A 72,089-nucleotide genomic window follows, 5' to 3' on the forward strand; every position below is an offset into this window, starting at 1 on the left:
ACTTGAGTACTATTAATATTGTCTCCTCATGAGAGGAGAGAAAACAACAAGGATCAGGTCCCTAGAATAATAAGGGCCGGAGGGAATACACATCATCAGATCAACTGAGCATCTGCTATCTTTTATCTGACAAGAAGACCAGGTGGTATACTTTTGGTTTATTTTTATAAACATATTTATTCTTTCAAGAACAGTACTCTGGCATGTATATTTTAAAAGTGCAGGGCAAGGATTCACTATAAATGTGACATCATATCACGGGTCAGGAGCGCCCGACAGCACCATCTTGCGACCAGCATCCGTCCGCACCGGATTGCAACATCGCGGCTGATTCATCTGGCTGAGGCCACGGCCGACTCGGCCGTGATTGATTTTCGCTTCACCATGGTGATCATCAACTCTACGGTGGATAACCCCTGGCATGATATATCAGCTGAAATCCATCCAATATATTTTATATTACATATTGCCTTCTTTAAAAGAGCAATTACTTCGGCTTGCAAAGTTGTCTAATGTAGGACCCTAAACCGCCATATTGGTGCAAATTTAAAGGTCGTCAGAAAATTTCCGGCTTAAAAAAAGAAGGATTCTGATTTAATATCCGGTTTAAGGAAAAGTTATCTCCCACAAAGCTTGGAAGCTCTCGATAGCCGGTTCAAAATACCGGTTCAAGAAGAATTTAGCTCTTGCAAAAAGTTAAAGGTTGCCAAAGAGGACCTGCTGCCCTGACGCAAGGTTCAAACATGGGTATCCTGCCTTATGGGCTCATCTTCATATGATCACTTGGGGGCTTCCTATTCAAACATAGGTGTATTCACCAAAGAGAACATGGTGTTACTACCCTCTTGAGGCGGCTATCAAGACAATATTATCATAAGGGGCCAAAGAGAGTTTGTTGCACATCACAACTCAAACATAGGCACCCGACGAGCACAACTCAGAAATATATCACATGGGGGCTTCTTCTTGCAAAGCAGAGTCCTGTCCATTAATCCGGCTATCACGCCACAACAAAGCTTGGGAGCTTCACACCCAAAAGGGCCAAAGAGAGTCTTGTTGCTATGCACAACTCAAACATAGGCACCCATAGAGCATAGCTCACGAAGTTACTTGGGGGCTCTTTGTGCAATGCAACAAAGAGTTTGAAAGGACCCTTGTAATATGCTATCAAGCACGGCTTGGAAGCCTGGTGTATTCACCTAAAACCCTGGGTTAACCTGCCTTCATCAAGTAAGCCACTCCTTTCCAGGTAATCCTGGCATGACCCGCCGAACGTTTGACAAGTCAATCTTACACAGACCCTGAACTTGTCAAAGTTAAAACGACGATTGGTAAGTTGGAGGCCCATCTTGAAAGGCTTTGCAAAAATGGTTTAACTCAGCAGCCTGGTAGCCCATGAAAAGCCTCGAATTTGGGCCTGACAACCCTTGAAAAGCCTAGACTACACAGTTTTATTTGCCTTTGTCAAGATTTTTCTCTTTTGATAAATTTTATGTTGAACCGGCGTCTATTGACCCGGCATGACTATCAGTCATCAAATTAACCCAGTGTTCATTAACCCGGCTCGACTTTCAACTACAAGTTGTCAGTACATAATCACTTATAATCCGGTGTTTATTGACCCGACCTGGCTTTGGACTATAAGTTGCCAATATATATTTGGATTGCGCTATTGGAGTCATGCGCTTATAAATCATTGGGTATATTATTCAAATCTTTAATAGCCAACATGGCTGGATTTTTATTATGGTTATCAAATACCAGTATTATGATTAAGCTTTTCAAAGTCGCTTTAGCGCAATGGCTATCATATTATCAATGGATATAATTTATTCTACAATTGAAGGAATAGTCCCGAGTTGTTGCAGGCTTACGACCCGGCACTTAGGGGCTACCTTATTTCAGTTGAGATTACATCAAATACACAAGTCTCATGTCGCTGCAAGCATGCACCATGACACTTGGGGGCTAATGCAAAGTCATTATTTGCTCACCTTATTGAAGACCCGATTCATCACATCATAATGAGCCAGCCCTTGGGGACTACAAAGTGTTCCTGTTAACAAATCAAGGTACAAAGCTTTTTATCTGTTATATTGAAGGGTCCACTGCTTAGTTGGTAAAGCACAAGGCTCTTAACCTTGTGGACATGGATTCAAGCCCCGTGTTGGGGGTTACATGATATGATGTTATTTTCATTGAAGTATATACCAAGTCCCAGCTCAATATTATCTTACTGAGCCGACCCTTGGGGGCTACACGTTGTTGTTCAAAGTTTACATGATTATATTTACAAAGTCCCTGCTCATTATTGCATAATGACCCGACCCTTGGGGGATACACTGGTTGAAGTTTTTATGAGCATAAGGCAATTTCAAGTCACAGGTTGCTGCAAGCATGACAACCTGGCACTTGGGGCTACATAATATGGAGTATTCAGTTTTTACTAGTGACTAAGATGAATAACATGGATTTCTTCAAAGTGGCAGTAATTATATGGAAACAAGTCTCAAATCATCACTTTGTTCTGTTCAAGACTTGGGGGCTACAGGTAATATGGATATAAGAGAGAAATATCTTCCAATTTTCAGTTTGAGCTAACCAGGTTGACCCAGCGTCACCAACAATTGTTGACCCGGCATCACCAATCATGATGTCTTGGTGTCTGCAACAATCATGACAGGAATTATCAGTTTTTATAAACCGGCAAGTTCTACATCCTTAAACCGGTTGAAGATCAGATAAGTATTACAAGGACCAACATTTTTTGTTAAGCATTGGGAGCTGAGTCAAATGAATTATTCTTCACAATGTTTTCTCTGTGACAAACCAATGTTGGCAAATTGATTATGAAGCTAGCCTATTGACCTGGATTTTCTAGAAGAAGGAAATGACAAGGACTTAAGGATGCTCAGGGTCAGTTTAACATGGATAAATCCAAATTAAACTGGGGGCTAATGTCGGGGATATACCCCACGGTATGACCCGGTCGGAGTCATAACCCGACTGGGACTTGGTAAACCAGCTGATGGTAAACCGGCAGACAGTTAAGACAGATGGCTAAGACAGACAGTAAACCGGCGAGTGGTAAACCGGCAGGTGTTAAGACAGATGGTAACACTGGCATGAGTTAAGTCAGATGATAACCCGGCAGGTGTTAAGTCAATCGTAACCCGGCAGACCATGTTAAACCGACAGACCATGTTAAACCGACAGACCATGTTAAACTGGCAGATAATGTTAAACCGGCAGACGTTAAGAATCCTATGAAGGGAAATCAAAATAGTTTAAGTCTTAGTCTGAGATGGACTCTACATGTAACCCGCCCTGTCGGGGGGATGAACCCCGGGCAGGCAACGGAACCCGGATCTATTTCAAAAACAGCGGGGCCTGTTGGGGATATAACTATTTGTGTAAGCCGCCCAGGAGGGGCCGGGTTACGCAAAGAAGACTCGCCAGAGAGAAGCCCAAGACCGAAGTATGAAGATGGCGGTTCATAGAAAGCTTAAGGCCCACAGGCGACTTAAGGCCCGTTGTAGTAAACCGCTGTAATAATATTACTTGTATCATAAGGTAGACTTAATTAGTCACCGAGCTGGACATTGTTTATAAGCCGGCCGGGACTCTGTAAGCTGCAGTGCGTCCACCCGTGTATATAAGGTGACGACCCGCTGGCGGCTTAGGGAAAGAAACAACTCATATAGAGCCAGGCATAGCGTATCTCGCTCCCTGGTCATCGAAACATCAATACCAACCCAACTAGACATAGGCCTTACCTTCACCGTAAGGGGCTGAACTAGTATAAAACCACTCGTGTCCTTTGTCCCGATTAACCCCTTCAAGCTTCCTAGTTGCGATGGCTCCACAACTAAGTCCTTTCACGAGGACATCTGACGTGACAATTCCATGACAGTTGGCGCCCATCATGGGGCCAGCGCACGGTGGATTTGAGTTCTTGAAGGGCAACTTTGAAGGGCTCAAGGGATACGTAGTGGGCCGGATGACCAAAAGTCGTCGCGGCAAGATCTACATCGACGATGAAGGCTGGGGCCCCGATGCCGGCTCAATTGTGTACGGGTACCTGGTCCCCTTCGAAGGGATCCACATTTTCATCGGCCGGCTTGGTGAGCCGGGGCCTGAGCCGGACAACTGCACCGACCTCGTCAAGATGGCTCAGCGTGCGAAACCCGCCCGAGTTCAAACCGGCATGAAGCGTGTCTTTGTGGGCTGCGTCCACGGAGAAGAACTTTTTGAAGGTCCTGAAGATGGTGGTGAGACGGCCATCCACTCTGACAGTGATTCGTCCACCGGTTCAACAGATTCTTTGTATCAAGTTCAAGACGGTGCGCTCGGGGGCTGTTCCGATGGCTTTAGTATTCCAGACCCCTGTGAGTCGCCAAATTGGGCAGGAGTCTTTATGGCTGGGACTCAACCCGGACAAAACTCTACAGCCGCGTCTACAATTACTTCTGGGTTAGGAGCGGCCGGGGCAGGAGGCCCTGTGCGCCCGCCGGCTCAAGTACTAATAGACCTCATGGACAAGCTTACGGCCCTGTTAACCGCCACGGTTATCCCTGCGAACAAAGATGAGCATGATGCGGAGGTGGCCCGGGTACGTGAGGAGATAGCTCAGGCCAAGGAGGCCTTAGGAGCTGAGGACACTAGACTAGCTACGGAGCGGGCGGCTCTCGATGCCCGGGCATAGCGGTTGCAGTCAGAGGCTTACCAGCTCACGATGAGTTTAAACGCGTCCAATGAGGTAATGAGGAGGAGACACCAGAAGACCCAATCCCGATTGCCTCCGAATTACGACCCTAGGGTTCTTTTTGCTACACCTGAAGCCGGCCCAAGTAACCTGCCCGATGCTAATCCGTTTATGACATCCGGAGCGGGAGGGCCGGCCCAGCGTCAGGAGATGCCACCTCCTCATATGAGCATGGCGCCGCCGCGTTATGTGCCGATACCGGAGGGTCACTTTTCCAACCCCATGGAGAATTTAATTGCAGCTTCAACATGCTTGGCGGCTCTTTCAGTGGACGGTAATGATCCAACAGCGGTGGAGACCCGGAGGATCAGGGAACTTGTCCGGACGGCCCTGGCTCAGCAGGAGACCTATTCTTACAGCCGGGATAGGATTCACTCAACCCCTCCGCCTTGGTTAGCACCGCCTCGTCAGAACCGGAGCCCGAGTTACAGCAGGCACATGGAGTCCAAAGCTTTATCAAGTAATGCCCAACGCCGTAACCAGCATGGTGGCTATAATCTGGTGCAAGATCGAGTACGTCAGGAGAACGAGCGGGTGACTCAACTGGCGGCTCAGCTGGCGGCTCAATAGACAGCACGTCAGGATATGGTGGAGTATCCGACGACTTCTACTGAGATGGGAATAGACACCAGAGCCGGTGGCTTTTCTTGTTTGGTACCGGCTTTGCGCAATGTGCGCCTGCCCAAAGATTTCAAGGGACCTCGAAAGGTGCCGAATTACACGACCGACTTACAGCCTGAAGCATGGATCGAGAGTTATGAGATGGCCATGGAACTGTTGGAGGTCAGTGATGCGACAATGGCTAAATACTTCACCATGATGTTAGATGGAATGACCCGGTCTTGGCTAAAAGGTTTACCACCTAATTCCATTGGTTCGTGGGAGGAGTTAAAGGCCCGTTTCATCCGGAACTTCAAAGACACCTGTAAGCAATCTATGACGGTCGTGGACTTGACGAATTGTAAGTAGGGGGAAGGTGAATCTACCACCCATTGGGTACGCCAGGTCAAGGAGATAATTCATTCATCTGATAAGATGGATGTCGGCTCTACAGTCCTTATATTGGAAAGAAATTGCAGCTTCAAGCCGCTAAGGCAGAAATTAGGGCGCCTTAAACATGACTGCAAGGATATGGGTACGCTAATGGCGGCTCTGGTCAAATATGCCGATTCTGATAGTACCAAGGATCCCGAGTCTGACGGTCAAAAGACAGGGAAGGGAAAACAGAATGACAGTAGAAAGGGCCAACAGCACAACCCGCAGAATCAAAATAGCAATAAGCGTAAAGCGGATGACAACCCGGAATTTGTGGCCGACGTTAATACACAAGGTAACAATCAGAGGCATAAGGGTAAGTGGCCTCGATCCGGCGGGTTATACACCTTTCTTCATAGTTTATGGAGTCTAGGCGGCTTTGCTAAGTGATATCCCGCCATGGGATATAACCCATCTTCGGTTTTACTATACTTGAGCCACCGGCTCTTATGATATATATGTTTTTTGACAATGTACATATTATATAAAGTAATAAAGCAGGACCTTTGTCCTTTTTTCACCCTCAAAAAAGTGTATATGTCTTTTTGACAGGTGGTGGAAACAACCAACAGGGACCGGATCATATCTGAATCCGGCTTTCCCTTTGGACCGGCTTATGATCATATCTGAATCTTGCCATGATCACTTGGGGGCTTCCTGTTCAAACATGGGTCGTATCCGAACCAAAAAGAACATAGCTGTCGATACCCACTTGATCGGCATACTGCCAAACCTACTTGGGGGCTTCTTGATCATATTTGAATCACAGCTTAACCGCTTTGGGTCTGATGTGGATCGTATATGAATCAGCGTCATTAAACAAATCTTATGGTCACTTTGGGGCTTCCTGTTCAAACATAGGTCGTATTCAAACCAAAGAGAACATAGCTGCCGATACCCACTTGATCGGCATCGCCAAGCCACTAGGGGCTATATGATTGTATCCGAATCTTAGCTTAACCCCTTTGGAACGGTTTACTGATCGCATTCGAATCAGAAGCCTGTAAATTATTTGATTATCTTGAGACTTTGGGAAAACATTATGAGATGTTTTTTGTCTTTCCGGTTTAATATTGGTCACACCTGGTTATTAAGTACCAGGTGAGCATCAAATAAGCAGGAAAGGTTATCAAGGAATTACACACATGCTATTATGTTTATGTTTAGCAACAATGTAGTTGTAAACTAGCCTGTGTAGGGTGCCTTTGGTTCATTTCCGGGTCACAAATACCTTATGTGACACCCGGTGTGATAAACCGCCAAGGGAGTTTGTTTGTTTTATGTGCAGGATAAGACAAGTAAATTGAACATCAGGGAGGCAAATGGTCAACATAAGCTAGGCAATGGCGGCTTATGAAAGTATTAAGCGCCATAAACATGCGCGAAGGCATGACAAAATTGAGAAGTTTTTCTATCCTATTACAATACTCCCCGAGCTTGAATAAAGTGAAAGCATTGTTTTGGCAAAGGTTAAGACGCCCGGCAGTTTATTCCTGTGGCGGGCTTGATGGCTCCGGGTTATCCTTCTCCACCTCTCCGTCGGTTGCTTTGTCCTGGAAGGTGGATGAGGCCCAGTCAATGCCGCTCAAGGCTTCAAATTCAGCCTCATCTATTAACCCGACCGGGTCCACTTCAGGGGCAAAGGTATGCTTACGCGTTGGAGGGATCAGGCTGACTTGGTCATACGGAACGTTTGGGATTCTCCGGTTCTCGCTATCATAGCCCGGCGAATACTTAGTGAGATCAGTATCATTGCCAATGAGAGTCGCCAAGGGACGAACGACTTTGACACAGGTGGTGAAGTCTTGATCATCAAATACAGAGCCATCCTCCTTCAGGCTTGGATATCCAAGGGTAAGATCAGCCAAGTCAAGTTCGGGCACCCATGCCTTTGCCCGGCTTAATGTGGCCACGCTCCGGCTCTTGCAGATGCCTGCCTTAAGTCCTTAATCCATTGAGGTAGCACTGCGAGATGCTTCAACACATCTTGTAGGAGGCAAGGAGGGGTATTTGATAAGGCTACAATGGCCAAAGCACGTTGTGACCCGGAGTACAACTGCTCCACAAGGGTATAAACCGCCTTGAGCTTGATCACCATGTTCTGCATGAGGTTGGTACTCCTGGGGCCTGTGTGGTCACAAGCATAACAATAAGCAGGAGATAATTATCACAATAATCCTTGGAAGATTGCGATGTTTAAGGGTTTTTCAGAGTGGCTTACCGAAGATGGCTGAGACCATTTGGGATATCTGCCGCTTTAAGTCGGACAGTTCAGTTGTTGCCTCGGCAAGAGATGCTTCTGCCGTCTCGGACCGAGTCACTAGGGAAGCCTTCTCATCAGCCCAAGTTTTCTTCTCCGACTCAAATTTCTTCTTTAGTTTCTCATTTTCAGAGACACTGAATTCAAATTTGGAGTTAGCCCTCTGTGTCTCAAGTTCTTGAGTTTCCAGACGACTCTTCAGGAACGCAAGCTCGGATTCAAACTGACTTATGGCAGCCTGCATTGACACCAGGTTATGGTAAGGATTATAAGGTAACATTAAAAGTCTCAAGCACCTTACAAGTAAAGATACTTGACACTTGGGGGCTAATGTATGTTGAAGAATTGTAAGCCTTCTCTTGCCGGGTCACGTGTATTAAAGTCTCAAGCACCTTACACGTAAAGATACTTGACACTTGGGGGCTAATGTGTATTGCAAATTTAAAAGCCTTATGTTATAACCGGGTTAAGTTAATTCTTTTTGAGCCGGATAAGTTAACAGGTAAAGCAGATTTCTAAAGTCTACAACATATTTGTTCAATAAGCAATAGACTTGGGGGCTGGTACAGTATGTAAGACTCAGGTAAATAGTATAAGTAATACCTCAGATTTGTGCTGTATTTGTTTCACCATGTCAATTTCCAGGTCACGGCTATTATGCACTTGATTCAGATAGCCCGAGACTATATCACCAATGCTTAAGTGAGTATAATCAGTAATGTCCTGCTTGGCCTTTTGGCGTTGGGAAAATTCTTCCTTGGCGGTACATTTGGCAAGGACGGTAGGCCGTCCTGGTTCAACAAACTGAGACTTCACAATCTCAACTTCCGGTTCATTCGCCGGGCTAGGAATTTCCGGGTTATCAGAATCATGGACAACATCTTCTGCAGGCGGGTCAGAGGTTGACACTGGAATACCGAAAGCCGGTTCAGGCGGTGGCTGATGAGTGGAGCTGTCAGGAACGGATGAGTCAATCGCCGGTTTAGTGACCACCGGGTCTCGGGACGGCTTGTTCTTATTTGCCCTCTTGCTGGGCTTCACCCGCAGGCTGTCAATCAAAGTGGAAGGATGAGTATCAACGTATAAGTATGGAAAAGCTTAAAGTAAGAAAAGTTGCATTACCTGGGAGCTGTTTTAAAAGCTGGCATGTTTGATTGCATCGACTCGTCGGAAGACGGAGAGGTATCCTGATATTTGGAGTCAGATGAATTGAGAGGTTGGCGAATTAGACCCGCCAAAGGAATAGCAGAATGTAAATCGGAAATAACCTCGGCTTGACGCTTCCTGGTTACATCGGGTAAGCCGGAGGAGAGCTCTGCGTCTTGAGTGGCCCGAGTTTGCCTCCGGTTCTCATGCTGTTGTCGCTTCAAAAGAAATTGAGGATCTTGGTAAGCTAGAGGATGTGAAAATCTTACTTTCCGGGTCACCCTTCGGATTTTTTGTGTTGGCAAAGGCTCTGAGTCGGAGGAGATTATAGTTACCTCTTCGTCAATTGCTTGACTGTTCCTTGTATCCTCCTGAAAGGATAAAATGTCAGTAGAGTAACGCCAAAGGAGTTAAGGAAATTAAAAGATTACCTCTTCCTCATCCAAAGATGAGTCATCCAATTTAAACAGATCAGAGGCGCTGGACTTTTTCTTCTTAGAGGTGCCCGTTTTGGAGGCCTTCCTTTCGTTTTTCTTGGCTGTCCTGGCTTGTTTGGCAGCCTCATGGTCATACTTGACCTTCCAGAAATTGTCATCGACCTATGGAAAAAGATAAGGAATCATAAATACAAGAAGGTATAACATGTTAAAGAGTATTTTTTAAGATTGATAACTTACTGCAGGGGCCGGGTTCTTCTTGCAGAAGGGAAGTAAGCCGAAGGCATTACTGGTTACAGTGCCCTCCTTCAACAGCGATTGGACTGTAGCGTCTACCACATCGTCTGGTAAGTCATCAGGGCTATGACACATTGGGTCATCCTTTTTGCCTGTGTAAGTACACATTAAGCCGGAGCGGCGGCTTAACGGTAGTATCCGCCAGGTGACCCAGGCTCGGACCAGATCGATGCCGTTTAAACCGTTCCCTAGAAGAGCTTTGATCTTCCTGATGGTTGGGTTGAGAGGCAGGCGCTCAACAGCGGATAACTTATCTGCCAGCGGATGATTGGATTCGAGACGCAGGGCGCGAAAGCCGAGCAGAGGTCTCTCATCAGCCGATGATGTATCTTGACAGTAGAACCACGTCTGGTTCCAGTCTTTCGGGTGAGTCGGCAGCTCAGCATAAGGGAAAAGACAATCTCTCCGCCGCTGGATTGAGATGCCGCCGAGCTCAAGACTAGGCCCGTTTGCACATTCATTTTGCCGGTTCAAATAAAAAAGTTCTCTGAACAAAAGCAGACTTGGCTCTTCTCCCAGGTACACCTCGCAGAAGACTTGAAAATTACAAAGATTTGACACGGAATTGGGTCCAATGTCTTGAGGTCTAAGGTCAAAGAAATTCAGAACTTCCCTGAAGAAGTTTGAGCCAGGAGGGGCAAATCCCCGGTTCATGTGATCCGTGAAAACTACTACCTCCCCATCTTTGGGTTGAGGTATTTCCTCAGACGGGTTAGGGGCACGATAAGACATGACCTCCTTCTTCGGCAGATGGCCGGACTTCACGAACTCGGCAAGTTTGCTTTTGGTCACTGTGGATGGAACCCAATTGCAAGTCACAGGGGCTTTGGCCGCTTTAGGAGCCATGACAACAGTGGCCTACGATAAAATAAGAAAGCTCTGGTTCAACTTTAACCCAGGAGAAATATCTAAAATTATTTAAAGTGGCGGCTTAAAGAAAGGGGCCTAATGTTATAAGGGTGATCGTGCAATAATATTTAAGCCGCTAGCAGTGTCAAGAGCAATTCAAGAATTCTTAAGATCATGAGAAGAGGGCAAGGCTTGCAGTTCAGTATTGCTTATTTAAATTGGACACCTGGATAGTGGTGTTTAAAGGGCATTTTCTAGAAGAAGTTTTCCAGGTGATAGAAACAAGTTTCACAGACGACAGCTATTATTCTAGATCAAATTTTCTAGACCTAAAAACAGGGCAGAGAAGTTCATACACTTGAAGAGGGTTTCTAAATGAGGGAAATGAGATTTATTTCTATGCAAGATCAACACAAACAACTACCGCAGTATTTCTGCATAGTTGTTACGATCTAAACAAGGCATTGGAGATGAAAGCTAACGAGGGTTTGCGTCGGGCAGTGATGAATGCCGACGAACTCAGCGGAGCTTCAATGTAGATCTAAAAAAAGGGGAGGAGAGAACCTCACGGATAAGGACGAGCTACGGAGGTTCGCCGTCGATCTGTGGTTAAGGTCAGGTCGATGCAGCGGCCTGAGTTGAGGAAGACAGGCGGGTCGATGGCGACGACGGCGGAGCTCGAATGGCAGAGAGGAGAGGAGGAAGACGACTGAAAGGATAAAAAGGAAAAGACCTAAGTCGCGACTATTTATAGGGAGAGGATAACTGAGACGGCGCGGGAAACGAGGAGATAAGAATTACTATCCAGCGGCCCTGACGCCTCGATTCTCGGGATAGTCAGTAAAGCCAACGATCCGTTGAAGATATGGCGGAATAAAAATAAGTTTTATTGAAGATGACGTCATGGTGATTTAACCCGGATCCAGATGATGACATCAGGGCGGGTTAAAATTCTTCATGCAAGACAAAGGACTGCAGGATAGTTCATAAGGTATTTTAAGATTGACATGAACAGGTTCAAATCAATCTGGGGCCTAATGTTGGGGATATAACTATTTGTGTAAGCCGCCCAGGAGGAGCCGGGTTATGCAAAGAAGACTCGCCAGAGAGAAGCCCAAGACCGAAGTATGAAGATGGCGGTTCATAGAAAGCTTAAGGCCCACAGGCGACTTAAGGCCCGTTGTAGTAAACCGCTGTAATAATATTACTTGTATCATAAGGTAGACTTAATTAGTCACCGAGCCGGACATTGTTTATAAGCCGGCCGGGACTCTGTAAGCCGCAGGGCGTCCACCCGTGTATATAAGGGGATGACCCGCTGGCGGCTTCGGGCAAGAAACAACTCATCGAGAGCCAGGCATAGCGTATCTCGCTCCCTGGTCATCGAAACATCAATACCAACCCAACTAGACGTAGGCCTTACCTTCACCGTAAGGGGCCGAACTAGTATAAAACCACTCGTGTCCTTTGTCCCGATTAACCCCTTCAAGCTTCCTAGTTGCGATGGCTCCACAACTAAGTCCTTTCACGAGGACATCTGACGTGACAATTCCATGACAGGGCCCGCATCGCCCCGCGAACCGGCACGCGCCTGGCCGGGTCGCTCGACCCGGCAAGGCTCGCAACCCGGCCAAGACCCTCGACTCGGCAAGGTACGTCGACCCGGCCGCAGCAGCTGGTGCAAGACAACTCAACCCGGCATAGCCATGGCTTCCCTAGCAAGCCAACCCACCCGAGGCGTCCACGGCAACCCAGCCACGGGTCAGCTCCCGTTCCATCCAGGTCGTACGATGGGACGATACCTCAGTCACCGATGACCAAGATAACAGTGCTCCCGCCCATGCCTGTGGTCAGCCGGAGCGTGCAATAGTGCCCCTTACCTACCCGCTGACCAGGGCTGGCGTGGCAACAGTGTTCCCGCCCTCACCGCTAACAACAACAAGCGGCGGCCTGACGGAGAACACTATACGCGGCTCAACTCGGCCACGCCATGATGATCGACAAGACGGCGCACAGTCTCCCTAGGTACGCGGGGCCCGCACCTAGGGGAACCCGGCGAACCACAAGCCCACAAGCGGGACCCAGCCTGGTACTCTGGACACCGACAATACAGACCCACCGACTCGGCATATTACCATTGTAACCCTGGGTGGGTTGATCTATAAAACCCCCCAGGAGCCCACGCCTACAGAGGGCATGCTGGACACGAGACGCGTGTAAGAGAGACCCAGGCAAGCATAGGACTAGCCACCACACAGCAACGCCGGGGAGAAGGAGCAGCCCAAGCCTTGGCCAGTCTCCTTCCTCCTCCATACAGCTCTAGGAGCGACATTGTACTATCGACCATCCAACTAATCTCGGCAGGACTAGGGGTGTTATCTCTCCGGAGAGCCCCGAACCTGGGTACGTCCGGCGTCCCGCGCCCATGCATATCAACCTCGCCTCTGGAGCCCACCAGCGCCCTCGAGCCTCCTCCTCTCTTTAGCCATCCCTTGGCATCTGCCGTGCGCCCACCATGACAGTTGGCGCCCACCGTGGGGCAGCCTGAGGAGCTGGCCGGGAGCATGCTTCAGACGGAGCCCTTCTCCTACTCCGACGAGTCCGTCGCTCTAGCGGACGACGTCATCGGCGCGCTCGCCGCCTCCTTCACCGTGTTGTGCATCTCCGATGCATCCGCGGTTGACGAGTACCCCAGCGAGGTTCTCAGCTACTCCGACTCTCCGCTCTCCCTCAGCAGCGGATTCACTGCCGGGGTGATGGACGCCCATGTGGAGGTCTTCATCACCGGCGATGGCGCCTCTTCCTCGTCGAGCAAGGCGAGGAGGGTCGCCGAAGCCGCGGCTGCCATGGCACAGACCGAGCCGTCCGACCCGCTACGTGCCGCGATGCAGAGCCTCCGCATCCCCATCGGCACCGATGTCGACGCCACCAACGTCGCTGAAGCCCGAACCCAGCTCGAGGACAGGCGCCAGCAGATGCTGGACCTGTCCGAGATGCTGGCCGCCACCAGGCGTCGCCTGGAAGCCGCTCAGATGGAGCACGACGCCGCCCATGGATTCACGCCCGCCGCGGCCGAGCCAAGCCGGGCCGCCGATACTCACGCCCGGGAAGGAGCGATCGGCCGGGCCTTCGGCACCGTCCGGACCGTCTACGAGACCCCAGTCAAGAACATGCGTGCTGCGGAGGCAGCCGCGGTCGGCCTCAACCAACTCGCGGGCGAGGAGTTCAAGGAGCACATCGGGCGGATGATGGAGCTCCTCCACGCCGCCAACACCCAGCAGGATCGCCTCAACCAGCTCGCCAAGCCGGCTGGGTCTGGCTCCGCCCGCCTCAGCGGACCCGGCGAACTCCTGCACACGGCTTCCTCGCCGCCCGGCGAGGCGCACTCCGGCCAAGCCCAGACCTGACGCAACCCGGCCGCCACCGCCGCCGATGCTCTGGGCAACAAGCCCACCACGGAGACCCATCGTTGACCCGGCCAGCATGGCCGGCGTCTCGCTCCAGCCGACCCGGCCCCTCAGGGCCTGGCCGCCAGTCGACTCGGCCCGTGCACCATCAACAACGCCAACGCACGCCACCGCCTCGATCAGCTCGCTCGCTCCCTGGAGGTGGAGGAGAGCGGCGCTATCGGGATGGCGTGCTTCGGCCCACGCATCCGGGAGGAGCCCTTCCCCAAGGGGTTCGTGCTCCCCCGTGACACCCCCAAGTTACAATGGGACCGTGAAGCCAGAAGACTGGCTCACCGACTACACCACGGCCATTGGCATCACCGGTGCCAATCATCGTCTCGTCGTGCGCTATGCACCGCTCATGCTCCAAGGGTCGGCCCGCACATGGTTGAACAGCCTGCCGATGGGCAGCATCAATGCATGGGTCGATTTTGAGGAAGCCTTTGTCCGCAACTTCACGGGGACGTACAAGCGGCCCGGTTGCCCCAGCCAGCTCGCCATGTGCGTGCAGGGGACGACGGAGACCGGACGCGAGTATCTCGCACACTGAACCGAGCTTCGGAACAGCTGCGAGGGCGTCCATGAAGTCCAGGCGATCCAATACTTCATCAGCGGGTGCCGAGACGGCACCCTCCTCAAGCACAAGCTCCTACACTCCGAGCCGGCCACCATGGCCGCGCTCATGGTGACGGCGGACAAGTACGCCAACGCCGACTCCGCCATGAAGATCCAGGTGGCGCTGGATGAAGCCGGCAAGGCGAAGCCGGTTCCTCCCCCGAAGCCGGCCGACAAAAGTAGCCGACAGCAGCATCACCAGAACAACAAGCGCAAGGCCGACCAACCGGCGCAACATCACAACAATTGGCTCGTCGCGGCCGCCGAGCCCACGGCAGACCCGACAGGAAGCACCGGCAGACCGACAAGATGGCATGGCAACCCGCCATGAGCTTTGAAGAGATGCTCGACGCCCCATGCAAGCACCACAGCGGCGCAAGACCCTCCACGCACATGCTTCGGCAGTGCGCCATCACCAAGCGCATCATGAGGGGTGATGTCCCGCCTCCTCTAGCTCCGGCTCCGGCTCCAGGTGTGGGACAGCCGCCTCGGCCTCCACCGCCGCCTCCTGTCGGCGGCGCGATGCGGAACGACGCCTACCCGGACCAAAACGCGGCCTACATCGTCTTCACCAGCCTCGGCAATGACAAGCGCAGCGAGCGCCTCCTTTGGCAGGAGGTGAACACCATCGTCCCGGCCAAGACGAATTTCATTCACTGGTCAGATCGTCAAATCACCTGGACCTGGGAGGATCACCCGGCAGTCATGCCGAGTCCGGGTGGATACGCCCTCGTCCTCAACCCTACCATCGTCGCGTGGTGTACATGCAAGTTCTCCCGAGTCCTGATCGACGGCGGCAGCAACATCAACATCCTCTACCGCGACACGATGACCAAGCTCGGCCTCAAGGCCGAGGACCTGGAGCCAACCCGGATAGTCTTCCACGGCATCGTACCCGTCCTCTCCTGCTCACCCATTGGCCGGGTTCGGCTCGATGTCCTATTCGGCGACAGCAGCCACTTCCGACGCGAACCGGTCTGGTTCGAGGTGGTGGACCTGTCCAGCGCCTATCATGCACTGCTGGGCCCGCGTTCGCCAAGTTCATGGAGGTTCCCCCCTACGCGTACCTGAAGATGAAGATGTCGGGTCCCAAGGGCCTCATTACCGTCACCGGCGACTACCGCAAGTCTCTAGAGTGCGCCCGAGACGGCGCCAAGTTGGTCGAGTCGCTGGTCATTGCCGAGGAGCGGCGCCAGCTCGACCAGATCATTGTCTTGGCCGGCGAGGCCTCCGCTGCGTCGATCCCGACCCTGGACCCGGCCGACGAGGCCGCCTTCAAGCCCTCCAAGGAGACCAAGAAAGTGAAGCTGAACGCGGAAGACCCCAGCTGCAGCAAGTACGTTGTCATAGGCGCCCGCCTCAACAGCAAATAGGAAGGCGAGCTCGTCGACTTCCTCCGTGAGAATCGGGATATCTTCGCATGGATCCCAAAAGACATGCCGGGTATCCCGAGGAAGTACGCCAAGCACAAACTCCATGTCCGCAAGGATCCCAAGCCTGTCCGTCAACCCCTGCGTCGATTTTCCGAAGAGAAGAGAAGAACCATTGGTGAAGAGGTCGCCAAGCTCTTGGCGGCCGGCTTCATAGTGGAAGTGTTTCACCCCGAGTGGCTGGCCAATCCAGTCCTCGTCCTGAAGAAGAACAAGACCTGGCGCATGTGTATCGACTACACCAGCCTCAACAAGGCATGTCCCAAGGATCCGTTCACACTCCCACGGATCGACCAAGTCATCGACTCGACCGCCGGGTGCGAGCTCCTGTCCTTCCTGGATGCTTACTCCGGCTACCACCAGATCAAGCTGGACCCGGCCGATGCCCTGAAGACGTCCTTCATCATGCCCTTTGGGGCGTACTGCTACATCACCATGCCGTTCGACTTGAAGAATGCCGGCGCCACCTTCCAACGCTGCATGCAGAAATGCCTGCTACCGCAACTTGGCCGCAACATCCACGTGTACGTGGACGATATCGTGGTGAAGACCAAGCAGCACCTCTTGCTCCTCGACGATTTAAAGGAAACAATCGCCAACCTCCGCGAATACAAGGTCAAGCTCAACCCGGAAAAATGCGTCTTCGGCGTCCCGACAGGAAAGCTGCTCGCCTTCCTCGTCTCAGAACGCGGCATCGAGGCGAACCTGGAGAAGATCAAGGCCATCGAGCGCATGTGCAAGCCAACTCGGCTGCGCGATGTCCAGAAGTTCACAGGTTGCCTGGCCTTGGTTAGCCGGTTTCTAAGCCGGCTGGGCGAGAAGGCACTACCCCTGTACTAGCTGATGAAGAAAAAAAAGCCCGTTCGAGTGGAACGGCAAGGCGGACGAAGCTTTCCAAGACCTCAAGCGCATGCTCTCCACCGCATCAGTCCTTGCCGTACCGACCGATAAGGAGCCGTTGTTGCTCTACATAGCCGCGACCTCGCGGAAGGTCAGCACGGTGCTGGTGGTCGAGCGATCGGAGAAGGGCAATATCCAGGCCGTCCAGCGCCCGGTCTACTACCTAAGTGAGGTGCTCTCCACCTCCAAGCAAAACTACCCGCACTACCAGAAGATGTGTTACGGCGTGTACCTCACCGCCAAGAAGCTATAGCAGTACTTTCAAGAGCACGTCGTCACCGTCGTCAGCACAACGCCTATCGGAGAAATCATCGGGTGCCGGGACGCCTCTGGTCGGGTCGCCAAATGGGCGATCCAGCTAGCTGGCCACACCATCCTCTATGAGCCCCGCACCACGATCAAGTCTCAGGCCCTAGCCGATTTCCTCGTCGACTGGACCGAGACCCAGTACCTGCCGTCGCCTCCTGACTCGACGTATTGGCGCATGCACTTTGACGGGTCCAAGATGCGACTCGGCTTAGGGGCCGGCATCGTACTGTCATCTCCAAAGGGCGACCGACTCCGCTACGCGCTCCAGATCCACTTCGCCGCCTCCAACAACATCGCCGAATACGAAGCCCTTGTGCATGGCCTTCGGCTTGCCAAGGAACTCAGCATCCGGTGCATCCTGTGCTACGGCGACTCAGACTTAGTGGTGCAGCAGTGCTCCACGAGTGGGACGCCCGCGACTCCAACATGGCAAGCTACCGCTTCCTCATCCAGAAGCTGTCCCGATCCTTTGATGGCTGAGAGTTCCTCCACGTCCCGTGCACGGAGAACGAGGCAACCGACACGCTTGCCAAGATCGCCTCGTCACGTCAACCCATCCCGTCCGGCATCTCCCTCGAGCACCTGCGCAAGCCGTCTGTCAAGCCATCGCCGGACTCCGAGTCCATCCACGTTCCAGAAGACCCGGCCGCACCACAACCCGGCTCGGGGGCTGCTGAACCTGGTCCAGGGGCTGCTCAGCTCAACCCGGCCACCATTGCCCCGGACCCGGCCATCGCCGTCCCCAACCCGGGGACTGCTCAACCCGGCTTAGGGGCCGCCGACTCGGAACCCACCCAAATGGCCGTCTTCACCGTGGTCGCGGCCCCATCTTGGGCCTTGCCGATATCAGAATTTCTGGAAAACGGGGTTCTCCCCATGGACGAGACCGAGGCTCGGCAAATTCAGCGCCGGACGTCCGCCTACAGCATCATCAACAACGAGCTCATCAAGCGCAGCTCTACCGGCGTGTTCTAGTGCTGCGTCGAGCAGGATCACGGCATCGACATCCTCCTCTACATTCACCAGGGCGAGTGCGGGCACCACGCAGCATCATGATCCCTCGTGGCCAAGGTGTTCCACCACGGCTTCTACTGGCCGACGGCCCTCGAAGACGCCGAGTCGCTCGTCCTCAAGTGCGAAGGATGCCAACGTTTTAGCAAACGCAACCACCAGCCGGCGTTACCGCTCCGCACCATACCGATCGCCTGGCCCTTCACGGTCTGGGGACAAAACATGGTGGGACCCTTCAAAACCGCTCGAGGCGGCATGATGCACTTGCTGGTGGCAGTAGACAAATTCACCAAGTGGATCGAGGCAAGACCGATCAATAAACTGGATGGGCCAACAGCTGTCCGGTTCATCAAGAATATAGCGGTGCGCTACGGCATGCCGAACAGCATCATCACCGACAACAACACCAACTTCGCCAAGGGCGCGCTCGAACAATACTGCTTCGTCTCCGGCATCCGCCTCGACCTGGCCTCCGTGGCGCATCCACAGTCCAACGGGCAGGTCGAGCGGGCCAAAGGACTCATCTTGTCCGGCATCAAGCCGTGACTCGTCGAGCCACTCATCCGCTCACCCGACGGTTGGCTTGACGAGTTGCATGCAGTTCTCTAGAGTCTGCGCACAACACCAAACCGGTTGACCAGCTTCACCCTGTTCTTCCTTGTCTACGGATCCTAAGCCGTCATCCCGACCGACGTTGAGTTCAACTCGCCGCGTGTCGCGATGTACACTGAAGCCGAACCAAGAGAGGCACGCGAAGACGGCGTCGACCTGCTTGAAGAAGCACGCCTTCTGGCACTTAGCCGTTCGGCTATCTACCAGCAAGGCCCGAGGCACTACCACAATAAGAAGATCAAGCCTCTCGCATTCCGCAAAGGCGACCTCGTCCTCCGACTCATCCAAGAGCAGGCAGGCCAGCACAAGCTATCCTCTCCATGGGAGGGCCCATTCTTTGTGAGCAGGGCCTTGCACGACCGCAACGCCTACTACCTCATTGACATGTGCAAGTCGAAGAAGCGCAAGAGGGACACCACCGGTGAAGAAACGACCCGGTCATGGAACGCGGTACTCCTCCGCCCGTTTTACAGTTAGCCGCACGAATGTATGTATCGTCGCCTTTTGTAAGTGTATGAAACTATGGGGTCCCCGAACGAGACTCGGGGGCTGCCTTTTGCCGACCAATTTATTGCGTCCATATTCTGCACCACTTTACTACCGAACCCGGCCGCCGGCTCGACTCACTCGACCCAGGGGCTCGGGGGCAGGCCGGCTTGGTTGCCACCCCACCGCTTTACTTGGTGATTCCTGATAAAGTTAGGATGCCACGGTCCCCCACTTCGCCCTAAAATCGCAGATCCAGCTCTGGCTAACGGCGGGCAAACACAACGGGCCAAAGCTACCCTACGATTCACACACTGATATGTCTCCAACATATCTATAATTTTTTATTGTTCCATGCTATTTTATTACCTGTTTTGAATGATTATGGGCTTTATTATACACTTTTATATTACTTTTGGGACTAACCTATTAACCGGAGGCCCATCCCATATTGTTGTTTTATTGCCTGTTTCAGTATTTCGAAGAAAAGGAATATCAAACGGAGTCCAAACGGAATGAAACCTTCGGCAATGTGATTTTTTGGAAGAATATCATCCTGGAGACGTGGAGTTCAAGTCAGAAGATACTCGAGGACTCCATGAGATAGGAGCCCCCCCTGTAGGGCGCACCCCCTGTCTCGTGGGCCCCTCGAGCACCCCCCGACCAACTTCTTTCGCCTATATAGTCCCACGTACCCTAAAAACATCCACGGAGAAGATAAATCAGGAGTTCCGCTGCCGCAAGCCTCTGTAGCCACCAAAAACCTCTCGGGAGCCCTTACCGGCACCCTGCCAGAGGGGGGATCCTTCACCGGTGGCCATCTTCATCATCCCAGCGCTCTCCATGACGAGGAGGGAGTAGTTCACCCTCGGGGCTGAGGGTATGTACCCGTAGCTATGTGTTTGATCTCTCTCTCTCTCGTGTTCTCTCTCGTGTTCCCTCTATGGCACGATCTTGATGTATCCTGAGCTTTGCTATTGTAGTTGGATCTTATGATGTTTCTCCCCCTCTACTCTCTTGTGATGAATTGAGTTTCCCCTTTGAAGTTATCTTATCGGATTGAGTCTTTTACGAGAACACTTGATGTATGTCTTCCCGTGCTTATCTGTGGTGACAATGGGATATCATGTGCCTCTTGATGTATGTTTTGGTGACCAACTTGCGGGTTCCGCCCATGAACCTATGCATAGGGGTTGGCACACGTTCTTGACTTTCCGGTAGAAACTTTTGGGCACTCTTTGAAGTACTTTGTGTTGGTTGAATAGATGAATCTGAGATTGTTTGATGCATATCGTATAATCATGCCCACGGATACTTGAGGTGATAATGGAGTATCTAGGTGACATTAGGGTTTTGGTTGATTTGTGTCTTAAGGTGTTATTCTAGTACGAACTCTTGAATAGATTGATCCGAAAGAATAACTTTGAGGTGGTTTCGTACCCTACCATAATCTCTTCGTTTGTTCTCCGCTATTAGTGGCTTTGGAGTGACTCTTTGTTGCATGTTGAGGGCTTGTTATATGATCTATCTATGTTATTATTATTGAGAGAACTTGCGCTAGTGAAAGTATAAACCCTAGGCCTTGTTTCCTATCATTGCAATACCATTTACGCTCACTTTTACCACTTGTTACCTTGCTGTTTTTATAATTTCAGATTACAAAAACCTATATATACTATCTATTTTGTGCTTGTATCACCTTCTCTTCGCCGAACTAGTGCACATATACAATTTACCATTGTATTGGGTGTGTTCGGGACACAAGAGACTCTTTGTTATTTGGTTGCAGGGTTGTTTGAGAGAGACCATCTTCATCCTACGCCTCCTACGGATTGATAAACCTTAGGTCATCCACTTGGGGGAAATTTGCTACTGTCCTACAAACCTGTGCACTTGCAGGCCCAACAACGTCTACAAGAAGAAGGTTGTGTAGTAGACATCACACACTAAGTCAAAAGCCGCTGGGTCGATCAACCCGGCCCATCGCTCATCAACTAAGTTAGCCGCACGACCGACTGCTCACCAACCGGCCAAGCCGGATTGCCGCCAGCCGACCCAGTGGGTGTTTCGCTCGCGCTCAACGCTTCTAAGGACCCAACTCCTGCGCGCCCCTCTCGAAGAATCGAACTCCTTGACACGGACCGGAGCCTCGGCCGTCTGACTCGCGGGGGGATGTTTCAGAGAGGAAAAGCGCACAAAATGAGTTCGAAAAAAGTGGAAGGCAAAAAGCAAACAAACACTCACAATATTTACACACAAATGTTTTAAAGCAAAGGCCCACGGCCCGAGTTCATTACACCCTAAAAACCCCAAGTGGGTGGGTGGACCTGCTACTTAACAAAGTTTTCTACAAAGATTCTCAGGCATCCCCAGCGCCGCGTCACGACATCGACGGCTCTCCTCTGCCGGCTTCCGGGTCCAGCGAGGCACCAGTGTCCTCTTCGGCCTCCGCATCACTGTAGACACCCGTCTCCTCCGAGCTGCCCTCCGTGTCGCGAAGAAGCAAGTTGTAGTCATCGCCATCCATGACCCCGCCGTCTTCCGTCCGCTCCGGATGGAACTCGTCGTGGAAGGCGAACTCGGCGATGTAGCTGGACCGGGAGGCAATCCGGCCGGCTTGCTCCTGTAGCAACTGCTCCAAACCAGTGCGCTGGCCCATCAGCGCGTCCAGCTGAAGATCCGGATGCCAAGACAGCGCGATCCGGAGCACCATCTCAGCACCGGCCCAGGTGGCAGAAATGCGCCAGTCGCTAAGGCGATCTGGGCCATCTACAACCAGCGCACTAGGCGCGAGAAGCTGCGCGGATGGAGGGAGTCCGGCCACAGGGCCGTTGTCATCGCGGTGCCGGCCCGGGACAGCTGCTCCATCTACGTCCCCAAGACCTGCAGGCGGGCCTCAGTAGCGGCAATGATCTCCGGAAAGGTCCAGGCCGTCAACGGATCTGTCCCGGACCCAGCAACACCGGTCGGGTCGCGCTGATAGCGGACGGCTTCCTCCGCCAACTGCTACATCTCCGGGAAGGCCCTTGTCACAAAAGAAGAAGCAAGTTAGAAGAACAACAAGGAAGGAAGGGCCGGGTCCCGACCCGGCAAACTACGAGAAGCAGCACTTACTGGAGAAGGACTCTTCCAGGTGCCGCGCCTCGAGCAACGTACCACGTCGCTCCTGCTCCAAGAAGCGGTAGTGCTCCCCGAGCACCTTCTCCAGGTCGGCCGCCTTAGCAAGGGCCGCCTTCAGCTCGACGTCCTTGTCTTCGGCCGCCTCATGGTGGAGAGCCTCGTCCAGGCGAGCCCCCTCAGCCGCGGTGGCCTGCTCCCGCAGACGATCCACCTCGGCCTGGAGCCGGCCCTTGTCGTTGGCCAACTGGCCGCGCTGCTAGTCCGCCTCGACCAGGGCCTGCTGCGTCTCGACCACCTTGGCGGCCTCCGCCCTAAGAAGCTCCACCTCGGCCTCGAGGCAGCTCTTGTGACCCGCCAGCTGCTCGTGCAGCCGGTTGGCCTCGTCAAGCGACTGTCGGGCCGCGGCCACCTCCGTCCTCACCTGCGCCGCCTCGACGCCAAGACGGCCGGTATCGGCAACAAGCCGATCATAATGATGACCAGCCCGGAGCAGCCGGGTTCGCCAAGACTGCACCTCGGCTGCAGGATAGAAGAATTCAGCAGAAGGAAAAAAGACAAGAATTAAGATTTGGCCCAACTACTACATAGTTGGCCCGAATCTCGGGGGCTACACTCAGTGGGTGCTCTAGCACGCCCCCACTAGAAAAGAGCACAAAAGTACCTGATGCGAAGCTCCTCCTCCTTGGCAACGAGTTGCTCCTTGAGCTCCCGATGCTTGCCCAGGAGCCGGTTGAAGGCGGCAACCTGGAAGGCGTCAAGATGCTGAAAGCATACCAAAGTTAGAACAAGGCCAACGATCCTGAGATTCGACCCGACTACTACATAGTTGGCCCGAACCTCGGGGGCTACACCCAGTGGGTGTGCTGGCGCGCCCCCACAAAGAAGAAAATACAAGAAAACAAAAGAAAGAGGAACTTACCAAGACGGCGCGCTCCAAGTCGCGCGTCCTCTCCACCTCGGCCTGGGCGAAGGCCTCAAGCTGCTCCGTCCAGCCTCGCAGACGGCGGCTGACGGGGTCCAGTGCTGCCTCCTCCTGGGTCTGAGGCCCGAAGACGGCCGCGCCCCTCCTTCGCGCGGGCTGCGGCACGGCAGATCGGCGCCCTCCCGGACGGAGCACCAAGGCACGCCCCCCGCTGGCCGCTTGCGACGCGGCCAGGACCTCCTCTGACGCTCCTCCCGGCGTCGTCAGCACCTCCTCGGACGTTGGGACACCCTGCGTCGCCACCTCAGGCACCGCTGCCTGTGGTACCTCCTCCATAGTCGGCGGCGCTTTCGGCGCCGCCGCCCGCGGCGCCTCCTCCAAGACGACGCCACCTCCACCACCATCGGCCCTCGCGCGCTCGACCACATCAGCTCGCAGCGGGGTATCGCCCCCACCTCCATGACCTCCTGGTCGAGGACCACCACCTCAGCCCGGCCTCTGTGGCCGCGCTCCCTCACAGTCGACGGCTCAAAAACCGTCACCGCCACCATCGTGCCTTCCAACATCTTACGCCAGGCCCGCTCCGCGCCGCCTCGTGCCCATGCTGCCACTGCATCGGTCCAAGCTTGGACCGACGCCGCCTCCAACTCCGAATCAGCCCAGTTCCTCTCCCGCCAGGCCAAGGCCTCGGCGTCGTCCGGGTCCAGACCGAGGTCTGAGTCGCTCCGTCCCTCCTCCCCAGCCAGGCCGGTGAAGTCGAACTGGCTCCTGTGGAACGCGCCCCCCTCGGCGGCCGTAGCCTCCGCCGGCGCCCTCGCCAGCGCGATCGGCGACCTGAAGAAGAAGAAAGGATAAGCAAGCAAGAAACAAGACTGACTCAAGGAATCCAGGCGCAAGCAGGAAATAAGACTTACCCCGTCAAGACTGGGACCGGGGTCGGCTTCCCGCGCATCTTCTTGGCCGGCCTCCCAGGCTTGACCGGGTCCGCCGTGCGCTTCAGGGCACGGGGTCGCGGTGCGACGCTGTCTTTCCCATGCGGGCGGCTCGGCGCCACCCCATGTAAGGACCCGGCTCCGCCCGCCTCGCCGCCTCCCCCGCCCAACGCCGCTGCACCAACAGCCGGCGTCAGCATCGCCTGCGCCATGACGTAAGCAACTATTCAAGACAAATGAAGAAGCAGAGGAATCAAGACTTACCCGCACGAAGCCCAGCGCCGGCGTCGGACTCGGCCACCTCCTCATCGCCGTGAGCTGCGGGCTCCTCTGGTTCCACCAGCGCCACCTGCGATGGAGCCCGGGCGTAAGGATGCCAGCTCGCGTTCAGAAGTATCTCCCATGATGCGTCGGGACGAATGAGAAGATGCGTGGCGGAAAAATAAGAAGACCAGACGCTCACCTGCGGTGCCGGGTTCGCCTGGCTGTATGGCGCCTTGCCGAATCGCCAGTCATCTCCAAGGTTGGCCTTGGAGATGTCGTTCACGCGTCGCGCGACCTGCTCTGCAGACAGCCGCGTCGACCCCATCCGGTTGGGGCCCTGAAGCCGATCATCTCGCCAATGAGGCAGGAGCACCTCTGAAGCGGGAGAACCCAGCGGGTTATGAACGCGGCAAGGAGGTCGGTGCCGGTGAGCCCCTCCTGCGTCCTCATCATTGTGACCCGCTCGCAGAGGTTGACGATCTCCCGCGACGGGCGACGGAGCGAGTAGCCCCAGTTTGTTTTCACCCGCGGCGGCACGACGGTGAAGGGAGGAAGGTTGATGTGGTCCGCACCGTGGTTGCAGATGTAGAAGAAGGAGTTCTGCCACTTCTTGGCAGAATCCTCGAGCGGGATCTTGGGGAAGTCCGCCCCGACCGCTTCGAGATGACGCCCCCCCCCCCCGCAGTCGGCAAACTCCCTGGCCGACGGGCCCTGCTGCTTCAAGGAGAAGAAGTGCGCCCAGAGGTCGATGGTTGGCTCGACCCCCAGGTACCCCTCGCACAGGGTCATGAAGCCGACCGAGAGCTGGACGATGGCGCCGAAGCCAAGATGGTGCGGTTGGATCCCGAAGAACTCCAAGAACGCGCAGAAGAAAGTGCTCGCCGGCAGCCCGAAGCCACGCTCGAAATGCGTGAGGAAGACGACACGCTCCTGCCCCTCGGGCCGGAGCCTCTGCTCGCCGCGCGGCAGACGGACACCAACGTCCGTATCCCGCGGTAGGCGCCACGAAGACCGAAGGTAGGTGATGTCGTCAGTGGTGACGGTCGAGCCCATCCAGGAGCCTGATGGCAGCGACATCGTCGGAAGAGAAAGAGAGAAGAAGGACGACGGAGAGATCTCTGCTCGGCACCACGGGCGCAGTTCTGCGTCGGTGGCAAAGGGTAGAGAAGGAGCAGTGGGACAGGAGGGCGCGAGTGAGAATAATGTCCGCCGCCCCCTTGCCCCCCTCAATTTATAACCCTTGGTTCAAACGTGGGGGAGTGGGATCATCTGCACATGCCCGTTCCACTACCCCGCAATAAGTGCGCACGTACACGCGCACTAACTGCACGGGAAAGTGCAATCGGCCCTCACACGCCTCAATAAATCCGTGCGCGTGGGCCAAGGGCGTGCGGCGGTGGGCCCCGGCCCGTCGCCCAGTCTCGTCACGCACGTGGCCTGTCAGGCCCCTCCGACTTCCGGGCACCACGTGGCGCCTGCGCGAAGCCCGAGGGATCGCCTCAACATTCGACAGACTCCTTGGTTCCCGCCACGGCCGGGATACCGCGATCCGATTTCCGAGAAAACCGGCACACAGTGGGTGTTGCCGGACCCGGCACTCGCAGATTCCGCCTTGCTCAAGGGGGAAACTGTGAAGGCCCACTCATCCAAAGACGGCAGACCTTCACAGCTTTGGGGACTACTGTCGGGGGGATGAATCCCGGGCAGGCAACAAAACCAGGATCTATTTCAAAAACAGCGGGGGCCGCATCGCCCCGCGAACCGGCACGTGCCTGGCCGGGTCACTCGACCCGGCAAGGCTCGCAACCCGGCCAAGACCCTCGACTCGGCAAGGTACGTTGACCCGGCTGCAGCAGCTGGCACAAGACAACTCAACTCGGCGCAGCATGGCTTCCCCAGCAAGCCAACCCACCCGTGGCGTCCATGGCAACCCAGCCACGGGTCAGCTCCCGTCCCATCCAGGCCGTACGATGGGACGAGACCTTAGTCACCAATGACCAAGACAACAAAGCTCCCGCCCATGTCTGTGGTCAGCTGGAGCATGGCAACGGTGCCCCTTACCTACCCGCTGACCAGGGCTGGCGTGGCAATAGTGTTCCCGCCCCCACCACTGACGACAGCAAGCGGCGACCTGACGAAGAATACTATACACGGCTCAACTCGGCCATGCCATAACGATCGACAAGACGGCGCACAATCCCCCTAGGTACGCGGGGCCCGCACCTAGGGGAACCCGGCGAACCACAAGCCCGCAAGCGGGACTCAGCCTGGTACTCCGGACACCAACAATACGGACCCACCGACTCGGCATATTACCATTGTAACCTTGGGTGGGTTGATCTATAAAACCCCCAGGAGCCCACGCCTACAGAGGGCATGCTGGACATGAGACGCATGTAAGAGAGACCCAGGCAAGCATAGGACTAGCCACCACACAGCAACGCCGGGGAGAAGGAGCAGCCCAAGCCTTGGCCAGTCTTCTTCCTCCTCCATACAGCTCCAGGAGCGACATTGTACTATCGACCATCCAACTAATCTCGACAGGACTAGGGGTGTTATCTCTCCGGAGAGCCCCGGACCTGGGTATGTCCGGCGTCCCGCCCCCGCGCATATCAACCTCGCCTCTAAAGCCCACCAGCGTACTCAAGCCTCCTCCTCTCTTTAGCCATCCCTTGGCATCTACCGTGCGCCCACCACGACACGCCCCTTCAACTTATATAAGGAGGGGTAGGCCTCCCCAAAGAGGGACAAGCAAACAATCTATAGGGCTAGACACAATTAGAGGAGAGCCGGTTTACGGCGACTCCCTCGTGATGATAATGAGATCTAGCCTCAAACAACATGTAGGGTTTTACCGGATGATGTTTCCTGGGGCCCGAAGCTGTCTAAAACCCTTGTCTTGTGTTGGGCTTCTCGATTCCGCTCAACCCCTCTCAAGCTACCACATAGATGCGTTGGCCTCATGACTAAGTCCTCACACTAAGGACATCTGACGTGTTAATTCCACGACAGCTATCCTATCACTACTGGAATCAGCTACTTTGCCATCTGCCAGCTCTTTGCCGTCAACTAGCAGACGGCAAAGAAGCTCTTTGCCATCAGCTACCCGAAAGCAGATGGCAAAGAACTGGCTGATGGCAAAGAAAGCCTTTGCCATCAGCCTGTTCTTTGCCGTCCGCTAGCTGACGGCAAAGAATCTTTGTCGTCCGCTAGCAGACGGCAAAGAGGGAGGGGGGGCACTGAGGAGCTGGTTAAAAAATACTTAACGTCCCCCCGCTTTGCCGTCTGCCGCAGACGACAAATATGAACAAAAGCGGACGGCAAAGGAGGGCGGACGGCAAAGGCTACCCTAACTAACCTAACTAACGGCCGAGCCCCCTCCCCCGCCCGTTACTCATCTCTCTCCCTCGACCTCCTCCGCCCCCGCCCCCGCCGCCCCCGCCCCCGCTGCCCGGCGCCACCCCCGCCCTCGCCGCCCCCACCACCGCCCCCGCCGCCCGGCGCCGCCGCTGCCCCCACCCCCTCCCCCACCCGCCACCGCCCCCACCGTCCCGCCGCCCGGCGCTGCCCCTGCCCCTCCCGCCCCCGCCCCCGCCCCTCCCGCCCGGCGCCGCCCCCGCCCCGCCGCCCGGCCATCCCACTGCCCCGGAGCCCCGCCGCCCCCCCCCACCCACCCACCACCCCGGCGCCAGCGTCGCCCCCTGCTCCGGTGAGTTTTTTTTTTCTGTTTTTCTTTTTTTTGCTGTTTAATTCTTGTTTAATTGTTAGTGTTAGTGTTAGTGTTAGATTTAGTGTTAGAAAAGAAGAAAATTTAGTGTTAGTGTTAGAAAAAAGAATATGTAGAAGAAAAGAAGAAGAAGTGGAAAAAAGATGAAAAAGAAGAAAAGAAAAGAAGTAGAAAAAAGATGAAAAAGAAGAAGAAGAAAAGAAGTAGAAGAAGTAGAAGAAGAAGAATAGAAGAAAAGAAAAGAAGTAAAAGAAGTAGAAAAAGGATGAAAAAAGAAGAAGAAGAAGAAAGGAAAGAAGAAGAAAGGAAAGAAGAAGAAGAAGAAGACAAGAAAGAAGAAGAAGGATAGAAGAACAAGAAGAAAGGAAAGAAGAAGAAAGAAGAAGAAGAAGAGAAGGAAAGAAGAAGGATAGAAGGAAACACCCCGACCACTGACCCCGACACCCCGACCCCGACACCACACCCCGACACCCTGACCCCGACCCCGACACCACACCCCGACACACAGACCACGACACCACACCCCGACACCCCGACCCCGACACGACACCCTGACCCTGAAACAGCACCCCGACACCGACATGACACCCCGACCCCCTAAACCTCCCGAAAAGGTGCTCTTCGGCCTTCCAGAGGCCGACGGGGTTATATATTTGTGAATTATTAGTTAGGTCATATATTTTTCGATTTTGTTATGAAAAAAATCATATATAATTGTGTTGATCAGGTAGATTTAAATGTGCAGTTGTTTCATCGCTGCGAGGTTTGGTGTTCGACGACCTGCCGTGCGTTTACGAGCTCTGCCCCTTCGTTCGTGGGTGAGCACAAATGACATGTCCTTCTCCCCCATTAATTATTTGCACAAATGACATGAAGGTCCGTTCATTTGACAAATACAACATCGACGGGTATCATTTTTGTACCTATGGCAAAGAGCTATCTATGGCCGACCGAAAGTCTACAAATTGTTGTGTATCTGCTATCGGGCGAAGGAGGTACCGAGTATTATGGGAGAGTTGAAGCAATTTATGAACTTCTATTCTATGGTGAAAGCCCACCGAATGTCGTAGTCTTCAAATGTTATTGGTTTCAGCCGAAGGAGACTATAAGACTCATGAACATATAGGGCTAGTTGAAACCAACCAAAGCACCCATTTAGATGTTCCTGATGTCTATATTATGGCTCAACAGGCGACCCAAGTATTCTATCTACCCTGGGCCTGCCAAACTAATCCAAATCTGAAAGGTTGGGATGTCATTTATGAAGTGTCGCCACGTGCTAGACTATCTCCCCCAAAGGAAGAGGATTATGAACCTCACATTAACCCAGACACATATGAAGGAGAATTCTTCCAAGAGACACGTCTTTCCAAAAAGTGTTTCAAGAACCGGTATACTTCACCCCAAAACATTGAAGTAGACAGCGATAGTGAATCCCACATCACCCAGAGGAGGAACAAGAAGAGCCGGAACAAGAAGAGGTTACTGCTGCGGACGACCTCTCAATGCTTGACCGATTACGTAAAGGTGGCCTTCCACATGTTGATGCCACTGAACCCTATGAGCCCGTCATTGATTATAGTGATGATGATGATTATGCATTTATTGATGATACTGATCGAGATTATTAGTAGTGTCAGGTATTCAATTTTTTTATGTTGTACTTGATGATGATACACTTAAGTGATATACATATTATTATTCATGTCGGTATTTTTTTTATGTTGTACTAATTTCGTTTACTCTTTGTCATGGCAGGTGTTGAAAGATGGAAGGGGAGCCGACTGAGGCCAAGGACAAACGTGCCCAAATTGAAGGTGTGCCACACCATCAAGGTAGCTCCAGCTTATATCAGTTCGGGCGGAATTGGGTAATGTGGTTTGCTTCATTATTAATGCAATTCATTCATCATGCTAGCTTGAGCCCTTTAATTACTAATTTACTTTGTTTCTCTCTTTCAGGCATGCTACAATAAGACGGATAAGGTGCCAGAGGGGTACGACCTGTATGCCATGGCCCACACTGCCTCTTACAAGCAAGTCAAGGGGAAGGCGAGGAAAGGGGAGGAGTTTAACCCGAGCCAGATCCCCTACAATCCAGAGCAGGTGATGATATCTAGTGGCGGGAGGTCCCGTGGCTCCATAGCCATTGATCCAGAGATTGCTCCTGAGACCACGGTGAGTTTAATTTGAATGGACGTTACTTGCTAGTCTTAACATTTGAGTGTCATCATGCTAACGAAACATTGGAAATGATCTTTGGTGCAGCGTTACTCCACACAAGCATCACACGATCCTTCTCCAGCTACTGGCCTGAGCCAGCCCGCTCCCACACCTCCATGATCAAGGTAAGTTTCTCTAGTTTTTTGCTTAACAAATGCATAAAGACCTAGACTTAGCTTTATTTCATCCAATATGCTTACCTTAATGACCTAGACGTAGCTTCTTTTCCTGCAAAATGACTTAATAAGCTTACTGACCTCCAAAACCAGCCATTTTACCTAAGTTAGCTCTAAAACGATCTATACTTAGCTTTGTTTCCTCCAAAATGACCTAAGTTAGTTATAATATGCTTAGTTAACTAGGTTTGCTCAATAATGACATGTACTTACCTTACTTATGTAAAAAACGGCATAATTAGCTTAGTTAGCTCATAAACGATCCATTTTACCTACATTAGCTCTAAAATGATGCATTTTACCTAAGTTAGCTCATAAACGATCCATTTCACCTAAGTTACCTCACAAACGATGGCGTGCTTCTTCTTCTAGTCTTCTTCTTCCAGTCACCTTTTCCTAACTTTCTTATTTGCCATTTTGCAGATTTCATTCACTTCTCGGAAGCTAGCTTGCTATGATGGAGTGCTTGTTTTTAATTTCATTCTCTTCTAGTATTCTTCTAGCTTGCTACGATGGAACTTGCTATCTTGATGAAACTTTGCATTGTAATATGTATGTGCAACTTTGCTATCTTGATGGAACTTGCTGTGTATGAGTGGATGGAACTATATATGTATGTACGATAAAACTTATGTGCTGTTAAATAGCTCTATGAAATATATCTATATATGTCATATATATTTGCTGTGAAAATTGTTGGATTTAAAAAAAACAGAAAAAAAGAGCCAATATGCAGGCTCTTTGCCGTCAGCCACCGACGGCAAAGGTCTCTTTGCCATCAGCAGCGGACGGCAAAGAGGCCACGTGGCAGGCAACTGTGCTTCCTGGGAGGCTGACCTATTTGGTCAGTTTGCCAACAGTGGTTGACGGCAAAGAGAAAAAAAACTTTGCCTACAGCGGCGGATGGCAAAGGCCTTCCGATGTTTGCCGTCAGCGGCCGACGGCAAAGGCTTGCCGTTAACCACCTAGCGGAGTAACATCACAATTATTGCTGTCAGTATTCTTTGCCGTCGGCGGCTGACGGCAAAGGGTCCTTTGCCGTCAGCCGCCCGAAGCGGACGACAATGTAGCTCTTTGCCGTCCCGTACGTTGCCGTCCACTTTTGCCGTCCGCGGCGGACGGCAAAGACCTTTGTCGTCCGCCATCCGTGCCTTTGCCGTCCGCCGTGGTTGATGGCAAAGTAGCTGATTCCTGTAGTGTATGATGTTTGAGTAGATCCGTTTTGTCCTATGGGTGAATTGATGACCGTGATTGGTTTGAGTTGCATGTTTTATTATTGGTGTTGTCCTATGGTGCTCTCCGTGTCACACAAGCGTGAGGGATTCCCGCTGTAGGGTGTTGCAATACGTTCATGATTCTCTTATAGTGGGTTGCTTGAGTGACAGAAGCATAAACCCGAGTAAGGGGGTTGTTGCATATGGGATAAAGCGGACTTGATACTTTAATGGTATGGTTGGGTTTTACCTTAATGATCTTTAGTAGTTCTGAATGCTTGCTAGAGTTCCAATCAGAAGTGCATATGATATAAGAAGAGAAAGTATGTTAGCTAATGCCTCTCCCTCAAATAAAATTGCAATAGTGATTACCGGTTTAGTTATCGATTGCCTAGGAACAAATAACTTTCTCGTGACAAAAAGCTCTCTACTAAAACTAACTTAGTTGTGTCTTCATCTAAATAGCCCCTACTTTTTATTTACGTGCTTTTTATTATCTTGCAAACATATCCTATCATATCTACAAAGTACTTCTAGTTTCATACTTGTTCTAGGTAAAGCGAACGTCAAGCGTGCATAGAGTTGTATCGGTGGTCGATAGAACTTGAGGGAATATTTGTTCTACCTTCAGCTCCTTGTTGGGTTCGACACTCTTACTTATCGAAAGAGGCTACAATTGATCCCCTATACTTGTGGGTTATCGAGACCTTTTTCTGGCGCCGTTGCCGGGGAGTCATAGCATGGGGTGAATATTCTCGTGTGTGCTTGTTTGCTTTATCACTAAGTAGATTTTATTTGCTGTTCTAAGTTGTTCTTTATCTTTAGTTATGGATATGGAACACAAAATACCAAAAAAATAGGTGTACTTGCTACTCATGGAGATGGGGAACCTCCTAAAACCCTCGATGCTGATTATATGAAAAATATTATGTACTACTTTGATAATCCTGAGAAAACCCCATTCAATTATGATATGGGAGACACGTTGGATCTACGTAAGCAGTAGGAGTCTTTCCTACTGTCTAACCCTTCAAAAAAAAACGTTGGATCAACGTGAATACTTTAGGGATTATCGCTTGACACAAAAAGGAAAACTATTATGGGATCAAATTCATATGTTGCATTGGTATGCTCGGGAACTATGCTTGAGATATGATTATACATGTTGCTCTAGGAGGAAGGCTCCACACCTTTCCTTTTTCATGCAAATTTAATGATAATGAAACCTTATGCTAATGGTATATATGATTACTATGATGTGGAACAAATAGAAGAATTCGTTGCTTTTATGAGTGCTTATGAAATTGAATCTTTGTTTAAAACATGTGAAAATCTTGATGATGCTGTTTGCAGACCTGAAAATTTTGCTATACTTAAATTTTGCTATGAGAATTATGAATATAATGCCGATATTGATGCATTTATTGAGGAAGTCTCCGCTGTCCAAGAAGAGACTACTATTTTGCAGGAGTCTATGGAAGAAGAAATTGATGAAACTGTGAGCTCATTGGATGAAAAAGATGATGAGGAGAGCGAAGAACAAAAGGAGGAAGAGCGGATTAGCTACCCCTGCCCACCTTCTAAAGAGAGTAACTCTTCAACTCATACATTGTTTAATTCCCCTTCGTGCTTACCGAAGGATGAGTGTTATGATGATTGTTATGATCCCGTTGATTCTCCTGAAATATCCCTTTTTGATGATGCTTGCTATGCTTGTGGCCAAGATGCCAATATGAATTATGCTTTTGGAGATGAAATTGCTATAGTTCCTTATGTTAAACATGAAATTGTTGCTATTGCACCCACGCATGATAGTCCCATTATCCTTTTGAATTCTCCAAACTACACTATATCGGAGAAGTTTGCCCTTATTAAGGATTCTATTGATGGGTTGCGTTTTACTACTACACATGATAATTTTGATAGATATAATATGCATGTGCTTGCTATTCCTACTTGCAATTATTATGAGAAAGGAACTATATCTCCACCTCTCTATGTTTCTAATATGATAAAGTTGCAAGAAACTGCTTATACTATGCATTGGCCTTTACTTGGTGTGTGTGAATTGTTTTATTACATGTTGATGCATAAGAAGAGAGTAAGACTTCGTTGTTGCATGATATATGTTAGTTTGTGCTCACCACTAAATTACAATCATTGTTAATTAAAATTGGCTTTGATATACCTTGGGATCAGGGTGGATTCATCACTTGAGCACTATATGCCTAGCTTAATGGCTTTAAACAAAGCGCTGCCAGGGAGACAACCCGGAAGTTTTAGAGAGTCATTTATTTCTGTTGAGTGCTTTTATATAGTTTAAAAACAAAAAGAAATAGAGAGGGGAACCCAAAACGATTTCAAAAAAGAAAGTCAAAGTGAGAGAGACAAACATTGTTAAAGTGGGAGAGCTCCTTGAACTTTGTTCATGCTCACGAAACTTTGTGAATCTTGATTACAGAAACTTTTTATAAAAAATAATTACCCCCTTGTACAATTCCATTGTATCATCTATCTATCTATCTATACCTATACTAATTACATACTTCTAAGAAATTCTCACGTTAATCAGTAATTAGGAGCCGTTAGATCAATCCTAGAAATTCCCATGTTATAAAAGTTCTCTGAAAATTATGAGAGGTCAGCAAAAGAAAAAAAAACACCTCCAATCTAACAAACGATCAACAAAGAATAGGTTGATTTCTCACGCTAGAAACCAGAAAAGGTACGATACTAACAAATAATCTGATCTGTTTCTTGCCGGTTCTCTCACAATTATGTTTCCTTCTATGCGCATGTTTCCTTCTTTCCAAAAGAACTCTGACGTCCCCTCATGGTTAGTAATCCAAGCGACCCTCTCCTTCTCTCCTTCCTTCTCACGAAGTAACAAATCACGATTACTATTAAAAATATCAGGAATCATGATTCCCTCACCCAGATAACCGTCCTATCTCCCTCCTTACTCCTCACAACGGAACAAATAAACGTCCTATCTCTCTCCTTCCTCCTCACGAAGGAACAAATCACGATTCCCTCGCGAGAAAATCCAAAACCCATCTCCCCTTCCTCCTCCTGCTGAGAGTCTTGATAGGCGACGCTCTCCCCTTCCTCCTCCTGCTGATAGTCCTAATAGGCGACGAGTCTCGATCTCGCTATCACTCCCGTCCCTGACCCTCCAATTGATTTTTGTTGGTTCGGCTCAAGGAGGAGTGGTGGCCTCTGCATCCTCATGGCCTCTCTTCATTGTAGGCTTCCTCTGCCTCGACGCGGTTGTAGCCATGACAGATCGGATTGAGGCTAGCTAGGAGTCTAGCCCAGAATTGCATCAAAGACACCGATCGCTCAAACATACAAGGACGAGTCAGATCGTCAATTGAATAGCGGCAGCCGTTGCAACATAGACGAAGGCTTTGGTGAATATAGCATGTATGTCGATGCATGGCAGAATGACCCATGAGAGGATTCTCCGTCATGGTTGGAGAGTAGTATGGAGTCCAACTTTCAGATTAGCAGACCGAGAATGGAGGCGTTTTGCTTCTGTGTGGTGCGCATTAGTGATAGAAAGGAGCAGCCTATGAAAAATCCCAAAAGCAACTGCAGGTGCAGCCCAGCCTATTCTCTGATTGGAGGAAAAAATTGCTTTCAAAATTTAGAGGGCTCAAGATGGTACGTACAACATGTTTCACTTCTCAACACTTCTCTTTTTCTTGAGTTGTCTTAAATCTAATTATTGTGTATTATACTTCTTTATTTTCTACAGAATAGTATATACAATATGTAATACATCATAGACTGGGGGAAAAATAGAATTGGAGGCCCAGTGTGCTGGACGCCATAAGGCATGGAGACATCACAGAACCTGGGATTGTTCAAGGCAGCGCTGCCGACACGCGTTGTTCCACAAGCCATGGCTGCTTCCGTCCAGTTCAATAGACCAGGAACATCAGGGACTCTATATATTCATGTCGAGGTATGCAATAATCTCCTATACACAAATGATATTCATAATGTACGTATCAATTTCGAACGTGCAATGCTAGCACATATGCAGGCGTATATATAAGCATGAATCGAAGTATGTGTCGGTTGCTCCACGGAGGGTACACTATATAGTATATACAGCAGGTACTTTTGTAAAAATATAGTACCATTTATAGCTTACCTTATCACAATCTTACCTTTTAGTTAAATAACTTTGTTATCTACCAGTAGTAGGTAGTAATAATCCCCCATCTATTGTCTCATCTCAATATATCATGCCACCAAGCTTTATCTGTGGGAGTTACAGGATCTCCGTTTCTCTTAGGCCGTGGCGGTTGCTGCATGTTTGTGCATGAGTAGCCTCATCATCTACAATGGGAAAGTGTGGCGCCATATAAGCAGCTTCAATTGGAGACGATGGGCTCATTTCCATCTCCATAGAATAAACATCATGCACATTGTTGATGCATGCATACATGTACAACGGTGAAACGTGGTCAGCAGGCTAAGACGTCGGAAGCCTATAGGTTAGTATTGATTGGTGCAATCATATCTTCGTACTGATCTATATATCTTCTATTGTGGCATTTATTTTCCACCACATGGAAGTGGAATCAATGTAAAATCTGTTTGGCGATGATGATACTGAATTGAGTTGTGTAGGACATTGATTTGTGGCAATGTATATGCATGATATAAAATCTAACATGGAAGAGAAATCTGAATCTGAAAAGTAGTATGTGCACATGATATGTTCTCCTTCAGAACTTCTTCCGACTTACCAAAGGTTGCTTCTTCTTCTCAGATTCATTCTTCTGATGTCGAAGGTTTGAACCTGCTAGAATTGTTATGTGTAGGTTCAAAACAGCGACAAGTGATGTCGAAGGTTTGTATATCCACTATAGGTTTGAACCTGCTAGAATTGTTAATAGAATTTTTGTGGCAAATCGATATACAAACCAGCGAGAAGTGATGTGCACCAAGAACTTGCATAGTGTTGGGGCATTAAACATGATTTGTTAATTGAAAACATTCTAGAATGCTAATATTGCATAGTGTTGTAGACTGAAGAACTGGAGATAAGATATTTTATTTACCAACAGTGAGTTCTAATGTTGAACAGGCATGGCTTTTTATGTTCAATTGTTAATGCTAATATATGCGTACAATTTGTAATATTACCAGCAAATTATATATGTGTACCATTGTTAGCATAATTTATAAAACAGTGTGAAATAATAAAGAACCATGTTTCAAGCAGGCCACCTGATGAATTTAAGTTGATCACAACATAAAAATTTCATTAGCACTCACATTTGTTGCCTAGCCCGTGTGAATGCATGGGTTGACGACTAGTAAAAATAATGTGCCAAAGTTTCCCTTTAGGATGTTTACAATGCTTGTTGGTTTGTGCGGTGCAGGACAGAAACTTTGGCTGTAGTGCGCGATTTTACATTTCTTACTGGAACGTCAAACGGTTCTGAAACTTTTTGCAATGTCTTGATGTACAAATGTTTTATTTTTCCTAATTTAGGTAGAATTTTTGGGGTAAAATAAGTATGTTGAATGTTCAGATTGCTACAGACTGTTCTGTTTTTGATAGATTCTGTTTTTGATGCATAGTTTACTTGTTTTGGTGAAACTATCAATTTCTATCAGTTGATTAAGCCCTGGAAAAGTTATATTACAGTATACACAATGCAAAAACAAAATATGAATTGGTTTGCAACAGTACTAGAGTAGTGATTTGCTTTATTATACTAATGGATCTTACCGAGTTTTCTATTGAAGTTTTGTGTGGATGAAGTGTTTGATCGAGGAGGTCACGATATGAGGAAAAGGAAGAGAGGCAAGAGCTCAAGCTTGGGGATGAACAAGGCACCCCAAGTAAATATTCGAGGAGACTCAAGCGTCTAAGCTTGGGGATGCCACGGAAGGCATCCCCTCTTTCTTCAACAAATATCGGTATGTTTTCGGATTCGTTTCGTTCATGCGATCTGTGCAAATCTTGGAGCGTCTTTTGCATTTAGTTTCCACTTTTATTTTATGCACCATGCTGGTATGAGATAGTCCATGGTTGATTTATAGAATGCTCTTTGCACTTCACTTAAATCTTTTGAGCATGGCTTTATAGAATGCTTCATGTGCTTCACTTATATTATTTGAAGTTTGGATTGCCTAATTCTCTTCACATAGAAACCCGCCATTTGTAGAATGCTCTTTTGCTTCACTTATATTTGTTAGAGCGTGGGCATATCTTTTGTAGAAAGAATTAAACTCTCTTGCTTCACTTATATCTATTTAGAGAGATGACAGGAATTGGTCATTCACATGGTTAGTCATAAAATCCTACATAAAACTTGTAGATCGCTGAATATGATATGTTTGATTCCTTGCAATAGTTTTGTGATATAAAGGTGGTGATATTAAAGTCATGCTAGTGGGTGACTGTGGATTAGTAGAAATACTTGTGTTAAGGTTTGTGATTCCTGAAGCATGCACCTATGGTGAACCGTTATGTGACGAAGTCGGAGCATGATTTATTTTTTGATTGTCATCCTTTGTGTGGAGGTCGGGATCGCGTGATGGTTAACTCCTATCAACCCTTCCCCTAGGAGCATGCCTGTAGTACTTTATTTCGATGGCTAATAAATTTGTGCAATAATTATGTGAGTTATTTATGACTAATGTTGAGTCCATGGATTATACACACTCTCACACTTCCATCATTGCTAGCCTCTTCGGTACCATGCATTTCCCTTTCTCACCTCGAGAGTTGGTGAAAACTTCGCCAGTGCATCCAAACCCCATGATACGATACGCTCTATCACATATAAGCCTCCTTATATCTTCCTCAAAACAGCCACCATGCCTACCTATCATGGCATTTCCATGGCCATTCTGAGATATATTGCCATGCAACTTCCATCATCATCATATACATGACTTGAGCATCCATTGTCATATTGCTTTGCATGATCATAAGATAGCTAGCATGATGTTTTCATGGCTTGTCCATTTTTTGATATCTTTGCTATGCTAGATCATTGCACATCCTAGTACACTGCCAGAGGCATTCATATAGAGTCATATCCTTGTTCTAGACATCGAGTTGTAATATTGAGTTGTAAGTAAATATAAGTGTGATCATCATCATTATTAGAGTATTGCCCCGGTGAGGAAAGGGTGATGGAGACTATGATTCCCCCACAAGTCGGGATGAGTCTTCGGACTTTATGAAAAATAAAAAAGGCCAAAGAAGCCCAAAAGGGGGGGGGGGCAAAGAAGCCCACCAAAAAAAGAAAAAAATGAGACAAAAAGAGAGAAGGGGTAATGTTACTATCCTTTTACCACACTTGTGCTTTAGAGTAGCACCATGTTTTTCATATAGAGAGTCTCTTGAGTTATCACTTTCATATACTAGTGGGAATTTTCATTATAGAACTTGGCTTGTATATTCCGATGATGGGCTTCCTCAAATGCCCGAGGTCTTCATGAGCAAGCAAGTTGGATGCACACCCACTTAGTTTCAGTTTGAGCTTTCATACACTTATAGCTCTAGTGCATCCGTTGCATGGCAATCCCTACTCCTCGCATTGACATCAATTGATGGGCATCTCCATAGCCCGTTGATTAGCCGCGTCGATTGATACATTGATAACCCACAAGTGTAGGGGATCACAACAGCTTTCGAGGGTAGAGTATTCAACCCAAATTTATTGATTCGACACAAGGGGAGCCAAAGAATATTCTTAAGTATTAGCAGTTGAGTTGACAATTCAACCACACCTGGATAACTTAGTATCTGTAGCAAAGTATTTAATAGCAAAGTGGTATGATAATAAAGGTAACAGTGGCAAAAGTAAAGATAATTGTTTTGTAGTAATTGTAACAATAGCAACGGAAAAGTAAATAAGCGAAGCACAAGATGTGAAAAGCTCGTAGGCATTGGATCAATGATGGATCATTATGTCGGGTGCGATTCCTCATGTAATAGCTATAACATAGGGTGACACAGAACTGGCTCTAGTTCATCAATGTAATGTAGGCATGTATTCCGAATATAGTCATACGTGCTTATGGAAAAGAACTTACATGACATCTTTTGTCCTACCCTCCCGTGGCAGCGGGGTCCTAGTGGATACTAAGGGATATTAAGGCCTCCTTTCAATAGAGAACCGGAACAAAGCATTAGCACATAGTGAATACATGAACTCCTCAAACTACGGTCATCACCGAGAAGTATCCCGATTATTGTCACTTCGGGGTTGTCGGATCATAACACATAATAGGTGACTATAGACTTGCAAGATAGGATCAAGAACACACATATATTCATGAAAACATAATAGGTTCATATCTGAAATCATGGCACTCGGGCCCTAGTGACAAGCATTACGCATAGCAAAGTCATAGCAACATCAATCTCAAAACACAGTGGATACTAGGGATCAAACCCTAACAAAACTAACTTGATTACATGGTAAATCTCATCCAACCCATCATCGTCCAGCAAGCCTACGATGGAATTACTCACGCACGGCGGTGAGCATTATTAAATTGATGATGGAGGATGGTTGATGATGACGACGGTGACGAATCCCCCTCTCCAGAGCCCCGAACGGACTCCAGATCAGCCCTCCAGAGAGAGATTAGGGCTTGGCGGCGGCTCCGTATCGTAAAACGCAATGAAACTTCCTCTCTGATTTTTTTCTCCGTGAAACGGAATATATGGAGTTGGAGTTGAGGTCGGTTGAACCTCAGGGGGCCACGAGATAGGGGGCGCGCCCAGGGGGGTGGGCGCGCCCCCCACCCTCGTGGACAGGGTGTGGGCCCCCTGGTCTTGATTCTTTCGCCAGTATTTTTTATATTTTCCAAAACTTATCTCCGTGGATTTTCAGGTCATTCCGAGAACTTTTGTTTTCTACACATAAAACAACATCATGGCAGTTCTGCTGAAAACAATGTTAGTCCGGGTTAGTTTCATTCAAATCATGCAAGTTAGAGTCCAAAACAAGGGCAAAAGTGTTTGGAAAAGTAGATACGTTGGAGACGTATCAACTTCCCCAAGCTTAAACCTTTGCTTGTCCTCAAGCAATTTAGTTGATAAACTGAAAGTGATAAAGAAAAACTTTTACAAACTCTGTTTGCTCTTGTTGTTGTAAACATGTAAAGCCAGCATTTAGGTTTCAGCAAATATTATGAACTAACCATACTCACAATAACACCTAGGTCTCACAATCACTCATATCAATGGCATAATCAGCTAGCGAGCCATAATAATAAAACTCGGATGACAACAGTTTCTCGAAACAATCACAATATGATATAACAAAATGGTATCTCGCTAGCCCTTTCTGAGACCGCAAAACATAAATGCATAGCACCTTTAAAGATCAAGGACTGACTAAACATTGTAATTCATGGTAAAAGAGATCCAGTAAAGTCATACCCAATATAAACAAATAGTAATGAATGCAACTGACAGCGTGCTCTCCAGCGGGTGCTTTTTAATAAGAAGGTGATGACTCAACATAAAAGTAAATAGATAGGCCCTTCATAGAGGGAAGCAGGGATTTGTAGAGGTGCCAGAGCTCGTTTTTAAAATAGAGATTGAATAACATTTTGAGTGGCATACTTTCACTGTCAACGCAACAACTATGAGATGGTTGTATCTTCCATACTGCATGCATTATAGGTAATTCCCAAAAAGAATGGTAAAATTTTATACTCCCCCACCACCAACAAGCATCAATCCATGGCTTGCTCAAAACAACGAGTGCCTCCAACTAACAACAGCCCTAGGGGAGTTTTGTTTAATTATATTGATTTTCTTTGATCTTTTTGGATCATGGGACTGGGCATCCCGGTTACCGGCCCTTTCTCGTGAATGAGGAGCGGAGTCCACTCCTCTTGAGAATAACCCACCTAGCATGGAAGATATAGGCAACGCTAGTTGAAACATGAGCTGCTCGAGCATACAAAACAAAATTTCATTTGAAGGTTTGGAGTTTGGCACATACAAATTTACTTGGAACGACAGGTAGATACCGCATATAGGAAGGTATGGTGGACTCATATGGAATAACTTTGGGGTTTATAGAGTTTGGATGCACAAGCAGTATTCCCGCTTAGTACAGGTGAAGGCTAGCAAAAGACTACGAAGCGACCAACTGAGAGAGCGACAACAGTCATGAACATGCATATGAGAGCCATTAAACATTTTCAATATGGTCTTCTACTCTCGACCCCCAAAGGAAAGAAAAGAAAATAAAAATATTTACACGGGAAAGCTCCCAACAAACAAGAATAAGAACGAGAAATCTTTTTGGGTTTTCATTTTAATTCTACTACAAGCATGGAAATTAAACTAACTAATTTTTTGGTTTTTCTTAAGGTTTATCAAACACACAAGAAGAAAACTAGAAAAGAAAATTAAACTAGCATGGATAATACAATGAAAGAGTATGAGCACAGACAACCAGAATAGTGTGTGAACATGAATGTAAAGTCGGTGAGAAATACGTACTCCCCCAAGCTCAGGCTTTTGGCCTAAGTTGGTCTATAGCCAAGGACCGCGGCTACTCTCCCCGGTGTACTGAGGGGTGTAATCCGGATCCCACTGGTAAGATGATGCATGATAAGGGTCCAGTGAAGGTTCCGGCTCAGGCTCAGGTTCTGGAGTGGATGCTTGGCCTTGATGAGCGTACACCGCTTCCGGCGTGACAAGAAAATTATCTGCAGTCAAATCAAACAACAGAGGCGCAGGCAAAATAATAGTCTCATTGTGTTTCTTATTAAATCTCAGGTTATACAGAAGCATCTTATCTTCGTTGTCAACAATAAACTCATGTGCTACCATGCTCTTGTAATCTAAAATGTAAGGAGGCAATATTGTCTCCTCTTTCTCATGGTGCCTAATAGGTATCCCAAAATATTTAGCAAGACGTGCAGCATAGATACCTCCAAAGATGGGGCCTTTTGTACGATTTAGGCTTAGCCGTTTAGCAATGACGACACCCATACTAAAACTATTATCACCAAACAAGGCATGGTGAATAATAATAATATCAGGAACATTGAAGTTTCCACTATTTCCACGACCAATTAAGCATCTACTAGCAAATATGGCAAAGTAGCATAAAACAGGAAAGTGTATGCTAGAGATTCTCGCATCGGAACCCTTCTTTGGATCTCCTACAGTGATAGTGTTAACAAAGCCATCCACATCTTTACGATGTGGTTCATCTAATTTACCCTCAAAGGGTATCTTACATACCGCGCAAAAATTACGTAAAGACATTTCCCTGAATTCATCATATAAATGAAATGATACTGAAGGGGTGACTTCTTAGGATAATATTAAAAGTTTTGCACAAAAGTATTGGTGAGTAAGAGGTACTGATCGATTCGGTCGTGGAGGAAATCGGTGAGGCATGCATTCTCGATCAAAGAATAAAAGTCTTCATAAATTCCAGCTTCTCTCAAGAAATTGTCACAGGGCCATTCACACGGTCGTACTTCTGCTATGCGAGGAAGATTATACTTGGCCTTTTCCTTCTCTTTAGCTTATTTTTCCAGGGAGCCTTGGCTAGAAGAGCCCCTCAAAAATCTCCTTAACATTTTCTGAAAATTTCTGAAATTTTAGTAACTTCAAAATAAAAGTGAATAAAACTAAACAAGATTGGTAGCAACTACTCCTACAAGTGTCTAGAGCCTATATCATGCATTAGAATTACTTGCGACCTCATAAATTTAACAAGCAAGCTCAAGAACATGGTCACCTATGCAGCAAAAATTTGCAATGAATAAAGCACTATAACAAAAACTAATTGGACCAATGGAGGAGTCGCATACCAAGCAACAATCTCCCAAAGCAGTTTTATGAATGGAGCTTTGAGCAAGGAGATCGAAAATCGCAGCAAAAAGAGCTAGAACTCGTGCTTGAGCTGGATGGGGATTTTTTTTGGGAAGAAGATGGAGTGTGTGGGTGCTGGCATAAGTGGAGGGGGCCACCGTGGGACCACGAGACAGGGGGGCGCGCCCTCCACCCTCGTGGCCAGGTGCTTGCCCTTCCTGTAGTGTTTTCAGTGCCTAAAATCCTCAAATATTCCATAAAAAAATCATACTAAATTTGCAGGGCATTTGGAGCACTTTTATTTTCGGGATAATTTTTTTATTGCATGGATAATTCATAAAACAGAAGAATAATACTATTTTTGCTTTATTTATTTTAAATAACAGAAAGTAAAAATAGGGTATAGAAGCTTGTGCCTTCTAGTTTCATCCATCTCATGATCATCAAAATGAATCCACTAACAAGGTTGATCAAGTCTTGTTAACAAACTCATTCCGAATAACACGGAACCGGAGAAATTTCGAATAACACTAAGTTACCTCAATGGTGATATGAACATCCCCAATAATAATAATATCATACTTTTTCTTGACAGTAGGAAGAGGAAATTCAAAACCTCCAATAATGATAGTTGGACTTTTTCCAATAGAATTGATGCTATGAACTTGAGATTGTTTCCTCGGAAAGTGTATCGTATGCTCATTACCATTAACATGAAAAGTGACATTGCCTTTGTTGCAATCAATAACAGCCCCTGCAGTATTCAAAAAGGGTCTACCAATGATAATTGACATACTATCGTCCTCGGGAATATCAAGAATAACAAAGTCCGTTAAGATAGTGACATTTGCAACCACAACAGGCACATCCTCACAAATACCGACAGGTATGGCAGTTGATTTATCAGCCATTTGCAAAGATATTTTAGTAGGTGTCAACTTATTCAATTCAAGTCTACGATATAAAGAGAGAGGCATAACTCTAACACCAGCTCCAAGATCACATAAAGCAGTTCTAACATAATTTCTTTTAATGGAGCATGGTATAGTTGGTACCCCGGGGTCTCCAAGTTTCTTTGGTATTCCACCCTTAAAAGTATAATTAGCAAGCATGGTGGAAATTTCAGCTTCCGGTATCTTTCTTTTATTTGTAATGATATCCTTCATATATTTAGCATAAGGATTTACCTTGATCATATCAGTTAAGTGCATACGTAATAAGATAGGTCTAATCATTTCATCAAAGCGCTCAAAATCCTCATCATCCTTTGTCTTGGATGGTTTAGGAGGAAAGGGCATGGGTTTCTGAACCCATGGTTCTCTTTCTCTACCATGCTTCCTAGCAACAAAATCTCTCTTATCATAACGTTGATTCTTTGATTGTGGGTTATCAAGATCAACAGTAGGTTCAATCTCTACTTCATTATTTTTGCTAGTTTGAGCATCAACATGAACATTATCATTAGCATTATCACTAGGTTCATGTTCATCACCTGATTGTGTTTCAGCATCGGAAATAGAAATATTATTGGGATTCTAAGGTGTGTCTACAACAGGTTCACTAGAAGCATGCAAGGTCCTATCATTTTTCTTTTTCTTCTTTTTAGAAGAACTAGGTGCCTCTAAATTATTTCTCTGAGAATCTTGCTTCATTCTCTTAGGGTGGCCTTCAGGATACAAAGGTTCCTGAGTCATTCTACCAGTTCTAGTAGCCACTCTAACAGCAAAGTCATTTTTATTGTTTAATTCATCAAGCAAATCATTTTGAGCTTTAAGTACTTGCTCAGCTTGAGTAGCAACCATAGAAGCATATTTGCTAACGAGTTGAAGTTCACCTTTAACTCTAGCCATATAATCACTGAAGCGTCCTATCTCAAAAGCATTATTCTTTAATTCTCTACCAACATAAGCATTAAAACTTTCTTGTCTAGCCATAAAGTCATCAAATTCATCTAAGCATGGGCTATGAAATTTAGTAGAGGGAATTTCAACTTTATCATATCTATAGAGAGAATTTACCTTTACTACCTGTGTCGGGTTATCAAGACAATGTGTTTCTTCAACAGGCGGTATATTAAGACCATGTATTTCTTCAATAGGTGGTAAATTCTTAACATATTCAACTTTAATACCTTTTTATTTCATTGATTTTTTTGCCTCTTGCATATCTTTACGACTGAGAAATAAAACACCTCTCTTCTTCGGAGTGGGTCTAGGAATAGGGTCAGGAGTTGGCTCAATTGGTTCAGGAATTGCCTCAAGAATTGGCTCGGGAAGAGTCCAATTATTTTCATTAGTCAACATATTATTCAATAGTAATTCAGCTTCGTCGACTGTTCTTTCCCTGAAAACACAACCAGCACAACTATCCAAGTAGTCCTTGGAAGCATCGATTAGTCCATTATAAAAGATATCAAGTATTTCATTTTTCTTAAGAGGATGATCAGGCAAAGCATTAAGTACTCGGAGAAGACTCCCCCAAGCTTGTGGGAGACTCTCTTCTTCGATTTGCACAAAATTATATATTTCTCGCAAGGCAGCTTGTTTCTTATGAGCAGGAATATATTTAGCAGAGAAGTAATAAATCATATCCTGGGGACTACGCACACAACCAAGAGTAGGGGAATTAAACCAAGTATTAGTATCACCCTTTAATGAGAACGGAAATATCTTACGGATATAATAATAGTGAGACTTCTCATCGTTAGTAAACAGGGTGGCTATATCATTCAACTTGGTAAGATGTGCCACAACAGTTTCAGATTCAAGGCCATAAAAAGGATCATATTCAACTAAAGTAATTATCTCAGGATCAACAGATTCATAATCCTTATCAGTAACACAAATAGGTGAAGTAGCAAAAGCAGGGTCAGGTTTCATTCTAGCATTAAGATATTGCTGCTTCCATTTAGCTAATAACTTTTCAAGATCATATCTATCTTTGCAAGCAAAGATAGCTCTAGCAGCTTCCTCATCCAAAACATAACCCTCAGGAACAACATGTAATTCACAATCAGGGGGAGAACTTTCATCATCACTTTCATCAATAATAGCATCTTCAATAATTTCATTCTCTCTAACCCTAGCAAGTTGCTCATCAAGAAATTCACCTAATGGCAAAGTAGTATCACGCACAGAAGTAGTTTCATCATAAGTATCATGCATAGCAGAAATGGCATCATCAATAACATGCGACATATCAAAATTCATAGCAGTAGCAGGTTTAGGTGTCGCAAGCTTACTCAAAACAGAAGGAGAATCTAGTGCAGAGCTAGATGGCAGTTCCTTACCTCCCCTCATAGTTGAGGGAAAAATATTGGTTCTTTCGTCTTTCAAGTTCCTCATAGTGATCAACAGATATAAATCCCAAGTGACTCAGAGAATAGAGCTATGCTCCCCGGCAACGGCGCCAGAAATTAGTCTTGATAACCCACAAGTGTAGAGGATCGCGACAACTTTCGAGGGTAGAGTATTCAACCCAAATTTATTGATTCGACACAAGGGGAGCCAAAGAATATTCTTAAGTATTAGCAGTTGAGTTGTCAATTCAACCACACCTGGATAACTTAGTATCTGCAGCAAAGTATTTAGTAGCAAAGTGGTATGATAATAAAGGTAATAGTGACAAAAGTAAAGATGATAGTTTTGTAGTAATTGTAACAATAGCAATAGAAAAGTAAATAAGCGAAGCACAAGATGTGAAAAGCTCGTAGGCATTGGATCAATGATGGATAATTATGTCGGGTGCGATTCCTCATGTAATAGCTATAACATAGGGTGACACAGAACTAGCTCCAGTTCATCAATGTAATGTAGGCATGTATTCTGAATATAGTCATACGTGCTTATGGAAAAGAACTTACATGACATCTTTTGTCCTACCCTCCCGTGGCAGCGGGGTCCTAGTGGAAACTAAGGGATATTAAGGCTTCCTTTTAATAGAGAACCGGAACAAAGCATTAGCACATAGTGAATACATGAATTCTTCAAACTATGGTCATCACCGAGAAGTATCCCGATTATTGTCACTTCGGGGTTGTCGGATCATAACACATAATAGGTGACTATATACTTGCAAGATAGGATCAAGAACACACATATATTCATGAAAACATAATAGGTTCAGATCTGAAATCATGGCACTCGGGCCCTAGTGACAAGCATTAAGCATAGCAAAGTCATAACAACATCAATCTCAGAACATAGTGGATACTAGGGATCAAACCCTAACAAAACTAACTTGATTACATGGTAAATCTCATCCAACCCATCACCGTCCAGCAAGACTACGATGGAATTACTCACGCACAACGGTGAGCATCATGAAATTGGTGATGGAAGATGGTTGATGATGACGACGGTGACGAATCCCCCTCTCCGGAGCCCCGAACGGACTCCGGATCAGTCCTCCCGAGAGAGATTAGGGCTTGGCGGCGGCTCCGTATCGTAAAACGCGATGAAACTTCCTCTTTGATTTTTTTCTCCACGAAATGGAATATATGGAGTTGGAGTTGAGGTTGGTGGAGCCTCATGGGGCCCACGAGACAGGGGGCGCGCCCAGGGGGTGGGCGCGCCCCCCACCCTGGTGAACAGGGTGTGGGCCCCCTGGTCTTGATTCTTTCACCAGTATTTTTTATATTTTTCAAAACTTATCTCCATGGATTTTCAAGTCATTCCGAGAACTTCTGTTTTCTACACATAAAACAACATCATGGCAGTTCTGCTGAAAACAGTGTCAGTCCGGGTTAGTTTCATTCAAATCATGCAAGTTAGAGTCCAAAACAAGGGCAAAAGTGTTTGGAATAGTAGATACATTGGAGACGTATCATACATCTCCAATGTATCTATAATTTTTGATTGTTCCATGCTATTATATTACCCGTTTCGGATGTTTATGGGCTTTACTTTACACTTTTATGTCATTTTTGGGACTAACCTACTAACCGGAGGCCCAGCCCGAATTACTGTTTTTTTGCCTATTTCAGTGTTTCGAAGAAAAGGAATATCAAACGGAGTCCAAACGGAATGAAACCTTCGGGAGCGATCTTTTTGGAACTAACGTGATCCAGGGGACTTGGAGTGGACATCAAGCAACAGAGGAGGCGGCCACGAGGGTGCCCAGCACGCCCCCTACAGGTGGGCGCACCCCCACCCTCGTGGGCCCCTCGAGCGTCCACTGACCTACTTCTTCCTCCTATATATACCCACGTACTCTAAAACCATCGAGGAGCACCACGAAAAACTATTTCCACCGCCGTAACCTTTTGTATCCGCGAGATCCCATCTTGGAGCCTTCACCGGCGCTCCACCGGAGGGGGAATCGACAACGGAGGGCCACTACATCAACACCATAGCCCTTCCGATGAGTTTTGGTAGTTTACCATAGACCTTCGGGTCCATAGTTATTAGCTAGATGGCTTCTTCTCTCTCTCTCTTTAAATCTCAATACAAAGTTCTCCTCGATCTTCTTGGAGATCTATTCGATGTAACTCTTTTTGTGGTGTGTTTGTCGAGATCCGATGAATTGTGGGTTTATGATCAAGTTTATCTATGAGAAATATTTGAATCTCCTCTGAATTCTTTTATGTGTGATTAAGTTATCTTTGCAAGTCTCTTCGAATTATCAGTTTGGTTTGGCCTACTAGATTGATCTTTCTTGCAATGGGAGAAGTGCATAGCTTTGGGTTCAATCTTGCGGTGTCCTTTCCCAACGACAGCAGGGGAAGCAAGGCACGTATTGTATTGTTGCCATCGAGGATAAAAAGATGGGGTTTATATCATATTGCATGAGTTTATCTCTCTACATCATGTCATCTTTCTTAATGTGGTACTCTCTTCTTTATGAACTTAATACTCTAGATGCATGCTGGATAGCGGTTGATGTGTGGAGTAATAGTAGTAGATGTAGGCAGGAGTCGGCCTACTTGTCATGGACGTGATGCCTATATACATGACCATGCCTAGATAATCTCACAATTATTCGCTTTTCTATTAATTGCTCGACAGTAATTTGTTCACCCACCGTAATACTTATGCTATCTTGAGAGAAGCCACTAGTGAAATCTATGACCCCGGGGTCTATCTTTTATTATATAAGCTTTCAATCTACTTTTATTTGCATCTTTACTTTTCCAATCTATATCACAAAATACCAAAAATATATTTATCTTATCATATTATCTCTATCAGATCTCACTTTCGCAAGTGGCCGTGAAGGGATTGACAACCCCTTTATTGTGTTGCTTGGGAGTTCTTGTTTGTTTGTGTAGGTGCGTGGGACTTCTGAGGAGCCTCCTACTGGATTGATACCTTGGTTCTCAAAAACTGAGGGAAATACTTATGCTACTATTATTGCATCACCCTTTCCTCTTCAAGGAAAACCAACGCAAGCTCAAGATGTAGCAAGAAGGATTTCCATCGCCGTTGCCGGGGAGGTATTCGCTCAAGTCAAGACATACCAAGTACCCATCACAAACTCATCTCCCTCGCATTACATTATTTGCCATTTTCCTCTCATTTTCCTCTCCCCCACTTCACTCTTGCCGTTTTATTCGCCCTCTCTTTCCCAATCTCCTTTCTCATTCGCTTGCCTTTTTGTTTGCTTGTGTGTTGGATGGCTTGTCGCGATGGCGCAAGATAATACCAAATTGTGTGACTTTTCCAATACCAATAATAATGAGTTCCTTTGTACTCTGATTGCTCCTCTTAATGATGTTGAGTCTTGTGAAATCAATGCTGCCTTGCTGAATCTTGTTATGAAAGATCAATTATCCGTCCTTCCTAGTGAAGATGCCGCTACCCATCTAAACAACTTTGTTGATTTGTGTGAGATGCAAAAGAAGAAAGATACGGATAATGATATTGTTAAATTGAAGTTATTTCTATTTTCACTTAGAGATCGTGCTAAAGTTTGGTTTCCGTCTTTGCCTAAGAATAGTATTGATTCATGGAATAAGTGCAAAGATGCTTTTATCTCTAAGTATTTTCCTCCCGCTATGATCATCTCTCTTAGGAACGATATTATGAATTTTAAACAACTTGATCATGATCATGTTGCCCAATCTTGGGAAAGAATGAAATTGATGATTCGCAATTGCCCTACTCATGGTTTGAATTTATGGATGATCATACAAAAATTTTATGCCGGATTGAATTTTTCTTCTAGAAATCTTTTTGATTCGGCCGTGGGAGGCACTTTTATGGAAATCACCTTAGGATAAGCTACTAAACTCCTTGATAACATTATGGCTAATTATTCTCAATGGCACACCGAAAGATCAACTAGTAAAAAAGTGCATGCTATAGAAGAAATTAATGTTTTGAGTGGAAAGATGGATGAACTTATGGAATTGTTTGCTACTAAGAGTTCTCCTATTGATCCCAATGATATGCCTTTGTCTACTTTGATTGAGAATAATAATGAACCTATGGATGTGAATTTTGTTGGTAGGAATAATTTTGGTAACAATGCTTATAGAGTAAACTTTAATCCTAGACCGTTCCCTAGTAATTCCTCTAATAATTATGGAAATTCCTACAATAATTCTTATGGTAATTTTAATAAGATGCCCTCTAATTTTGAGAATAGTGTGAAAGAATTTATGATCTCTCACAAGAATTTTAATGCCTTGCTTGAAGAAAAATTGCTTAAAGTTGATGATTTGGCTAGGAACGTTGATAGACTTTCGCTTGATGTTGATTCTTTGAAACTTAGATCTACTCCTCCTAAGCATGATATCAATGAGTCTCTCAAAGCTATGAGAATCTCCATTGATGAGTGCAAGGAAAGAACCGCTAAATTGCGTGCTAAGAAAGATTGCTTTGTAAAAGCGTGTTCTTCTAGTTTCCATGAAAATAATGATGAAGATCTAAAAGTTATTGATGTGTCCCCTATTATATCCTTGTTTTGCAATATGAATCTTGATAATGATGGGACTGGATATGAGTCAACTTTAGTTAAAAGTCGTCCCAATGATTCGGAGTTTTTAGATCTTGATGCTAAATTTGGTAAAAGTGGGATTGGAGAGGTCAAGACTTTAAATGGCATTGAACCCACTATCTTGGATTTCAAGGAATTTAATTATGATAATTGTTCTTTAGTAGATTGTATTTCCTTGTTGCAATCCGTGTTGAATTCTCCTCATGCTTATAGTCAAAATAAAGCTTTTACCAAACATATTATTGTTGCCTTGATGCAATCTTATGATGAAAAACTTAACTTGGAAGTTTCTATACCTAGAAAATTTATGATGAGTGGGAACCTACTATAAAGATTAAAATTAAAGATCATGAATGTTATGCTTTGTGTGATTTGGGTGCTAGTGTTTCCACGATTCGAAAAACTTTATGTGATATTCTAGGTTTCCATGATCTTGATGGTTGCTCTTTAAATTTGCACCTTGCAGATTCCACCATTAAGAAGCCTATGGGAAGAATCAATGATGTTCTTATTGTTGCAAATAGTAATTATGCGCCCATAGATTTTATCGTTCTCGATATAGATTGCAATCTTTCATGTCCTATTATTCTTGGTAGACCTTTCCTTAGAACGATTGGTGCAATTATTGATATGAAGGAAGGGAATATTAGATTCCAATTTCCATTAAGGAAAGGCATGTAGCACTTTCCAAGAAAGAAAGTTAAATTACCTTATGAATATATCATGCGAGCTACTTATGAATTGAGTGCCAAAGATGGCACTACTTAGATCTATCCTCGCTTTTATCCCTAGCTTGGGGCGTTAAACAATAGCGCTAGTTGGGAGGCAACCCAATTTTATTTTAGTTTTTTGTTTTTTTGCTTCTGTTTAGTATTAAATTTTTCATCTACCTTCTGTTTAGATGTGTTTTCATGTTTTAGTTAGTGTTTGTGCCAAGTAGAACCTATAGGATAACCTGTGGTGATAGTTAATTTGATTCTGCTGAAAAACAGAAACTTTGTGCACACGAGAATAATTTTAGTAATTCACAGAAACGTACTTTTGCATTGATTCTTTTTTATGAAGATCAATAGACAAGTTTCCCAGGACTTCCTATTTTGGTAGGATTTTTAGAGTTCTAGAAGTATTCGAGAGTTACAGATTGCTACAGACTGTTCTATTTTTGACAGATTCTGTTTTTCATGTGTTGTTTGCTTATTTTTGATGCATCTATGGCTAGTATGTAAGGGTATGAACCATAGAGAAGTTGGAATATAGTAGTTTTAACACCAATATAAATAAAGATGAGTTCATTACAGTACCTTATGTGGTGGTTTTTCTTTCTTACACTAACGGAGCTTATGAGATTTCCTATTGAGTTTTGTGTTGTGAAGTTTTCAAGTTTTGGGTAAAGATTTGATGGATTATGGAATAAGGAGTGGCAAGAGCCTAAGCTTGGGGATGCCCATGGCACCCCAAGATATTCAAGGATAACCAAAATCCTAAGCTTGGGGATGCCCCGGAAGGCATCCCCTCTTTCATCTTCGTCTATCTGTAACTTTACTTGGAGCTATATTTTTATTCGACACATGATATGTGTTTTGCTTGGAGCATCATGTATGATATTAGTATTTTCTTTTTAGATTACCACAATCATCCTTGTGTTGGGGAACGTTGCATAAAATAAAAAAATTTCTATGTTCACCAAGATCAATCTATGAGTTCATCTAGCAACGAGAGAGAGAGAGAGATGCATCTACATACCCTTGTAGATCGCGTGCGGAAGCGTTCAAGAGAACGGGGTTGAGGGACTCGTTCTCGTCGTGATCCAAATCACCGAAGATCCTAGCGCCGAACGGACGGCACCTCCGCGTTCAACACACGTATGGTCAGCATGACGTCTCCTCCTTCTTGATCCAGCAAGGGGGGAAGGAGAGGTTGATGAAGATCCAGCAGCACGACGGCGTGGTGGTGGATGCAGCAGGGCTCCGGCAGGGCTTCGCCAAGCAACTACGGGAGGAGGAGGTGTAGCAGGGAGGGGAGGGAGGCGCCAGGGTGTTGGGTGCGGCTGCCCTCCCACCCCCTCTTTATATAGGGACCCCAGGGGGGCACCGGCCCTAGAGATGGGATCTCTAGGGGGCGGCGACCAAGGGGGGTGGAGTGCCCCCCAAGGCAAGTGGAGGCGCCCCCTCCCCTAGGGTTCCCAACACTAGGCGCAGAGGGGGGCCCGGGGGGTGCACCAGCCCACTAGGGCCTGGTTCCCCTCCCACTTCAGCCCATGGGGCCCTCCGGGATAGGTGGCCCCACCCGGTGGACCCCCGGGACCCTTCCGGTGGTCCCGGTACAATACCGGTGACCCCGAAACTCTCCCGATGGCCGAAACTGCACTTCCTATATATAACTCTTTACCTCCGGACCATTCCGGAACTCCTCGTGGCGTTCGGGATCTCATCCGGGACTCCGAACAACTTTCGGTTTGCTGCATACTCATATTCATACAACCCTAGCGTCACCTAACCTTAAGTGTGTAGACCCTACGGGTTCGGGAGACATGCAGACATGACCGAGACGGCTCTCTGATCAATAAGCAACATCGGGATCTGGATACCCATGTTGGCTCCCACATACTCCTCGGTGATCTCATCGGATGAACCACAATGTCGAGGATTTAAGCAACCCCGTATACAATTCCCTTTGTCAATCGGTACGTTACTTGCCCGAGATTCGATCGTCGGTATCCCAATACCTCGTTCAATCTCGTTACCGGCAAGTCAATTTACTCGTACCGTAATGCATGATCTCGTGACCAGACACTTGGTCACTTTGAGCTCATTATGATGATGCATTACCGAGTGGGCCCAGAGATACCTCTCTGTCATACGGAGTGACAAATCCCAGCCTCGATCCGTGTCAACCCAACAGACACTTTCGGAGATACCTGTAGTGCACCTTTATAGTCACCCAGTTACGTTGTGACGTTTGGTACACCCAAAGCACTCCTATGGTATCCGGGAGTTACACGATCTCATGGTCTAAAGAAAAGATACTTGACATTCGAAAAGCTCTAGCAAACGAACTACACGATCTTTGTGCTATGCTTAGGATTTGGTCTTGTCCATCACATCATTCTCCTAATGATGTGATCCCGTTATCAATGAAATCCAATGTCCATAGTCAGAAAACCATGACTATCTGTTGATCAACGAGCTAGTCAACTAGAGGCTCACTAGGGACATGTTGTGGTCTAAGTATTCACACGTGTATTACGATTTCCGGATAATACAATTATAGCATGAATAAAAGACAATTATCATAAACAAGGAAATATAATAATAATCCTTTTATTATTGCCTCTAGGGCATATTTACAACAGTCTCCCACTTGCACTAGAGTCAATAATCTAGTTACATTGTGATGAATCGAACACCCATAGAGTTCTGGTGTTGATCATGTTTTGCTCGCGGAAGAGGTTTAGTCAACAGATCTGCGACATTCAGATCTGTATATACTTTGCAAATTTCTATGTCTCCATCTTGAACATTTTCATGGATGGAGTTGAAACGACGCTTGATGTGCCTGGTCTTCTTGTGAAACCTGGGCTCCTTAGCAAGGGCAATAGCTCCAGTGTTGTCACAGAAGAGAGTGATTGGCCCCGACGCATTGGGTATGACTCCTAGGTCGGTGATGAACTCCTTCATCCATATTGCTTCATGCGCTGCCTCCGAGGCTGCCATGTATTCCGCTTCACATGTAGATCCCGCCACGACGCTCTGCTTGCAACTGCACCAGCTTACTGCTCCACGATTCAACATATACACGTATCCAGTTTGTGACTTAGAGTCATCCAGATCTGTGTCGAAGCTAGCATCGACGTAACCCTTTACGACGAGCTCTTCGTCACCTCCATAAACGAGAAACATGTCCTTTGTACTTTTCGGGTACTTAAGGATATTCTTGACCGTTGTCCAGTGTTCCTTGTCGGGATTACTTTGGTACCTTCCTACCAAACTTACGGCAAGGTTTACATCAGGTCTGGTACACAGCATGGCATACATAATAGATCCTATGGCTGAGGCACAGGGGATGACACTCATCTCTTCTTTATCTTTTGCCGTGGTCGGGCATTGAGCCGAGCTCAATCTCACACCTTGCAATACAGGCAAGAACCCTTTCTTGTACTGATCCATATTGAACTTCTTCAAAATCTTATCAAGGTATGTGCTTTGTGAAAGACCTATGAGGCGTCTCGATCTATCCCTATAGATCTTGATGCCTAATATGTAAGCAGCTTCTCCAAGGTCCTTCATTGAAAAACACTTATTCAAGTAGGCCTGAATGTTGTCCAAAAGTTCTATATCATTTCCCATCAAAAGTATGTCATCTACATATAATATGAGAAATGCTATAGAGCTCCCACTCACTTTCTTATAAACGCAGGCTTCTCCATAAGTCTACATAAACCCAAACGCTTTGATCATCTCATCAAAGCGAATGTTCCAACTCCGAGATGCTTGCACCAGCCCATAAATGGATCGCTGGAGCTTGCATACCTTGTTAGCATTCCTAGGATCGACAAAACCTTCCGGTTGCATCATATACAGTTCTTCCTTAAGATAGCCGTTAAGGAATGCTGTTTTGACGTCCATCTGCCATATCTCATAATCATAGTATGCGGCAATTGCTAACATGATTCGGACGGACTTCAGCTTCGCTACGGGAGAGAAAGTCTCATCGTAGTCAACCCCTTGAACTTGCCGATAACCCTTAGCGACAAGTCGAGCTTTATAGATGGTAACATTTTTTTTCTTCTTCTTCTTAAAGATCCATTTGTTTTCTATCGCTCGCCGATCATCGGGCAAGTCTGTCAAAGTCCATACTTTGTTTTCATACATGGATTCTATCTCGGATTGCATGGCTTCAAGCCATTTGTTGGAATCTGGGCCCGCCATCGCTTCTTCATAGTTCGAAGGTTCACCGTTGTCTAACAACATGATTTCTAGGACAGGGTTGCCATACCACTCTGGTGTGGAACGTGTCCTTGTGGACCTACGATGTTCAGTAGCAACTTGATCCGAAGTACCTTGATCATCATCATTAATTTCCTATCCAGTCGGTGTAGGCACCACAGGAACATTTTCCTGAGCTGTACTACTTTCCGGTTCAAGAGGTAGTACTTCATCGAGTTCTACTTTCCTCCCACTTACTCCTTTCGAGAGAAACTCTTTTTCCAGAAAGGATCCATTCTTGGCAACAAAGATCTTGCCTTCGGATCTAAGGTAGAAGGTATACCCAATGGTTTCCTTAGGTATCCTATGAAGACGCATTTTTCCGACTTGGGTTCGAGCTTTTCAGGTTGAAGTTTCTTGACATAAGCATCACATCCCCAAACTTTTAGAAACGACAGCTTAGGTTTCTTTCCAAACCATAATTCATACGGTGTCGTCTCAACGGATTTAGACGGAGCCCTATTCAAAGTGAATGTAGCTGTCTCTAGAGCGTATCCCCAAAATGATAGCGGTAAACCGGTAAGAGACATCATAGATCGCACCATATCCAATAGAGTGCGATTACGACGTTCGGACACACCATTACGCTAAGGTGTTCCAGGCGGCATGAGTTGTGAAATGATTCCACATTTCTTAAGTGCGAACCAAATTCGTGACTTAAATATTCTCCTCCACGATCTGATCGTAAGAACTTTATTTTTTGATCACGTTGATTCTCTACTTCATTCTAAAATTCCTTGAACTTTTCAAAGGTCTCAGACTTGTGTTTCATCAAGTAGACATACCCATATCTACTTAAGTCATCAGTGAGAGTGAGAACATAATGATATCCTCCGCGAGCCTCAATGCTCATTGGACCACACACATCAGTATGTATGATTTCCAATAAGCTGGTTGCTCGCTCCATTGTTCCGGAGAATGGAGTCTTGGTCATTTTGCCCATGAGGCATGGTTCGCATGTGTCAAATGATTCATAATCGAGAGACTCTAAAAGTCCATCGGCATGGAGCTTCTTCATGCGCTTGACACCAATGTGACCAAGGCGGCTGAGGGAGTCCCGGACTAGGGGGTGTCCGAATAGCCGAACTATCATCATCGGCTGGACTCCAAGACTATGAAGATATAAGATTGAAGACCTCGTCCCGTATCCGGATGGGACTTTCCTTGGCGTGGAAGGCAAGCTTGGCGATACGGATATGTAGATCTCCTACCATTGTAACCGACTCTGTGTAACCCTAGCCCTCTCTGGTGTCTATATAAACCGGATGGCTTTAGTCCGTAGGACGAACAACAATCATACCATAGGCTAGCTTCTAGGGTTTAGCCTCGTTGATCTCGTGGTAGATCTACTCTTGTAACACAGATCATCAATATTAATCAAGCAGGACGTAGGGTTTTACCTCCATCAAGAGGGCCCGAACCTGGGTAAAACATCATGTCCCTTGTCTCCTGTTACCATCCGCCTAGACGCACAGTTCGGGACCCCCTACCCGAGATCCGCTGGTTTTGACACCGACATTGGTGCTTTCACTGAGAGTTCCTCTGTGCCATCGCAATCAGGAAGGATGCCTTTTCCCGTCTTTAAAGACGGCGCCGTCGTCAAGGGAGCTTTGGCCACCGGCTAAACTATCCGGCTAGGTGGTTTTCTTATGACCGCCTGTTCGGCCACCGCTCCGACGGTGACCTCTCAGGTCATCAAAAGCGATCTTCGCGTCAGCTCGGAATTCACCGAGCAGTTAGATCCGATTGAGCTCTCCTCCGTAAACGAGCTCTTGGATCACATCGCCGCCCTGGGAGTCGCTACAGACTACGATCAGATTGGGCTTAAAACCGATCTGAGAGAAACTAACTCTCCCCAGGCTACCCACCACATTGTTGTGGTAGAGGAACAATGCGGCGACTCTTCTTCTATGTTGAAAACCAACTATGTCCGGATTCCCGATCCCTCCATGTCGGATTCCCGCGGAGGGACGGACGCCAATCAAATATTGAACCTAAAGTCAGGCATCGGACCAGATTCGTTGGAAAGCATCCAACAAACCAAGCTTCCAAATCCGGAAGCTTCTTGGCCTTTGAGCCTCAGATCGGGCGGGGTTCCGAACTTAATTCCACCCGCCCACCCAAACATAAGTGATCTATCTCAAATACGGCAAGAGCCCGATGAAACAGTACATCATTATTGGGCCAGATTCCTCCTGGTTATGAACAGGATAAAGGACTGCCGTGAAGAAAGCACGATTTCAATTTTCTGCAACAATTGCACGGACAAGGGAATCATAAACGCCATCAGTCGTCGCGAAGTTACACGCTTCGCCGACCTAGCGACCATTGTACAAAAATACTGTGCGATGGAGAGTGCCTGGAAAACCGAAACTAGGTTCTGGGACAATCCGGCCCTGAATACAACCCCAGTCCGAAATAAAAGAGTGCGTCATACTCAAGCACCTGGGTTAAAAACCAAAAAGCAAAAAAACCCTAAAGGGTACGGAACCGTACTAGAGGGATATCTCAACGGACCCTGCGAAATCCACAGTACGGAGGGCGCCACTCCAACACATAGCCTTCGAGCATGTTGGATACTACGGCAGGTGGCCAAAAGTGGTGAAGGCTTTTTAGCCCCGGGCAACCAGCCCAGCAGTACCAGTACGGTATTAACAGTCTTTGAGACTTTCGCATCAAATAACATGCGGAAACGAACAATCCGCAGCCTCACAGAAGTCTACCAAGTAGCAACAGCAAATCCATGGAGCGACACGGCTATCACCTTCAATGCCAGCGACGAACCTAAATTCCGAACAGCTAGAGCACCAGCCGCATTGGTCCTCAGTCCGATAGTGGAAGGCTTCGTCTTACCAAGGTACTCATGGATGGCGGCAGCGGATTAAACCTCATCTACGAAGAAACCCTTCAAAAAATGGAAATTGACTAGAGCCGCATTGAGCGAAGCAGCACAACCTTCAGGGGAATAATCCCTAGTCGAGAAGTACGCTGCACAGGAAAAATCACGCTAGATGTAGTGTTCGGCTCGCCGGACAACTACAGGTCCGAAGAGGTCACATTCCATGTGGCCCCATTCGGCAGCGGATATCATGCATTGTTAGGGCGAGAGGCATTCACAATCTTCCAAGCTATACCCCATTACGGGTACATGAAGCTCAAAATGCCCGGACCCAATGGAATAATCACTCTTGCCAGTGATCCAGATACAGCACTCTGCGCTGAAAATAAGACAGCCGCACTGGCCCTAGAGGCATTATTCGAAGCCTTAGCGGCAGAGGAACTAACTGCGCTGCGCTCCACGGTGGATAGGGACGATGTGATACTCGATAAGAGGTCCAAGTCCACCTCTTTTAAACCAGCAGACGAAATAGTCAAATTCCAGGTCCATCCAACAGACCCCACAAAGACGGCCTCCATTGGGGCACAATTAAATCCTGATGTAGAAGCCGCACTACGAGAATTCCTTCGGGAAAATTGGGAAATTTTCGCCTGGCACCCTTCAGACATGCCAGGAATCCCACGCAGGCTGGCAGAGCACAGCCTAAATATCCTAAAAGGATTCAAGCCAGTCAAACAGGCTCTTCGGCGATTTTCCAAACCCAAAAGACAGGCATTGGGAGAGGAGCTAGCCAAACTCTTAGAAGCCGAATTCATCAAAGATATCAAACATCCGGACCGGCTAGCCAACCTGGTAATGGTACCAAAAAAGGACAAATCCTGGCGCCTTTGTGTCGATTTCAAAGACCTTAAAAGGGCCTGTCCAAAGGACCCCTTCCCTCTCCCTCGCATCGACCAAATCATCGATGCTACCGCAGGGCATGATTCATTGTGCTTCCTCGACGCATACTCCAGATACCATCAAATCAAGATGGCGGAAAAAGACCAGGCTGCAACGGCATTTATTACTCCATATGCACCATTCTGCTTTAACACAATGCCCTTCGGACTCAAAAATGCCGGCGCAACATATCAGCGCATGATTCAGACATGTCTGGCCATCCAGATAGGCAAAACAGTCGAGGCTTACGTAGACGATGTGGTCGTCAAGACCAAACACGTCGAAACTCTAGTAGACGACTTGAGGGTGACATTCGACAACCTCCGAGCATATGACATTAAGCTCAACCCGGAAAAATGTGTTTTCGGCGTACCAGCCGGAAAGCTCTTGGGCTTCATTGTATCCGGTAGAGGAATTGAAGCAAACCCAGCCAAGATCCGAGCTCTGTCACAATTGGATATCCCAAAAGACCTCAAGCAAATACAAAAGCTAACCGGATGCGTGGCGGCTCTAAGTCGCTTCATCTCCCGTTTGGGAGAAAAGGCACTGCCCCTCTATCGCCTCCTCCGGCGCACCGAACATTTCGAATGGACGGATGCTGCCACGGCCGGACTCGAAGAAATCAAAGTCGTATTGGCAACAAATCCAGTCCTGGCCGCGCCCAACCTGGGCGAACCAATGCTATTATATATCGCAGCAACACATCAAGTTGTCAGCGCGGTACTCGTCGTCGAACGAGAAACAGAAGGGCACAAATTCCCTCTTCAAAAACCAGTGTACTACGTATCCACTGTCTTAACCCCATGCAAGTCCCGATACCCACACTATCAAAAGATAGCGTACGCGGTGTTCATGGCATCCTGGAAGCTGCGACACTACTTTCAAGAGTGTTCCATAATGGTGGCCTACGAAGTACCTCTCAACGACATTATAAACAATCGCGATGCGACGGGTAGGATTGCAAAATGGGCCATTGAGCTCTTACCATTTGATATAACCTACAAACCACGGCGAGCTATCAAGTCGCAAGTTCTGGCTGACTTCATCGCCGAATGGACCGAAGCCGAACTCCCTAAAGAGTACGGCGCATACTCCAATTGGATCATGCGTTTCGACGTCTCCAAAATGTTGGCCAGCTTGGGAGCTGGCGTCGTCTTGACGTCCCCAACCGGAGACACAGTCCAATACGTGCTTCAAATAATGTACACGGACTCCAACAACGCAGCGGAATACGAGGCCCTTCTACATGGCCTCCGGATGGCAATCTCCATGGGTATTCAACGCCTAGAGGTGCGCGGGGATTCAAACCTCGCAATATCCCAAGTAAATGGAGACTTTAACGCCAAGGATCTGAAAATGGCAGCCTACCGAAACATTGTCCTAAAAATGTCAGCCCGGTTCGAAGGACTCGAATTCCACCATGTAGCCCGGGATAATAACCAGGCAGCAGACGTGTTGGCACGCATCGGCGCAAAACGTGACGCCGTCCCTCCAAACATCTTCCTGGAGCGGCTCTTTAAGCCATCCATATTATGGGAAGAGGAGTCCGGAAATAACAATCCGGAACCAACTGCATCACCTAACGCAGAACATTCTGACACAATCGGTGGCTCAGCTAGTGAAATAACAGATTCAGCCCCACGAAATACTGGCAGTAATTGCCCCATGGACGGAACCATTCCTAGCCTACCTAATCCGGCAGGAACTTCCCGAAGACCAAAATGAGGCCCGCTGCATAGTTCGGCGATCTAAAGCCTACAAGGTCCATGAGGGAGAACTTTATAAGAAAAGCACAACCGGAGTCCTTCAAAGGTGTATCTCCGAAGAGGAAGGGCGAAATCTCCCGGCTGAAATTCACACCGGACTCGGTGGGCACCACGCCGCCGCCCGGGCCCTTGTAGGCAAGGCCTTCCGTACAGGATTTTATTAGCCGACCGCCCGGGCAGATGCTCAGGACTTAGTCCAACGATGCGTCGGCTGCCAGATCTTTGCTAATCAAAGCCACATGCCACCCACCGCCCTCAAAACTATACCCATTAGTTGGCCGTTCGCGGTCTGGGGGCTTGACATGGTTGGACCCCTTAAAGGGGGAACCCACAAGCACAAATACTTATTGGTCATGGTGGATAAATTCACCAAATGGATAGAGGCCAAGCCGGTTAGAACGGCAGAATCCGGACCTGTGATAGACTTCATCTCCGAGGTAGTACACCGCTTCGGCGTCCCCCACAGCATCATCACTGATAACGGCACGAATTTCATGGTTGACGAGGTTAAACTCTGGTGCAAAAACATGGGCATCAAGCTCGACTACGCTTCAGTCTACCACCCTCAAACTAATGGTCAAGTGGAACGAGCAAATGGTCTAATCATGAGCGGCATCAAACCCAGATTAGTGCGGTCCCTCACGGAATCTAACACGCACTGGGTAGAGGAGCCCGACTCCGTACTCTGGGGGCTGCGGACCACGCCAAACCGCACAACCGGATTCACACACTTTTTTATGGTATACGGTGCTGAGGCAGTTTTGCCCTGCGATATAATTCATGACTCACCTCGCGTGCGCATGTACGAGGAAAGAGAAGCCGAGTTGGATCGGCAGGACAGTTTGGACGCTTTAGAAGAGGAGCGCGACGTGGCAAAATCCCATTCCGCATTCTATCAACAGCAGGCTCGAAGATATCAAAGCAGAGAAGTATGGGCCAAAACTTACAATGTTGGCGAGCTAGTTCTACGCATGTCGGACAAGAAAAAGGACAAACTTAAGTCCAAATGGGAAGGTCCCTTCATCATCGACCAAGTCCTTACCGGCGGTGCATACCGTCTACGCAACGCATCTGACAACCGACTCGAGCCAAACCCATGGAACGCAGCCCGTCTCCGAAGATTTTATGCCTAGCGCCGGACTCAGGGTTTGTCTCCTTCCTCCGTCCACCTTTCATGTCTTTGTTCCTGTCTTTGTTTTCCCTCCTTTTTCCTCCCTCTTTCAGTACAAACCTCTTGAGGGCTAATCTGCGCTTTGTTCGCACTCACTCGATGCGCTACTCGCACTCATTATACCTGGGGGCTTCTTTAACAGAAGCTTATTTATATGGGCTTCATGCCCACCACATGTGTCACACTTCCGCATGTACCTTTTGATCACCATTATATGCATCGATATGACTTAAGTTTTGGCCAAGTCGGGTTGCCTGGCTCCTGTACTTACCCCTACGTTCCCGATTGTTCGGCTAGGAGGTAAAGGGAGCACCTCTGCGATTGTTACTGCCGGGTCAGCCGGATGTGTACCTCAGACTGGGTGAAGCCGAAGGCTAGCGTTCTTAAGGGAATATTTGGTCGGTGACCTGAAAGATGATTTATTACTTACTTATTTATCTGCCCCCAGATGCTTTTTCTGCTATTTTTGCAGCCCGGACAGCACTTTAGGGCATGCCTCCCAGGGAAAGGAACCCTTAACGGAACTATTCTCCCTGGAAGAAGTTTCTAACTAACCATGTAATATAACATAACTAGTTCGGCACTTGTTTGATAAAGCAATTATGACCCCTACGCCTTGTCTCCATGCATGCCCCGGTTCTTTTATAACCGTCAGGGTATTCGGACACACTCCGGACTGTTGGGTCCCGAGGTTGAAGCGAAAAGGTCCGCAAAGGCAAACGATCTACAATCCGGCTAGAAGGCATTTTACATGTCATTTTAAAATTACATCGTCAAACTGACTGATTGTACTCCTCTTCAATCCCATCTAACAGGCTGTCTAATTTACAGTCCTGTTGGGAATATTTCGCGGCCAGCTCTACTTGGCCGTACATCAAGCTCACAGGGATCTCCTTCCCATCAGGCCCCACAGGTCCGACCTCGGCCATGTGGTTTGGGTCAGCCTTCGGGTACCGCGTCTTCACCATGGCCCAGGCCTCCCTGGCGCCTTGACGGCAGGCCGATATCTTCCACAAACGGCGACGTTGCCGTACTCCCTAAAGCTTCTCATCAAGCCCTCCAAGGCCCTCAGGTAGGGAGACGGAAGGCCATAAGGCCTGAACGACGCCACTCATCGCCTGCCGAACATGTTCAAGCAGTTGCACCAGCTCGGGAAGTTGGTCACCCGTTTAACCGAGCATTTCCTCCATAGGGCGACCTGTGAGCACACCTACAGACATATTTCTGTCAACCGACCTCCTCGCCGAACTCTTCTTTTCAAAAGAGTTTGCTCAAGCACTTACTATAGATGCCGCGACGAAGCCGCTGATTATCCTTCAAGGAGCCAGACAGCTGGGCCCGAACACCTTTTAGCTCTTCTCCAACATGGGTGTGGGCATCTTGGAGTTTGTTCCTCTCCTGCTGCACCTTCATAAGCACCCTCTCGCCGGTCTTCAACTGGCGCAGTAGCTGTTGCTTGTCCGGATCAAGTCCGGCAACATCTGGAATATTACTGTCGGATTTATACGCACGCCGCACGCCATAAAACATTTTTGAAATATGTGTTACCGGAGGGGGTCTCTGTGTCTCCTCCTGCGGCGGTCGGTGCGGCCTCAAGTTGGGCCTTGCACTCTTGAAGCTCCTGGGACAGGTGGGTATTCTTCTCCGTAAGATCCTGCATAATAAATGATCCTTAAATCAGTTATTTTAACTATTTTAAGTCTCGAGGGCTACTGGCATATATAACTATTAAAATTACTTACCCGTATGTCCTTTACATACTGCTCCGTGGCTCTGGTTAAACCATCTTGAGCAGCATGGAGGTGCGCATCTCCCGCATTAAAGGCATTTAACGCCTCAGGGGAGAAACACGCGTCACGAAGAACTGTCCGACGGCGCCTGTGATTCATGGCGCTCTCCACCTCAGACCTGGTGGCAGACAACCTGTCGGCATCCTCCGTTGGAGGAGCATCCGGCTCACGCCTTGCGCTCGCCTCCCCCTCCGGACCAGGCGTTGGAGCCTGGCTGGCGGAGGCTTGATGGTCACCCTCTCCGGACTCAGTCCGGCGAGCGCTTTTTCTCCTGGAAGAATCATGAGCATTAATATGCCTCCCAGGAATCTTTCCCTTAAAGGATAATGGTGCACCGTACCTTTGCGGCGACGTTTCTGTAATGCCCCGGATGCGATGCGCCAGGTGTCTGTCAGTTATTCGCCGTCGTTGCCATGTCATTTGCTTGCGTGTTGCATTTTATCATGTCATCATGTGCATTCCATTTTGCATACGTGTTCGTTTCATGCATCCGAGCATTTTCCCCGTTGTCCGTTTTGCAATCCGGCGCTCCTATGCTCCCCGGCGTCCCCTTCTTGCCTCTCTTCGTGAGCGGGTGTTAAACTTTCTCAGAATGGACCGAGTCTTGCCAAGCGGCCTTAGTATAGCACCGGTAGACCGCCTGTCAAGTTTCGTGCCATTTGGAGTTCGTTTGGTACTCCAACGGTTAACCGGGTAACCGTAAAGCCTCCTTCTCTTTGCAGCCCAACACCCTTCCAAAGTGGCCCAAAACCCATCTAACTCCCCTCCATGCTCTCGGTCGTTCGATCACGATCGCGTGGCCGAAAACCGCTCCTCATTTGGACACTCCTAGCTCCCTCTACCTATATATATGTGGCCTCCCCCGAAATTCCCGCAGTCCAAAACCCTAGCCTAACTCCTCCGCGCCGCCGGAAATGTCCATCCACGCCGGACATGTCCGCCGGACACGTCGTTTCGTCCAATCAGGGCGCGACACGTCACCTTCCCCGCCAGCCAGCGGGGCGCCCGCGCCCGAGCCCGCGGTAGGGCTCCGCCGCCCGCGCAGCCGCGCCGCCGCCTGGATCCCGCGACGGTTGCCGCCATCGCCGGCGCCGCCCGCCGCCCGCCGGAGTGCGCCTCCTCCGCCGGGGTCCGCTCGCCTCTCCCCGCCGCGTACCCTCGCGCCGACCGCGCCCGCGCCCGCTCCTCCGCCCGCCCTCGTCTCCGTCCCGGCCGAGCTCCCGTCGTCGCGGACCGCCGGAGCGCGCGCGCCTCCCGCCCTCCCGCTCCGGCCGGCGACACGCCACCGTGTGGCCAGCCTCCCACGGCCGTGGGCCGCCAAGCCGCCCCGGCCCAGTTCCTCGCCCGCGTCCCCAGCCTGCCAGGCCTGCTCCGCACCGACCTGGCCGAGCCATAGTGAGAACCGCAAGCCGTCGCGACATATAGTCATATAGCGCTTACCTGTTTTTCCTGAAATTACCAAGTCCCGAGTCTGCAGTAATTTTCATGCCATGTTCCGTCATGCTGTATCTCTGCATCCGTAGCTCCGTTTCGTGCGTGTAATATGTCAAATTGTTCGCCTCGACGAGTAAATCATTCCACTCCGTTGCATCATATTCATTTGAGCTCATCTTGATGCCTGAATCATTGTTGTAAGAGTGCTTCATAACGTTTTCTGCTGTCTGTTAACAGAACGAGCTCTTTTGTCATTTTTGCCATGATTGATGTGTGCATCCTATGAGGTTGATGTCTACATGTGTTTTGATCTATGTCATGTCTTCTTTACAGAGGTGCTTACCATGTATTTTTGTGATCAATGTGGTGACTAGGACAAGCATGCAAACTAGGCATCGTGATGTTGCTGATTTTAGTCCCTGTTCTGCTATTATTTTGATGCCATGTAAACTTGATGCTACAGAGAGATCCATGCATATTTAGAGATACTTCAGTAAGGGTGTTTTGAACATATGGTTTTTGTCTATCCATTCATGCCCTTGGTTGCAATTATGGAGTAGTCTAAAATGTCATTTTCATGCTCTACTTTTGCTTCAAAATGTTTCCTGGTAGATTGTTTACATGTTATTCAATTTTGCCAAGGTTGCTATAGTTGATCCTTGCATGCTATGAACTTGTTCTTGACTTGGTTTGTTACATAAACATGTCTTCTTAATGATGCTATGCTTATATTGTCATGCAATGACTTGTGGTGAGTGTATCGAGCTTGTTAAGTAGGGTACATGATGTTGCTGTTTTGCTAGGCTGAATCTGTTATTTCGTGATGCTATATAAACATGTTGCTACTAATCATTCTATGCATAATCTGGAGATGTGCTCTAAATATGTTTTGATATACATGTCATCCTCTAACCATACATGCCCCTGGTTGCATTTATAGGTTGCTGTAGATTGTTCATATCTTGCTCCAAAGTTGCTTCATAATGTTGCTGTCAGCCTGTTAACATTAAGTTCCATTGTTATCGTGTTTGTTGCTAGTGTTCCATGCACCCTATAGACTTGCTATTGCCATGCTTAGCTTCACAAATATGTCTTCTTACTGTTGGGTGCCTTGCCATGCCATATATTGCTTTGTGGTGAGCTGCACAAGCTCATCTACATGCCTTCATAATTATATTCCTGCCATGTTTGAATCTGTAATATAACTTGCCATGTTTACATGGGTGCCATCATACTTTCTGATCCTTTTTGGCTTATGGTCAGTAAGGGATTTTTGATCTATGCAATTAGTAGATTCATGCCATTCCTTTGTTTGCCATGATAAGTTCCTGTAACATGTTGTTTGATAGCTCTAAACATTGCAACCTGATGTTATTTTCTGCAAAGTCTGAAATTGTTATAACTTGCAATCTTACCATGTGTGTTTGAGCATGTTCTAGTGATTTATAGAGATAGCTCAGTGTTCATGTTTTGTTGTGCTTTACCTGTACATCATGTCCATACCTTTTGTTATCATGTTGGGGTGCTGTAGCATGTTGTTTTGATGCTTGCAATATGCATAGTTACTGTTTTGGACAACTTGTCCTTTAAACTTATATAGTGTGTGTGTGTTGAACCGTTGCTCCGTTTTGAGTGTGCTCTATATGAAACTTGCTTAGAATTGCATGTAGCTTCATATTATCATGTTGCATCCTTGTTTTGAGGTGTTTGCTTGATGTTTGGGTGCATTTTGCATCAATTCCATGTTTAACTTGTTTTGCTCATATCTTCTAGGCCGTAGCTCCGAACTAAATGAACTTTATATGTAACTTGACTAGAATCTCGTGTAGATCATCTTGGTGCATCTTAACTTGCTGTTTAACAACTTGAACATAAGGTTTATTCAGATCTGGACCAATTTAGAAATATGCATATGAGGACTTACCGGAATTGTTATATGTTGTTCCCGGCCTCATTTAAACTTGCCTTGATGTGTTGCTCTTGTTTGCATCATCTCTTGCCATGAGTAGGTTCATGTAGCTTTGTCATGCATCATGCTTTGTCGTGCATCATGCCTTGTTCATGTGTGGTGTGTTTACTATGTTGTGTGCTTCTTCTCGATAGTTCCTGTTTCGTTGCGATCGTGAGGATTCGTTCGTCTACGGTTGGTTCGGCTTCATCCGTTCGTCTTCTTCATGGACTCGTTCTTCTTCCTTGCGGGATTTCAGGCAAGATGACCGCTACCCTGGATCTCACTACTATCATTGCTATGCTAGTTGCTTCGTTCTATCGCTATGCTGCGCTACCTATCACTGTTTATCAAGCCATCCCAAATTGCCATGAACCTCTAACCTTTGACACCTTTCCTATGCAAACCGTTGTTTGGCTATGTTACCGCTTTGCTCAGCCCTCTTATAGCGTTGCTAGTTGCAGGTGAAGTTGAAGATTTCTCCATGGTGGACAGGATTTTGGTTGGGATATCACAATATCTCTTATATTATTAATGCATCTATATACTTGGTAAAGGGTGGAAGGCTCGGCCTTATGCCTGGTGTTTTGTTCCACTCTTGCCGCCCTAGTTTCCGTCATACCGGTGTTATGTTCCCGGATTTTGCGTTCCTTACGCAGTCGGGTGATTTATGGGACCCCCTTGACAGTTCGCTTTGAATAAAACTCCTCCAGCAAGGCCCAACCTTGGTTTTACCATTTGCCTCACCACCACCTACTTTTCCCTTGGGAGTCGCTCTCTCGAGGGTCATCTTTATTATAGCCCCCCCGGGCCAGTGCTTGTCTAAGTGTTGGTCCGAACCAGATCCACTTGTAGCGCCACCTCGGGGAAACTTGAGGGTTGGTTTTAGTTGTACGTAGTGTTCATCTGGTGTTGCCCTGAGAACGAGATATGTGCAGCTCCTATCGGGATTGTCGGCGCATCGGGCGGTCTTGCTGGTCTTGTTTTACCATTGTCGAAATGTCCTGTAAACCGGGATTCCGAGTCTGATCGGGTCTTCCTGGGAGAAGGTCTATTCCTTCGTTTATCGCGAGAGCTTGTCATGGGCTAAGTTGGGACACCCCTGCAGGGTAATATCTTTCGAAAGCCGTGCCTGCGGTTATAGGCAGATGGGAATTTGTTAATGTCCGGTTGTAGATAACTTGACACCAGATCCGAATTAAAACGCATCAACCGCGTGTGTAGCCGTGATGGTCTCTTCTCGGCGGAGTCCGGGAAGTGAACACGGTTTCTGGGTTATGTTTGACGTAAGTAGGAGTTCAGGATCACTTCTTGATCATTACTAGTCGACGACCGTTCTGCTTGCTCTCTTCTCGCTCTTATTTGCGTATGTTAGCCACCATATCATGCTTAGTCGCTGCTGCAGCCTCACCAATTTACCCCCTTCCTTTCCCTTTAAGCTTTGCTAGTCTTGATACCCATGGTAATGGGATTGTTGAGTCCTCGTGGCTCACAGATTACTACAACAACAGTTGCAGGTACAGGTTCATGCGATGATCATGACGCGAGAGCGATGCTTGCTTGCGTTGAGTTCTTCTTCTGCTTCTTCGATCAGGGGATAGGTTCCAGGTCAGCAGCCTGGGCTAGCAGGGTGGATGTCGTTTGAGTTTCTGTTTGTGTTTCATCCGTAGTCGGATGATGATCTTATGTATGATGATGTTGTATTCATGTGGCATTGTATGCCTTATGTATGTATCCCCATATATTATGTAATGTTGATGTAATGATATCCACCTTGCAAAAGCGTTTCAATATGCGGGTCTATCCTTGGTGGGACCTTTGAGTTCCTTTTGGATAGGGTCACATATTGGGCGTGACAAGTTGGTATCAGAGCCTCGACCGACCCTAGGAGCCCCCTTGATTGATCGTGTAGTTTGGCCGATGTTGAGTCTAGAATAAACTATTTTCGGAGTCTAGTATATCGGAGAGTAGGAATTCTTTTTACTCCTCTGCCCCTTCGTCGCTCTGGTAAGGAATCTTGACATAGGTGTTTTGAATTACTCCTCTTCCTCTTCAAATTTTTCTTTAGGATCACGCAGTTGGTTTTCTGGTCGTTGTTCCTCAGCTCTTTTCATCCGGCGCATTTCTCGTCAAGTCGACTCGACCCTCTTCATCTTCGCAAGTTCAATCGTCAATTCAATCTCAACGAAGTTGTTTTTCTATCCTCAGTTGTTTTCTTTTCCCACCCGCCCAGCCTTCTTCTTCTCGGAACCGGAGTCCGTAATCGAGTATCCATCCTACTCGTGCGAAGCCTTTGCTTTCTTTCCTCAATGATTTCAACCGGTGTTTTCTCTTCAAGATATTCGTCGATTTCCCCTTCCAAGATGATTTTGTTTTCCCGCCCTCCCACCCTTTTCTTCACGGAGTCTGACTCTCTCTCGACAATCTATTTCATTCGTGTGGAACCTCTTCAGTCTTTCATAAATTATTTCAACCGGTGAATTCTCGTCTCGTTCGTCATTCTTCATCTCTTTCCGGTGGACTCAATTCAAGTTTTTCGAGTTGATCACATTCTTTTCCTTGGATCAAGTGTTTTCCCTGCTCGTTCGCCTCTCGCCATTCAACCATTCCGGAGTTCGGAAGACATCTCATGAGATTCGTCTGTGTTCCAATTAATTCGAGGTTGTCACCTCATTCAAATATTTCAATTGTTTTGGTGCTTCATCTATCTGTTCATCAATCCTTTCCAACGGTGTTTTCTCTTCAGTGGGCCCTAACCCACAGGTCTTTTCCCAGGATCTTACCTGACTCTTCTAATTTCCCGGAGTTATTCTCAATTCTTTTCAAATGTGACGTAAGAATGGATTCCATCAGTCACATGCCTTTCCAAGATCAATTTCAAATCATTTCATTGTTGGCTCAACCCCTTCGCTTTTTCATTCTCCCGGGGTATCTCAGTAATTTCGGTGGTGTTTCTCGTCGTCAGTTCAAGGTGGAAGAAGAGTTTCTCCTCTAAATCTTTCTCGTTCTTCCGAATATTCGTGATTCTAGCTTCTTGTTATCCTCTCGATGTATTCCATTTGTCAGATATTCTTTTCTTACCCATCCGGAGAATGTCAGAAGCTGTTTTTCCGTTTCTTTTCACTGGAGGCCGTCGTTCCAGAAGAATTCTTCGCCTCATCATTCCAGCTATCGTCCTCTAATTATCCCGGTGCTTCGTTCAAGTGTTCTTTAATCAGCTCGTCATCTCTTCGTTCTTGTGCATCTAAATCCCCTCTTGCTT

Source organism: Triticum aestivum, chromosome 3B (assembly GCF_018294505.1).
Source record: "Triticum aestivum cultivar Chinese Spring chromosome 3B, IWGSC CS RefSeq v2.1, whole genome shotgun sequence".
Lineage (NCBI taxonomy): Eukaryota > Viridiplantae > Streptophyta > Magnoliopsida > Poales > Poaceae > Triticum > Triticum aestivum.